Below are 72,089 nucleotides of genomic sequence, written 5' to 3'. Positions count from 1 at the left end.
GCAACCAATTTGTCATTATTTAGTCTTTTCACTCAAACAACAAACTATTTTTTCTCCATTAGCGTCATATGAGGTGAACTGTTCTGCAGTGCAGAGAAAGATGTAGACCCGGTAGATATTGCCTCACTTCCTGTGAAGATTTGCAAGATCCTTTTTGCTAATCTGAATGGAAAATACATCCTCGAGGAAACACTCCTGTTGTCTATTATCTTTGCAGCCTGATTGTGGCTACTTTAAACGTTCTTGGTGGCTTTGCATTTCTCTCAGTGGTGACACATATCAACAATTAAAAATTGCTTTCTTTCTCAGAGGTTTATATAATTGTTTCACCTGAAACACATGAGTTACCTCCAGTGTCTTTGCAGGACAATACTCAGTGATTATTATCAGCCCTGGAGGCTGGACTTAGATGTTAAGACCTAGGGATGCAAAGAAGTAGGGACTTTGTAGAATTGATTCTAGCAGCAGCATCCAGAATTCAGCTTGGCCGATGTCAGCGGTTCAAGTGTGATGTTGTACCCAGGGGGAAAATTAAGGTGACTTTAAAGGACCTGATTTGTGGCTCGATTTTCAACACTGTTCCTGTCTGGATGGCTCTACACCTGGCTCTCTGACCTTCCTGGACATTCTGCGTGCTAAGACATAATCTAATAATCCTTGCAATAGGCCTTGACCTGCATTTCTACATTCATGCAGGCAGTCTAGTGTAGTAGTTAAAAGATCTGATGTAGAGACAGACTGCCTGGGTTCAAATCCCAGGTATACCACTTGCATGTTGCTTGACATGAGGTAACTTAATCTCTCTATGCGTTGGTTTCCTCATCTCTAAAATAGTGATAATAACAGTACCTGTCTCATTATGATTGTATGTCTCTCTCATATAGGATTAAATGAGTTAATATATGTAAACCAATTAGTGCTTATTAGCTGTTATTATTGTATTGATAATATGATGAAACAATCATCTAATTTTTCCATGTCTTAAAACATGGAAGACTGCATGCCCACAGTGAATAAAAAATAATAAAACATGGAGACTAAATAATACCTTTTATTTACAGTTTTCACAGCAGTTTAATCACATGATCTCATTAATCCTCCAACTCCTCTACTTTGAAAATTCTCAATCTGTGTACCGAGACAGGTTACCATACCAAAGATAGCTTAAATGCATATTTCCCTAAGAATGCATATTTTGTGTGTACTATAACATTATACTACAGTTTGGATTTTTAAAAGTGCTCAATCTGACCCATTTAAATTAAGGAAAGGCAGGTTGCACAGGCTTTTATCCCAGACATATTTGGAGAGCATTAGGCTGTAATTAGACTAACTGGGGCTAGTGGGTTGTGATGGCTCTACTTCAGTGGTGCATAAAAGCATCTTGTGTGCAGAGAATTAGGAAGCCAGAATAAGGACCATTAGGATGTCATTTACTACATTTTCATTTGATCAATTTATACTCTTTAATGTGAAGGCCTGGTTTGCATTTTTTATGCAGGTGTTAATTCTTTGCCTTTGACTCTCTTTAATACATGTCTATAAAATGCGGCTGCCTACAAATCCATATGTGTGTGACAATGGAGATGAGATTCCATTGTTGGGGAAAATGGGCCCAGTCCATTGCTCCCTATCACCACCAAACACAACAGGGCAGCTAGAAAACTTTTATTTCTGGTGTTCTCAGAATGAGCTAAAAGCCCTAGTTTTTTTATGAAGAGCACCTGAACCTATACAACAAATTGAGCTTAACTTTATTTCAGGATATTTTTTTCCTTATCTTTCCTATTGTCCAGCAATGATAAACTAATGTACAATAATGTTTGAAGTAGATGGCTCAACTGAGCACTCATATATAATCTTACTTATCTTAATAGTCTTCATAGATAATAAAGGATTTCTATTTTATTTTATTTTATTTATTTAATTTTATTTTTTGAGACAGGGTGTCACTCTGTTGCCTGGGCTAGAGTGCAGTGGTGTGATCATTGCTCACTACAACCTCAGACTCCTGGGCTCAAATGATCTTCCCACCTTGGCTTCCCAAAGTGCTAGGATTATAGGTTTGAGCCATAACACCCAGCCAGAACTTTCATTTTGTAAGTGGGAAAATGTAAGCCTACTTGTCTTAGCTGCCCATGATGATTCCTATAGCAGGAATGCAATGAAGCACAGATACATTTTCCTTTAAGTCATGCTCAAGTAGGGTATAGTAAGATGAATTCTCTTCTTTTTGAAACAGGTTAAGTGATGATCTTAATTGAACTTACAGAATTACTTTGTACTTTATTTGGACACTTTTACAAGATTTTGTTTCCAAATACAGGTAATAAAATACTCTTTAAAACTGCAGTCAGTCTGTGAGACTCCAGAGCATGTTTCCTAGTTTGCCAGGTAAAGCATCTTATGAGAGTGAAGCTCCACGAGGGCAGAGATCATGGGAGGAATCATGTCCTCTGGTTTCCTCAGTATAATCCAGCATTTAGCACAGTCTTTGGTACATAGTAGGTACCAAGGTGTTTGTGTCATACCTACTGAACGATAAATTGGTGAGCGAATGAACTAACAAATCAACATATTTAAAAGGAGAAGCTGGTGTCCCTAGGCTTCATTCTTTTCCAATAGTTTTCTTAAAGTGATTAAAATCTAACTCTTTAAAATAAATTTGAAAGATTGCTATAAACTTGACATTTAATTTTCTCATTTTCATTCCTACTCTCCTCCTTTTTAATAATTTTTTTAGCTTTTCAGAGGACTATGTAGAGATTTGATTGCTTATTGGTTTAAAATCATGGAGTAGAGTGAGCTCTGCAATGATTATCTATCAGTTTAATTTCTCTATACCCACAATAAGATGGAACAGCAATGAGACAGGTAATTTTAGAGCCTTTCTACCTATTGACTTCCCCTGAGTAAAAGTAACAAAAATTTTGAAATGTTTTATTAATAAAATAAATTTAGTCTTAGTTTCTAATGGTGATGTTGATCATTAAAAGTGGATAAAAAGCTCAAAATATACATTTAAGTTTGAAAGCATAGGAATTATATATATTTTCCTTTTTAGCCTACTGACTTTTTAAAGAAATATAACAATTAGTTATATTTTTATTCCAGGAACCATTATTAAATTAGTTTTGTCATTCCAATATAATTAGAGAAAATTAGCATCAAATAAAGCCCATTAATAAACTTTGGTATTTGGTGGCTGATTATATTTGATTTTGCAGCAAAGAGTCTGTTTTTCATTTATTGCTAAAAACTCACCCTTTGGTTAATAAGTTCTACTAATTGACATAATATGCATAATGTGAGCTATGCACTAATAGGATTATATTAATATTCCCTTTTCATTTGTTCAAAACCTAACAACACTAATTATTAATCATATTTCTGCAATAATCCTTTGCAGTTTTTTTTGAAATGTATGGATATTTGTTTGGATAAGGCTTTCTATTTTGCTATTTTGCCCATATTTTGTGTTTGTTTCATGTTAACTGTATTACTTTTATATGATTCCATGTCTCATAAGTAATTATTTAGATACAAAAAATACAATCAACAGGGAAGATGTTTTTTAATGGTCTTGCATTTAAAAAAATATATCCCTTTATAATTTGATTCATCTTATCATATATAATAGTGTACACTTCAGTCACCTCAGGATCTTGGTGAAAATCAATAAAATTCTAAAAGAATTTGAAAATTATGTTTACCATTGCTCAACTTAGACTAAACAAGTGGTATTCCAACTCAAAGGAATATCTGCAGCATTAAAGGACTTCATGCCTCTTTATCACAAATAGAATGATGTGCCTATTTGTTCTACTGCCTTCAGTACATAATGCTGGCATCTAGTCAAATCAAAAATTCAATTGCCCTTGCCAAATATGTCTCTTTTGGAAAATTATTTTTAAAAGATATAATTCTGCTTGTTTTTCTTGTGTTTGTGTGATGCTATTTTATACCCAAGAGACTGTAGTAACTTTTCAAAAATTACTTCTAACTCTTAGAAAACCTTGCATGCTGATCATTTGATTCAAATAAATAGTCACTTTTTTTTTTTTTTTTTTGAGACAGAGTGTCGCTTTGTTGCCCTGGCTAGAGTGAGTGCCGTGGCATCAGCCTAGCTCACAGCAACCTCAAACTCCTGGGCTTAAGCGATCGATCCTACTGCCTCAGCCTCCCAAGTAGCTGGGACTACAGGCATGCGCCACCATGCCCGGCTAATTTTTTCTATAGATATTTTAGTTCGCCAGATAATTTCTTTCTATTTTTTTAGTAGAGACAGGGTCTCGCTCTTGCTCAGGCTGGTCTTGAACTCCTGACCTTGAGCCATCCACCCGCCTCAGCCTCCCAGAGTGCTAGGATTACAGGCGTGAGCCACCACGCCCGGCCAAAATAGAGTAACTTTTACCTTTAATTTTCTTTTTTTTTTTTTTTTTTACTCCTTGGAGAGCTGTGTTTTTTTTCCTAAAAATATTTTAATGAAAAAGTTATCTTTCTGTAAACACTTCATTATACTACAAATGAAACATTTGAACCCATTACAGACCACCTCTGAAGTCTTAAAAACCAGATAAAACAGATGGAAGTTTTAAAAGTGATTTTAAATATTTAGGCAGGCTAACAAACCTTGTATTACCCCTGCACATTAGCATGCTTGGAGTGCTGTGTTAAGTGTTTCAGACAAACTGTAGTGATACATTACTATTGTAATGTAAGACAGAGTTTGGTCCTATGTAGACTCTATATAATTCTTCCATTCTTTCCCTTCCTTCCTCCCTCAAGAATATTTATTGAGAATCCCCTGTGTCCCAAGCATGTTAAATGCTGAGACCTGAGGTCTCTCTCTACATATAGAAAGCAGTCTTTCCAGTCATATTTTTTCCTGGGCCTCTTTCCAAAATAAATGTATTGTTTTTATAACATTTTCCCCAACACATTCATAAAATATTGAATACAATTCTTTGGCACAGTGTCAAGTTTTTAAAACTTTTCTTAGTTGAGAAAATGAATATGTATTTAGAATGAGAAAATAAATAACAACAAAGTATAAATTTTAAAAAAGTTGACACAAACCACAAACATCACAAAATCCAGAAGTGTAATTTTTGGATTAATTGCCTGAGATGCCTCTATAATATATTTTCCCCTGTATTTTTGTAGGATAATTTTGGAAAACCTCCATCAAGTTTCTTTCATATGTCAGCTATAAAAGATGTATTTGATGTTTGTAGGTTTCTTATAGGTTTGTGGCTATAAATATGAGAATCTAAGAAATACTATTAATATTTCACATGATTACTATTTAAAAAGTTCCTCTCCACATGGGCCTCTTCATGGAGCATCTCACAACATGGCCCCTGGCTTCATCAAAGTGCACAAGTAAGAGGGGACATGCCAGCAAGATGAAGCCACATGACAAAGGATTAATAGTTACAATATATAAGGAGCTCCAACAACTCAATAGGAAAAAATCAAATAATCCAATTAAAAAATGGACAAAGGATCTGAGTAGACATTCCTCAAAATAAGACATACAAATGAAAAAATGCTTAACATCATTAGTCATCAGAGAAATGCAAATCAAAACTACAATGAGACATCATCTCACCCCAGTTAAAATGGCTTTTATCAAAAAGACAGCTAATAATGAATGCTGAAGAGGATGGGGAGAAAGGGGAACCCTCATACACTGTTGGTGAGAATGTAAATTAGTGCAACCACTAAGGAGAAGAGTATGGAGGTTCCTCAAAAAACTAAAAATAGAACTACCATTTGATCCAGCAATCCCGCTGTTGGGTATATATATCCAAAGGAGGGGAAATCAATATATCGAAAAGATATCTACACTCTTCACAATAGTCAAGATTTGTAATCAACCTAACTGTCCATCAACAGATGAACAGATAAAGAAATTGCAGTACATATACACAATGGAATATTATATAGCCACAAGAAGAATGAAATCCTGACATTTGCAACAACGTGGATGGAACTGGAGAACATTATGTTAAGTGAAATACGCCAAACACAGAAAGATAAATCTCGTATGTTCTCACTCATATGTGGGAGCTAAATATTAAAAACAATTGATCTCATGGAGCCAGAGAGTAGAATGATGGTTATCAGAGGCAGGGAAGGTTAGAGGGGAGAGAGTATAAAGTGGGGATGGTTACTGGGTACAAAAATATAGTTAGATATAATGAACAATATTTGATAGAACAACAAAGTGATTATAATCAACAGTAAGTTAGGATATACTTTAAAATAACTAAAAGAGTGGAATTGAAATGTTCCTAACACAAAGAAATGATAAATACCTGAGGTGTTGGATACTTGAATTACCCTGATTTGATTAATACACATCATATGCCTGTATTAAACATCACATGTACCCTATGAAGATACACAACTATTTAAATAATTTAAAAAATTTTAAAAGACATTTAAAAAAAAGATGAAGCCACAGTCTCATTTGATCACAGAAGTGACACCCATAATTATTCAGTTGGAAGGAGTCCCTAGGCCTCATCACATTTGGGGAAGGGATTACAAAGGGAGCATTACACAGGAGGCAGCATCCTTGGGAACCGTCGGGAGCTGCCTGTCACAGCGCCATAGGATACTTCCACATGGTGGTCTCAGCTCTGGCCTTGTACCTTCTTCTCACACGCTGGCTGAGCAGGCACAGTGGGCCACAGGGGCATATTGAAAGCCATTCCTACATCATTCTGACATCTATCCACTCCTTAGACACTCAAGACTGCAAACCACCTAAACACACCCCATTAATCTCAAAGAAAATATGCTCCCAACTCACCTGTCCCTCATCTGGATCCTAAAAGTGCCATGACCATTCTAACATCACCTCACACAACTGGCTTTAACTGATTGCAGTTAAAAGATCTTATTCTTGCAAACTTTACAAAAGCATAACTGTGTGAATACATCAGAAGAGGTCAAAGAACACTTAAGCTTCAGTAGTTTCACTTTAAAGTTGCCTTTGAGCAAAAACCATCATTACTGACTAGGTTGAACCAGAAAAATGCTCCAAAGGAGGTAAAATTTAGAAATTGTCTTGAAGAACAGTTTTTTGTTTTTTTTTTTTCTCACTGCACTTAAACTCCTAAAAATCACCGTGACTTTTATTTAAGCAAGCCAATCAATCTCTTTCAGAAAGCTAAACAAATGTCTGGGAATGGTTCTAAGATGCTTCTGCTCTTTTAGTACTTTAACATATTATGTATTTGTTCACAATATGGTAATAATATCAGATTCCTTACTGACCAGTTAAACCATCAAAAAAAAAAAAGAAAGAAAAAAGAAAGAAAGAAACCAATAGTAATCAGCGACTGCTATTATCTTTAGGAAAAAAAAGTCTTAATCCTGAGGCACAGTCTCAAAGACTAAGAGTCAAGAAAGTGTTTTTTTTATTCCAGTTCAGTGCTTCCCTTGAGTGAAAAGTTTGAACAATTCAGTTATCCTCTTTGAGCCTCAGCTTCCACACCTGAAATATTTGAGCTTTAAACTAGCTGAGCTCTCTTGAGACTTTTCTAATTTGACCTTTTCTATCACAGTACGGTACTTTTAAAACATGTCTGCAATTTCTTTGACACTCCTCCATCAAAGGTGAAATGTAAGTCCTCTCTTTGAATATGTTATTCTAATGATTCACCTCTAAAGAGTAGAATGCAATAGATTTCCAGAAACTTTTTCATTTCACAAATCTGAAAATCTATACCCATTAAATGACAACTCCCTATGCCTCTCTCCCCTCAGCTCTGGTAACCACCACTCTACTTTCTGTTTCTATGCATTTGACTATAGGCATACCTCAGAGATATCATGGGTTCAGTTTCAGAACACCACAATAACATGAATATCACAATAAAGCAAGTCACATAATTTGTTTCCCAGTGCATATAAAAGTTATGTTTATGCTATATTGTAGTCTATTAAGTGTACAATAACATTATGTCTAAAAAACAATGTACATACCTTAATATAAAATATTTTGTTACTAAAAATGCTAAAAAATTATCTGAGCCTTCAGTGAGTCATAATCTTTTTGTTGGTGGAGGCTGCTTACTGATCAGGGTAATGGTTGCTAAAGTTGGGGTGACTGTGGCAACTTCTTAAAATAGGGCAACAATGAAGTTTGCTGCATCAATTGACTCTTCAGGATCTAGAATTAGAGAAAGTTCATAGACTTGACAGCAAGTATATAATCCATAAAATAAAAAATTGATAAATTGGACCATATCAAAATTAAAAACTTTTGCTCTGTGAAAGACTTTGTTAAGAGGATGAAAATAAAAGATACAGACTGAGAGAAAATATTTCAAAGCATATAGCCCATAAAGGACTAATATCTAGAATATATAAAGAACTCTCAAATTCAACATTAATAAAGGACTAATTAGAAAATAGGTAAAATATTTAAAATAGGCATTTTATTGGAGAGGATATACAGATGTCAAATAATCACATGAAAAGATGCTCAACATCATCAACCATTAGGGAAATACAAATTAAAACCATATCACTACACACATCTATTGGAATGGCTAAAACTAAAAAGCGATAACAACAAATGTCAATAAGGATGCAGAGAAACTGATCACTAATATATTGCTGCTGGGAATGTAAAATGGTGCAGCCACTCTGAAAAATATTTTGGCAGTTTCTTTAAAAAAACTAAACATGAAACTATCATATAACAATACCCAGCAATTGAAATATTTTGCATTTATTCCAGAGAAATGAAAACTTACATTCACACAAATACTTATATACAAATGTTCATAGCAGCTTTATTTTTAATAGCCCAAAACTGGAAACAACTCAGATGTCCTTCCTTGGGAAAATGGTTAAACAAATTGTGGTACATTCATACCAGGAAATAACACTACTCAGCAATAAAGAGGAACAAGCTGTTTATAAACTCAACAACTTGTATGAATCCCCAAGAAAATTTGTTGAGTGAAAAAAAATCCAATCCCCAAAAGTTACATGCTGTATGATTCCATTTATATAACATTTTTGAAATGACAAAATTACTGAAATGGAGAAGATATGAGTAGTTATCAGGAGTCATGGAGGGGTGGGGTGAGAGTGGCTATAAAAGTTTCACTTTATGATGATGAAACTGTTCCTTATTTTGACTGTACAGTACTGTATCCATATTACTATCATAGTTGTACAAAAGTTTTGCAAGACACTACCATTGGGGGAAACTAGGCAAAGGGTACATGGGATCTCTATTATGTCTTACAACTGCATGTGAATCTAAACTTGTATCAAAATAAAAAGTTTAATTTATATGCTCACTGTCCCATTAACCCCAGGCCTGAGAACTTATCACATAGAAATAAAGCTATCAGAGTAAAAAAACATATACAAATTTACTGAATTTGTGTTTAGTGGCAAAACATGGAAGCCAAGTGAATAGCCATCAGTTTGATAATGTTAGAATAAGTTATGGTATATAATGTGTGTCCATTAAAAAGATAAATTAGAGCTGTACTGGTTGACTTAAAAGGATTTGCAAAAAGTTGAGTACGAAAGTCAAAATGAAGAAAAATATGTGTGGAATGTTACCCCTTTTTATAAAATAAATAATGAAAAAATCCCTATATGTTTGTGAGTATATGAGTATATATATATGTGTGTGTATGTATGAATTTATATGATTATTTGAGCATGGAAAAATATGGAAGGATACATGTTAGGCTGTTGGTGGAGTTACCTAGGAAGAAAGATGTTTTGGGGACACCAATGTAGTGGAATGGGGAAGAAACATAGCTTAAAGAAAAAAAGAAAAAGAAAAAAAAGACTGGGCTGGGTGAGAAGATGACCAACTTGCCACAGGTAGTATGTGCCTCCTCCATGGAGAGGAAACAGAATAGTAAATAGATTCTCACATTTCAAAGAGATCATGTAGGAGAGAACACTAGATTTATCCAGGAAGTGATGGGAAGCACCAAGACTGGGTAGGGATAGGGTTCAGGGCAACTTGCCTGGTTGGGGCCTGGCTAAGAGCCCAGAGAAGCTCCTGGGTTCAAGAAAACAGTAAAAGAGGAGCCTTAGGGCTCTACCCTCAGATAGATGGATGCATGCAATTTGTTCTGTTTCTCTGGAGAACCCTGACTAGACGCTGGCCTTGAAAATTAGAGTGATGTAGCCACAAGCCAAGGCATGCCAGCATCCATCAAAAGCTGAAAGGTGCAAGGAACAAATTCTTCTCTAGAGCCTTCCTTAAGAGAAAGCATGGTCCTGCTGATAACTTGATTTTGGGTCAGTAAAACCAATTTTGGACTTTTGGCCTCCAGAACTATAAGATAATAAATTTCTGTTGTTTTAATCTAAAAAAGTTGTGGTAATTTGCTACAGTAGCCAGACAAGTATTATAACCTAGTTAATAAATTCTATTCTCACAGGGTCTAAGTTAGCAATTCTGAAACTAATTTACATGTATACTAGGACTGAACAAGAAAATAAATGTATCTAATGACAGCCAGGCTTCTCATTGTCAGACAAGGCAGTTGCAAATAAACAAAAGGAGAATACTAGAATGAACCTCATGTTGCTAGACTTATCAGTATAAACTCATGTTTTGTTTTGTTTTCAGCAGATAAACAGACACACAGACATGTGCATATATAGATACAGTATACATGCATGTATTTCCTAGTTCTACCTACTCAGACAGCCTTTGTCCACTGAGAAGAAAGGATACTTCAGGAGCTATTTTGTGCTTATACATACATCTCCTTTGAGAATAAATCAGAGTCTTGACTGATTTTGGGGTATTACTCTTATATTCTTAGAATACCTTTCCTAATCAGAGAGAAAAAATTAGTCTAACCGTATTAAAACAGCTTTTTTCTTAAACATAGTTAGATATACAGTGTTGATTTTTCTTCTAAATGTAATAAGAGGCTCTGGAACTGGAGCCCATATTTCTGAAATCTTACTGAATAGAAGTGGGGACAAATTACTATTTTGAAGACGATAATAGATTTGATTTATATTTAGGGGAATACTTCTCTTTAAAAAGTTATCTTTAGAAGGCTATTTGATTACGCAAAGTTACTTTTTGTATTAGAAACACTGCACATACATCCACTAGTTGGATGACCTGCGATATTCAAACCTAACCAAACAACTCTGGTTCCTTTCTCCTTTTGCCTTATACCCAGATGTTATTCAAATGTACTTCTTTTAAACAAGATATATTTTTCCAATTTTTATGTATCAGCAGTATTAAATCACAAGACAATCAGTTATTATCACGTGAAATGTACCACCATCACACACCTGAACTACTACAATTGATTCCTAATGGGTTTAACACTAATTTCTCCCAACTCTGATTGTATTGTTATTTTAATCTTCTTTACTCATTTATTTTCTCTTGCGGCTCCAACATTTAAGATATAAGTTCCTTATTGGCCTCAGAAATCAAGTCAAAATACTTCAAGATTCTCTGTAAATCAGTCCTACCGTATCTATTAAACTCAATTTCCTGCTTATTCTCCGCTCCAATTAGGACTATTCTTTAATTTCCTCCACACATAGTAAATTTGTGATTGCACTTTTCTTTTGCTCATATTATTTCCCTTAACTAGAAAGCTCTCCCTGTCTCCTTTACCAATTCAGTTCAATTCTATTAACAAGTGTTTAATGAATTATACTAAAGACTAGCCACTAGAATTAGGCAATAAAAAATGCAAATCTAATCAAAAGTAATACCCTGGAAGGAGTGGCGGAGTTGGAAAATTTGTAACCATCATGATGTTGATTTAATAGGTTTGGGCAAGAATCCTCAATAAATGTTAAAGCAAGAGAGGAAAGCTTTGGAATCAGGATATTTTTACAATTTCATGTTGTTTCCCCCAAGCCCCCTTGGTTGTTAGTAGTCAGAATTTTTTATTATAATAAATAATACACACATTTAAAAAAATGCAAATCTAAAAAGGTATCAACCTTACACTCAAGAATTTTATAATCTATATAACTTTAAAGTCCTAATTCAATTACACCTCCCCAGCAAATCCTTCCTAGGCTTTCCAGTCCATAATGTCTTTTCTTTTTCTTAGTTTTTAAAATGCTTGGTCTCTTCTCTACCACAGACCAAGTTATAAATTATAGAATTTAATTATATTTATTTTACTATAATGTGATTTTGTCATTTCCTAAGTTTTTTCTCCTCAACCAAGTTATTAGTTCCTTGAGTATAAGATTATGTCTATGTTCTAGCCTTTCACATGCTATCAAAATTCCATGCACACTGTGGATACTTTAAAAACACTTATTTTTATTTTACCTCATTTATCAATACATGATAAATCTAACCATACTGGTGTGCTAGACATTACCTTATTTAAAGTAAAAACAAACCATGGAATCACTGGCATGCTTAAGGCTAAAACAAGTTTTGAATCTCTAATAAACAACAAATAAACCAATTTCACCTTTTTTCTCCTTTCTCATATATAGTCGATGTCTTTATTATATTAAAACTACCAAATAATTCAATCATAGGGACCATAAAATAAATACTGATGTGAAAACAAAAACTCTAGCTTTTCAACTAAAATTTTCCTCTTTTGACTAGTTGTTGAAGGTTTGGTTGTTTCTTTTTTTTAAATACAAAGTTTTCTTAAATTTCTTAGTTAAATCAACCTTCTTCTTAAGAGTCTTTGGGAAGGCTTAATTTAATACAACTGTGATAATTTGTGGACACTCTAAAGACTCAAAATAGACCCTTACACAAAATTTGACTTAAATATTAAGACAGATGATGCCACACACGCACCCACAATAGGGTATGAAAAGGTGTTTCTACTCATATAACAGAGCAGGCCTCCCAGGCTGATCTGAAAATGGTTTGAGAAAGTAGAGAAAGGAGACTGGCTTTGGGTTTTTACAGTGGTTGGGAAGTGGGGTTGGCATGAGGGCTCTCACACATGGTTTGAAATTCCTGTTGGCACTAAAGAAGGGAGCAACCAGGCTTTCTTATCAGCTTGGCCAGGTGTGGAGTAGAAAGGGAAAAAGAAGGGCTGAGGTTTATAATCTGTCAGCAGTCACACACCAAAATATGAAGTCAAACTCTTTATCACTTGAATTTATCACAACGAATATCACATTCGTTTATCACAACGAATTTTAAAAGCACAAAATACAAAGCTATTGATCAATATGCTTATATAATTTCATCAAATTTTAAATATCTTCATTTAAGCTATATCTAATTAATTGACAAATACTGAATATAAAATATAAAGATGAAATTAATTTTTATTGAAGACAGAAAGTATTTTAAATGTTCTTCAAAAAAGGTTTAAGCAAAAAAAATACATTAACAGGATCACCACTGATACAACAATCCAATTTTTAAAAATTACTCTAGCCTTTCACACTTAATTTTCCATTAAAGACATTAGCATAACTGATGAAATTAGAATTTTACCACTTGTTGTATTAGAAGAAAATAACACAGACTTTCTTCACTATTAATGACATAAATTCTTTGAAATTATTAGAGTACTGCAGCAGTGAAGCATAAATGAAACCCAGTAATTTTAAAAGAATTTTTTAGTAGCTAAAGTATATCTCAACACTAATTCTGCACAGGTACTACTAAAAAGTCTTCTGATGGCCTGGCAGAGTTCTTATTCTTATCAAAGCACCTACAATGCTACCAGAATGAAACTTACTATTTAAAGTGAAGATTTATGAAAAAAGCATCAAATTCTATTAAGATTAATAATAGTTTTACCTGAACATGGCTTGCAAAATCAAAACCAAAGTAAATAAGGATTAGCTAATGCCACAAATAAAAACAAAATATTCAATATTTCAGTAAACATAATCAAATAATGTAACTATGGTAACCCATTATTGCTTTAATCAACAAAAAAGTAGACAGTCTTCATGTTTAAAGTAAGAATGGAAATGTATGCCCTCAAACATTACAGAGTTGTAAAATAATTCAAGAAATTAATAACTAGTTCAAAAAAAAGTAAACTGGGTTGTATTTTGTGAGGAAGATGGAAAATCTTTTAAAGAAGAAGAAGGTGCTGAATTTTCATCCTGTTCAAATGAAAACGGAAAACTAAAATCATCTTTTCCAGCTCCAAATGTATGAGTTGAAGTGACTGATGGAAAAGAAAATGTAAATGTATCTTCTCCTGGTTTCTCAAATAAGTTTCCTAAGGAAGATAAATATTATAATATGTTATTCATGTTATATAAAATTTATATAACCTACTGAATTGCAGTATACAGCATATAATAAATGGAGTAACATTGAATCATTTATCTATTTAGTAGATATTTATTAAATAACTGTATTCCTCTTAAGTGCAAGGCTGTACTGTACTCGGTATTATTAAGATTAAAACAGACCCAAACTTAAACCCTATTTTCAAGTAATTTGAACTCAAGTATATAAAGAACTAATATATAAGGTAGGAAGTAGGGTAAAATACTTCAAATGAAAAGAATAGCACAGAGGCACAAAAATAGGCATGCAGAGAGTTATTAGGCCAGGGTAACACAAATCAATTTAGCTTATCAGGAGCACTGAAAAATTAATAAAGATGTATTAAATGAAAATTAATCATGATGAGCTTCGAAACATTGTTGAATGTCCAGTTATAGAATCTGAATTTCATTTAATAGGTAACAGAAAGCCATTAAAGATTCTCAAGCAGAAATATGACATGATTTGAACTGCCTTATAAGGATTACTCAGGAGAGAATGTGTAGAAAGGCTGGACAGGAGAGTTTAGAAGTGGGGATAACCAAAAAGAAAAAAAAAGTTTATTTTCCAGCAAGGAGATGATGAAAGCCTGATCTTACCTACAATCATAGCAATGGGAATGGAGAAAAAAATGCTGGATCTGAGAGACACTACAATAGTCAAACTTATTCAACTATTATTTATTCAGTAACTACAATATACTGTTCATGGCATTGTTCAAGGAAATTGATATAACAGTGAAAAGAATTCTAAAGTTTTAAAAGGAATTTTTAAAATCAACTTCACATGTATAGTTTAGGTTGATGACTCCCAGAATTTCCATTAAGGAAAAACATTGTTTTTCATTTATCATATTATTTAAAACTATAAATGCAAAAATATATTTTCAATATCCTAATTATAATTTAAAATAAATTATCATTAAACGATTTCAAATCTACAGTAATCCAAAGACTTACTTGAAATAAATCTTTTTAAATACCTATGCTTTTTGAATGGAGAACTAATCAACTTTACATTAAGCAAAATTGTTCAATTTGTGTCACTTTGAAATTTTCATATATTTTTAAACATCTCACTTATTTCACCCTAAATAAGGCTGAGCCAACCAGCATTAAGATGGATGGGTGGATAGATGAATGGACAGATGGGTGAATGGATGGATAGATGGACAGACTGACAGGCAGACAGACTGATTACCAGATACTCATGTTCTTTCTCTCTCTCCCTTTTTCACTTTATTTTTCCACATGTGTATTTTTCAGTACACATCCATAAGACTTAAAAAAAGGAAAAAAGGTATAATGTAGACATAGATCCAGAAAGAACTAAAATCTTGAATCTCTCTTTGAATAAATTAATCTGATTTTGTTTTTAATTTCAGAATAAGTTCATACGAGGTCTTCATAAAATGCCTATGCTCATCATAATAAAATAATAGATTACTATGAAATACAGCATTATAGGTGCTGTGAGGAATTCAAAGATGAATAAAAGAGTCCCTGCCCTCAAAAAATGTGATCTAGAAGAGATTTTACATATTTTCATAAATAACTAATGATAGAAGGTAGAATGTAAGTAAGTGTGAAAAAGAAGAGACATTCAGAAAGGTGAGGAAGAGATCTTTTTTGAATAGAAGTTTGAGTGGGTAAATAAAAGGTTTTATGGAAGAGAACTTGGTCTTGAAAGATAGGAGACAGAAGTTGGGGATTGTAAGAAGAAAAAAGCAGGTAAGAAAGTGTAGGCATATTTGAGATACACTGTGTTCTTCAGTGGCCAAAGCACAGGTTATTCTTGTAAGAGAAAAGGCTTAAAAGGTATGTTGGGAGATGAGGAGAAGTTGGTTAATGGGTACAAAGGTACAGTTAGAAGGAATAAGTTCTAATGTTCACTAGTACAGTAGGGCAAGTATAGTTTACAAGAATTTATAGTACATTTCAAAATAGCTAGAAGACTTGCAGTGTTCCCAACACAAATAAATGACAAATGTTTGAGGTGACATACCCAATTACCCAATATCCCAATTACCCTGATTTGATTATTACACATTGTATGCAGGTATCAAAATATCACCTATAACCCATATAACTATTATGTATCAGTTTTTTAAAAAGATATGTTGGAGCTACGTTAGAAAAGTAGGAGCATAATTTGACAGTTAATGGGGAGTCGCTGAAGGTATCTGGGGATTAGGGAAGTGACATGGCCAACATTATGCATAAGGAAGGTTAATCAAGCTGTGATCCATAGGCAAGCTGAGAGGATGAAAAGACCAATTAGGATGTTACTGTAATAGCCCAAGTGAACAGCAATAAGACTTTGAAATATAATGGTTTCAATGAAAATGTAAAAGAAAAAGAAATATTTGAGAGAGAAAACTGATAAAACTTGATAACTAGCTGAATGTAGTCACAGTCAGAGAGAAGTTAAAATTATCATTGAGGTTCTGAATCTTAGCAACCAGAACAATGAGGATACCATTAGGGACCTCAGAAGGAGAACAAGTTTGATTTCAGATATGTTGAGTTTTCAATATGTCAAGGGATGTCTTAGATATAAAGAGATTTCAATTATACAATCAGAAACAAGGTCCTAGAATTTAGAAGTCAGTGCAGGAAGATATGAATTTGGTCATTACCTGTATTTATTATATTTGAAAGCACCAAAATGAAAGAGTGTCAAATGAATGGAAGTGTCAAAGAAGAGAATGTAAATAGATTTTAAATGTAAATTTTAAATTTTAGATTTAAAATTTAACGAATATCTACAATCGGTGGATTCATTCTGGTCTCATAGCATTAAATACCATTTAGAAAAATTCCAAAATCTATGTCTCCATCCTATTGAATTCCAGATTTACATATAATTTCCTACTTTACTTTCACTTATATATCTAACAAATAGGCTTTTCAAATATAACTCCTCCAAAGTTAAACCCCTATCTCCTTCCAATTTCAAATTAACTTCTCCTACAACCCTCTCATATTTCAATAAATGGCACCGTTATTCATGTCAAAACTTTGGCATTATCCTTATTTCTTTCTCTCAATCTTTATATTCAGTCCATAAGCAAATTTTCCTAGTTCTATCTTCCTAAAACTATAACCAAAATCAGACATCTTCTCACTATTCTGTTGTCATCAATTCTCACTTATATCATTTTAATAGCTTCCTAATCTATCTCCTGCTTTTCCCCTTGTTTCCATTACAGTCTGCTCTCCATATAGCAGCCAGAGTAATTCTTTAAAAACCTGTTAGATCATTTCAGTCCTTTGCTCAAAACCTTCCAATGGCTTCCCATCTCACTCAGGAAAAAAACCCAAAGTCCTTAATGGTCTACAGGTCCTACATGATTTGTTCCCCCTCCACCCCTCTGATTTAATCTCCCACCAGTTTCTCTTCCTTATTCTATTCCAATCATACCAGTTTACCTACTGTTCAATGAACATACTTAGTATGTTTTTTTGCCTGGAACACTTTCCTCAAATAGCTTGTACCTGTGCCTCCTTCAGGTCTCTGCTCAAATGTTGTCTTTTAGTGATGCCTTCCCTGACTCCCTTGGAACACAGCAACCACCTTCCCAATCCAAGTATTCCCTATTCCCCCAACTTACTTTTCATCATAATATTTATCACCAACAGTAAGTAGACAATTAACATCCAGCCTGGGCTGATTCAGGCCCACCTGGAAGGACCTTGGAGTCTGACTTGGAGTTTCACAGCACTGTTGTCTTAGAAAATACAGAATTAAGATAAATGTAGAATGTTGTGTTTGCCTAGTCTGCTCTGTGGGACTGCACCTGAATTAGAGGAGCTATGAGTCAGTATACAGGCCTTGAGCCTCCCGACCAGAATCATATAAAACTGTGGTTCCCAACCCCCAGGACACCGACCAGTACCAGTCCATGGCCTGTTAGGAATCGGGCAGCACAGCAGGAGGTGAGCAGCAGGTAAGTGAGCTTACGAAGCTTCATCTGTATTTATAGCCACTCCCCATCACTTGCATCACCACGTAAGTTCTGCCTCCTGTCAGATCAGCAACATTAGATTCTCATAGGAGTGCAAACCCTACTCTAAACTGCACATAGAAGGGATCTAGGTTGCACACTCCTTATGAGAATCTAATAATACCTAATGATCTGAGGTGGAGCTGGGGTGGTGATGCGAGCACTGGGGAGCGGCTACAAATACAGATCATCATTAGCAGAGAGGTTTGATTGAACAATAAATGTAATGTGCTTGAATCATCCTGAACCATCCCCCATCCCTCCTCAGTGGAAAAACTGTCTTCCATGAAGCCGGTCCCTGGTGCCAAAATGGTTGGGGACCACTGATATAAAAGACTGGTGGGAAACTGAGGCTACAGCTCAGTATGTCAAGGTGGCCTACATGCACCATACTTATCCACAGCAACCTGACATGTTCCATATGGGTGAGGTGGCAAAATAAAGCTTATTACTATATTTAGGTAGTTGGTGGGCCCCTCAATGAGACAAAGATGCTGTACTTCCTGTTATCTCCTATCCTGTATCTTTTTATAAAGAAATTGTAATATTAGATTAAAAATTATAACATGTGAATCTGACTGCCATTCAAACCCATAACAACTGTTTAGTGCACTGACATATTATACATTGATTTCTTTGTCTATTTTCAGTTTCTCCCACTAGAAGGTAAACCCTATGAGAACTTTGCATTTTTGACCACTGTTCTATCACCAGAGCTTAAAGCATATAGGCTTATAAAGCATAATACATATACACATTAATATTTACATGTTGAAAGAATTAACTAATCGAGGGAAAATGAACAAAGAAGGTCCAAAAAAAAAAAAAAATACCAGAGAGAGATGATGAAATCCAAAAATTCCAGAAAGAAGATGGGAATAATCAACCATAGCAAATGCTACAAAGACACTGAATATGATAATAAATGAAAGATAACCATAATGTTTGATAATTGGGAAGTCATTAGTAATCTTGGAGAAAGCAAGTTTTGGTACAGTAGTGAGAGAAGCAGTTAAATTGCTAAAAATAAAAATGATCAGTGAATGATATAAAAGTAACAGTAGTTTTTAAAGAATAAACTGAGCACTGAAGAAAATCAGTTAGAGAAACTAAATACTAAGGGAAAAGTTAGCATGTTTTTAAATGTAGCAAACTTCAAATCACTTACCAATTTCTTGTTGTGATGACAGAGGATTTACATTTTCTGAAGAATAATTTTCATGAAACTGGAAAATAATTTCCATTAAATATTACTTGTGACATCAGTGGAACAGTATATATAGCATTTATATTTGAATCTCAAGCCTAGTTATTCTATACACAGAATGAAAGCAGACATGTAGTAACTTTTTATATAAACACTATTGTACTTAAGTAGAGGTCTATCTTCAAAATCTGTCATTTATTTATATTAAAGTAAGGCCTAATGACTAGATTCTGGTAATAGATAAAATATTAATAGGCAATATACATTGTACTAAGGATATTTACTACTTTAGAATCTTAATATCACCTAAAATTCTAGTGAATTTTTGCTTTATTCTGAAGGCCTTTAACAAATCAGGCTCTTGGTATTGCTTTTCTGTCTTTGAAAGTAATAGGAAGTTGATAGCTTCATGTCAGTTCAGATCAAGTTTTGCTGCAAGAGTCTATTTACTTAGTAAGACAGACTTTAAAAAAATGGGATCATGACAATATAGTTTTCTTTCTTCTTTTTCTCTCAATATTGCATTGTGAGCATTTTTCCATGTCGTACTTCTAAAACAGGACTCTTTTCATGGCAGTATAATATTCCTCAACATAGATGTAAGATATGGTTGCAACCATTCTTTTATTTTTTACATTTAGGTTGTCCCAACTTTTTTTTTTGTAATGTAAAAATCACACTTGAATAAACACTGTTATGCACAGATTTACATTTCTTTCACAATTAATAAGGAAAGCTGTTTTCAGTGAATTATCTCTTGACCAAATGGACTTTGCCCATTCCTCTATTAATTTTTTTCTTATTGGTACATGTAAGTTCATTATATGCTAAAGATGTTAATTAATTCTTTGTACTATTATTGCAAATACTTTATACCACTTTATCATTTTGATTTTATAATTTTTTTAATATATAGAAGTTTAGATTTTATATGCAATTGACCAACTTTTTTTTCCTTTTGGTTCTTCTATGGTTTTCATGCTTAGAGAATACTTCTTCATAAGGTCTCGTAAATATTCACCTATATTTCCTCTGAAATATTTTAGGGCTAACGTTTTTCACATAATTTAATGCATCTGTAACTTCTACTGGTGTACATTGCAAGGTGAGTGCTTAATTTACCCCTACTAATTTGTAGTCCTGCCATTATCACATTCTAAATTCTTTTGTTTTAAGACTTTCTAGCCCATGCCATTGATCAGTCTACCAATCCTTAAAACTACAATCACACCATTTTGATTACTCTACATTTATAGGATGTTTTAATATGTAGAGAATGAAGCTCCTCTTGCCAATCTATTTCGTAATATTTAGGATTTATAATGACATCCTTTCTTTCATTCCTAATATGGGGAGTTTATCAATTTTGTCAATTTTTATAGGCAGAAAAGCAAAAACAACTTTGATTATGTTAATTTTCTCTATTGTTTTACCATTTTATTGATTTCTCTTCTTGTCCTTCTTATTTCTTCATTATACTTACTTTGGGTTTGCTTCATTCTTCTTTTTCTAGATTCTCAAGGTAGAACATTAAGTCATTGATTTTAGATCTTTCTTTTCTATTAATTTAATTATTTAAATCATTAATTAAATTATTTAAAGTTGTCATTTTTCTCTGGCTTTGGCAGCATCCGACAATTTTTGATAAGCTGAACTTTCATAATTCAGTTCAAAATCTTTTCTGCTTTCTCTCATGATTTCTTCTTTGATCCATAGCCTACATATTTAGGATTTTCCTAGATATCTTATTGTTATTGAGTTCTAATTTAATTCCACTGTGGTTAGAGATCATAGTGTGATTTCAATTCTTTTAAATTGATTAAGCCTTGTTTTATGGTATCTTGCTGAATGTACCATCAGCATTTGAAAAGAATATATATGCTGCAGTTGTTGGATGTGGTATTCTACAGGTCAGTTAGGCCAAGGGGATTAATGATGTTATTCAAATCTTACAGATCTTTATTGATTGTATTGTCTATCAATTGCTGAGATAGAGGTGTTAAAAACTATGTTTGAATTTTTATCTATTTCTCCTTTTAATTCTGTCAATTTTTGTTGCATGTATTTTGAAGTCATTATTAGGCTTGTACACATTGTTATATCTTCCTTATGAATTGACCTTTTTATCTTTATGAAATGTTCTTCTTATTTCCAGGAATATTATTTAAGAACACCAAAAATGATATTAATATATTACCTCTGACCTTCTTATGCTTACAGTTTTCATGATATATCATTTTCCATCCATTTACTTTCAACCTTTGTCTTTATATTTAAAGTGTGTTTCTTACAGATAGCTTATAATTGGGTCTTGCTTTTTTTAATTCATCCTTACAGTCTCTACCTTTTAATGGAGTGGTTAGCTCATTCATATCAATATAATTATTAAAACGCCCACAACTTGGTCTAACAGTTTACTATTGTTTTTTAACTTTGTGGTTTTTTTTTTTTTTTACTGTTTCTTCTTTTCTGCCTTCTTTTTGTTTAGGTTTTTTTTAGAATTCTATTTTAATTTATTATCAATCTTATTTTTGAACATTTTCTTGATTATTCTTGATCTCTTTTCCCTAGGAAAATTACTGATTACTTTGCCAATCTCCTTTCCCAATTCCACCACCACAAAAACAAATAAAAGAAATTCAAGATAAATAATCTTGCCAGGATCCAATTAGATTTGAATTGGATTACATTTATAAATTATTTGAGGAAGAAATTTATCTTTATAATATTTTCTTCCTATACAAGTACTTCGTATATCTATATATTCATTGATTTTTTTCAGTAATTTTATAATTTTCTTTATTTGAAATGTACATGTTTCCTATTAAGGTTATATACCTGTATTTGGCATTCATGTTATTATTGTAAATGAGAATTAAGTAACTATAGTCTATTTTTTCATACCCAGCACATTCTTTCTAGGAGTTGTTTTTAAAATAAGCATTTAAATAAAAATTGAGACAAAAGTTGAAGACATGAAATACCATAAGATATATAGTATTATATCATCCATCAATAAATTTGTAATTTTGACAACTTAATATTAATATCATGTAGGGGATACAGGAATAAAATATTCTGATCCACATAAAATTGGCTAAATGTGACTAAATGACCAATAACAATGTAATTCTTTTATTACACTGATACTTATATAGCCTTATTATGGGCTAGTACTTTTCAAAATGCTTTATGTGTATAAACTCATTTAATATGCATAAACCCTATGGTAATATTTATTATTACTTTCAATTTAGTTACCCAAAATCCCATATCCAGTACATACCCAAGTAGTCTGGCTTCAGAGTCTAGTTTTAACCACTACACTATATTGTCTCTACTTTTCAAATAAAGCATATCTTAATTTTTGGTTTTAGTTGTGCAATATAAAAATAAGCACTTTATCATGATTTATATCACTGAACAGTAGATATTAATTAGAAGGTCTTTTAAAATTAATATCAGATCTTTTAAAATCAACCAGTGATAATGTTGCCATGTACACAAATGTAGTTGGAAAGACCAATTTATAATGTGGAACATGTTTCATTTTGAGAGTATGTAAAGTTTGTTTATAAGTTAGAAATATGAAATATAAAGCCAAATTCATTTTTAAAATATGTTTGATTGCTATTTAAATCATACCTATCCCGAGAGTCCTTTTAAAGAATGAATGTCAACCTGGGGCATCTGAAGTTGAAAACAAGAAGATACTCAAAGTTCCAGTGCACAATTTTTAGAAATAAAACTTCAGCTTCTCATATTACCTGATCTGATGAGTTTTCTGCATCAAATAAAGAAGAATCAAATAAATTCAATCCTGGTGATCTAGAAGTATAACTCATAAGAAAAGAAAATCCAGGAGATTCCTTTAGTTTTTGAACTTCAGGTGCTGCATTTCTATTTCTGTTACTAAGAAATAAAAAAATCAACAAAATGGTAAGAATCTATTATTAAACACTGCAAACTAGTAAGTACCATAAGCAAGAGCACTGAGGTGAGAATTAGCATAGTAAGGAAAAGTAGGAAATAGTTATTGAAGTGACATATCTGTGGAGAAAGGATGGTTTGGACTAGGGAACAATGTTAAATAAAGTTGAATAACCAATTTTGGAATAATAATTATGAATACCCATGGAGAATACACTGTCTGGCTCTATTCTAGGTGTTTCCATAGGCATAACTTACTTATTTCTCACAATAACCCTATGAAATAAGTACTATTACTATCACCTCCATTTTACAGTGAGGATTTTGAAGCGTAGTAATGTTAAATGACTTGCTCAAGAGAATATTAAATGCTAGAGTCGGCATTTGAATGCAGCAATCCAGACTCAAAGTCCAAGCTCTTAACACTGACCCTAATATTCAAGATCTTGAAAGCCAGTCACAAGATTTTAGTCTTGATGAGAAGGCAGCCATTACAGAGTATTGTATAAGGGCATTAAACTATAAAATGATCTAGGAAAAAGAATTAGACAATACAGTATATAATACAGTAGTTAAAACTATAGACTCTAGGGCTCGAACTGCCTGGGTCTAAATCTCAACTGTAACATTGACTAGTTGTATCACCTGTGATTCTGTTTCCCCATCTACAAAATCAGGATAATAATGTACCTACACCTCATAAGGTGGTCATGAATATTAAATGAACAATATTTATAAAATGCCTAGAGCAGTGGCTTGAACAGAGTGTTACATGTTTGTTAAATATTATAGAAGTCTGACAATACTGCCATAACTATCTCTATGACCATGAATGGGTTGCTTAACTTTTCATATCATAGTTTTCTAATCCATGGAGAGAGGTTTTAGCATATGATTTCACATTCTTTTATACTTCCCAGATTTGATGATAGTTCCACTTTGAACATGCTGAGCTTGAGTCAACAGCATGACATTCATATATAAAACTCTTGTTGGTGATTTAAAATACAAAAGTAGAGATTCATAAAGCAAATCCATTTGATGTAAACAAAATGATAAACAGCAACACCGTAATAGTTGGAGACTTCAATACCACCCTGACAGAACAGGACAGATCCTCCAAACAGAAAATAAACAAAGAAACAATAGACTTAAACAGAAATCTAGAACAAATGGGCCTGACTGACATTTACAGAACATTCTACCCCAAAACCACTGAATATATGTTTTTCTCATCAGCTCATGGGACATTCTCTAAGATTGACCATATCCTAGGCCACAAAGCATGTCTCAAAAATTTTTAAAAAACAGAAATTATACCATGCATCTTCTCAGATCACAGTGGAACAAAATTAGAAATCAACTCCAACAGAAACTCTCATCTCTACAGAAAGTCATGGAAACTAAACAACCTTCTGCTGAATGATTATTGCATTAAGGAGGAAATCAAGATGGAAATCAAAAGATTATTTGAACTAAATGACAAAGGAGACACAAGTTATCAAAATCTGTGGGACACAGCTAAAGCAGTCCTGAGAGGAAAATTTATATCCATAAATGCCTACATTGAAAAGACAGAAAGATCACAAATAAACAATCTAATGAATCATCTGAAAGAACTGGAAAAGGATGAGCAAATTGAGCCCAAATGCAGCAGAAGAAAAGAAATAACAAAGAGTAGAACTAAATAAATTGATAATAAAAAAACTATACAGAAGATTAATAAAACAGAAAGTTGGTTCTTTTAAAAAATAAACAAAATAGACACACCTCTTGCTAGGTTAACAAAAAGCAGAAAAGAAAGGACTCTAATAAGCTCCATCAGGAATGAAAAAGGAAAAATTACAACTGATGCCACGGAGATACAAAGTATCATCTATGAATACTATAAAAACCTCTATGCACATGAACTTGAAAATGTGGAGGAAATGGACAAATTCTTAGAAACACACAGCCTCCCTAGGCTCAATCAGGAAGAACTAGAATTCTTGAACAGACCAATATCAAGTACCGAAATTGAAGCACCAATAAAAAACCTTCCTAAAAAGAAAAGTCCCAGACCAGATAGTTTCACACCTGAATTTTACCAGACCTACAAAGAAGAACTGGTGCCTATCCTGCGGAAATTATTCCATAACATCGAGAAGGAAGGAATCCTCCTCAACACATTTTATGAAGCCAACATCACCCTGATACCAAAACCAGGAAAGGACTCAGCAAAAAAAGAAAACTATAGACCAATATCCCTTATGAATATAGATGCAAAAATTCTCAATAAAATCCTAGCAAACCGAATTCAGGTGCTTACCAAAAAAATAATCCATCATGGCCAAGTGGGCTTCATCCCTGAGATACAGGGATGGTTCAACATATGCAAATCTATAACTGTAATTCACCACATAAATAGAAATAAAAACAAAGACCACATGATCGTCTCAATAGAGGCAGAAAAAGCATTCAACAAAATTTAGCACCCTTTTATGATAAGTATGCTTAACAAAATAGGCATAGATGGGACTTACCTAAAAATGATACAAGCCATATATGACAAACCCACAGCCAACTGAATGGGGAAAAACTGAAAGCATTCCCACTTAGAACTGGAACCAGACATGGTTGCCCTTTATCACTGCTTCTATTCAACATAGTGCTGGAAATCCTAGCCAGAGCAATCAGACAAGAGAAGGAAATCAAGTGCATCCAAATGGGGGAAGAAGAGGTCAAACTATCACTCTTTGCTGATGATATGATCTTATATCTAGAAAACCCCAAAGATTCTGCCATGAGATCACTGGAATTGATTAACAAATTTAGCAGTGTCTCAAGCTACTTGTTTTCTGCAGAGTTTTACTACCATATGTGCACATGAGTGTTGATAGATTCATTCCAGTATAATAGTGAGTACAAGTGGTGTTTGTTTTTCCATTCTTATGATACTTTGATTAGCTCGATGTTTTTAATTTTTCTATAAATTTTTTATCCTTTGGAAAATCTTAAATCTATATACTATTGCATTGGAAAAGTACTTGGGATCTATGACATCTTCAGCTAAATTTTGCAGGAAAAATGGGGAGGAGAGTCTATGAAACAAGAATAGTAGAATGTTAATAATTGTTCAAACAGGATGGTGGGGTACATGGAGGTTCATTATACTAATTTTTCTCTCCTTTGTATGTCTGAAATACTACATAATAAAAACATTTTAAAATTACAGGTACTGAGCATTTTACTATTCCTATCAGTTATTGATATAACTAAATATATGGATAATTTAATTATAATTACTAATTAAAATCTTACATTTCACACAAGGGGGTTTTGAGGAATTGTAATTTCGCCAAAGACTCAGGTGTTTTCACAGCTTCAGGAGTTCTTAAAAATAAAGGACTTTCAGGAGTTGATGAAAGATTCTCAGCCTTTTCTTCTATTTCATCACTATTATTTTCTATTGGCTTCCCAAAATGTTCTGTATATATAGCCTGCAAAATCAAAATAACAGAACACCATAAAAATGAACGCTACTGCATTAATAAAATGACACATGAAAATGCATGAGGTAGAAAACACCATATTAATCTATGATGCTATTATTTCACAAACTAAATAAAATAACTGGTGAAAGTGATACTAATATATATATCAAAAAAAAAGAAAAATAATTATTTTTAATGATTTAATTTTTCTTTTCTTCCCAGCTCCATCTTCCTCACCCCACCTGAAAAAATAAATGACAACCAGATCATATTAGAATTTATGAAAAAATGATTTGAGTGGTTTTTCTTTTAAAATTTCCACATTATGCTCTGAGTGAAGAATTGTATATGCTACCTCCTTGAAAGTGAAGATTTACTTTAAGCAATCCTGCTCTCATTGGTTAATTATGTTTTCACCTTTATAAATTTGTTATACTACTTTCCCTACAAAAACTGAGAACTTGAATACTAATTTTCCTTTACGTCATTTTATAGGCTAGAGATATGATTTCTCAAATATCCTTGTTATATCAAATCTCATTACAGAAACAATTTGGGTCCCTCCTCCAAAAAAATTAAAATGTGTTTCTTACCTGTATTTCTTTACAGCAGAATGATACTATGTTGTTTCCGTTGTTTTAACCCTTAGAAGCTAGGACAAACTTTATATACATTGTCTACACCCAAAAATCATTAAAGCTTTCCACTATTAAAAAATACTCTCAAGATATTTTTATGGCAACCACTGGTCTTGAACTGCCACGGAAAATCATTCAATCTTACCAACAAAATTGCTTTCTTCAACTATGTTTAGGTGTGCTCTCAATATATAGTCACTTATTATTGACAATTTATGGTATATTTTCATGTAAATTTTTTGTGGCTTCAGTTTTTAATCTGAAAAATAGAATCAGTAACTCCCTAGAAGTCTGATCATTGAGTTAACAACATCTCACATAAATAAACTTCATTGTACTAAATTTGAAATTACAATGGACACAAAATATTTTAAAGTATAATGTTTTGCTTAGAAATGAGAAATCAAACCTTTGACTTACTTGCGAAATACGTTTTGGTTCTCGTAATTGTCTTACTGTCCCTTTATCTCCATACTCAGCATCTGTTTGTTACATGAGAACAAACTAGTTTTCTCTTCTTGCAATTTTATTGTAAAATAAAACATATTAGACTAACCATTTGAAATCTCCAATCTTTAATTGTTTTTAACCTACAAAAATGGTAACTTCATATGGTTCAACCCAATACATACACACAAGAGAATAAAACATAATATGAATAGTTTAACAAAATTATAAAGAGAACACCCATATAACCACCACCCAGGTAAAGAGATAGAACATCATGAACACTCCAAAAGGTTCCATGTTCTCCATGTCTTCCTCCTCAGAGGTGATCACTATCTTGATTTTCATGATAATCGTTTCCTTGATTTGTTTTATATAGTTTTATCACCTAAATAATTAGTTTGTTTTTCCTGTTTTAAAATGTTATATAATGAAATAATACATGTGTTCTTATGGCTTGCTTTTTGTTTTGCATATGATTGTGACATTCATCCATATTGTTGCACAAAGACATATTGTATAAATACAATACATCTATCCATTTTACTGCAAACGGGCATTTGGGGTGTTTCTTTCTGCTTTCAGGCTATTACAATCTATGATGTTATGAACATTCTTTTACATATATCTTTAAATGTATATATTTGTATTTCTCTAGGTATATACCTAGGAGTGGAATTATGAGGCATAGGGTATGTGATTTTTCCATTTTACCAAATGCCAAATTTTTCTAAAGTGGTTGTACAAATTTTAGTTGTGACGACTAGTCATCCTGAACTACTCCCATTCAATCTCACCAGACAAAATTATTGGCTCCAATTATAATTTAGGTTTGTTCTCAATATATAGACATCTAATGACTATTCCACCAATAGTTTATGAGAGCTCCTGTTGTCCTAAATTCTCATCAATATTTAGTAATGTCAGACTTTTTGAATTTTGTAAATCTGGTAGATCTGTAATGATACCTCATTATGGCTTTATTTTGCTGTTCCCTGATTTGCTGAGCATCTTTTCATATGTTTATCTGCCACAAAAGTTTCTCTTTTTTGAAGTGCCTATTCACAGATTTTGCACATATTTCTAATCTGATTGTTTGTCTTTTTCTTCTTGATTTGTAGAAGTTTCTTATACATTTTGGAAACTAATCTTTGGACAATTTTATATACTACAAATATATTAATATTCTTTGGCTTGTTAACTTGCCTTCTATTTTTATAGTATCTTTTGATGAACAGAAATTCTTAATTTGAATATAGCCAAATTTATCAATCTTTCTTTTATGATTGGGCTTATAAATTCCTGTTTGAAAAATCCTTTCCTATCTTGAAGTCATGAATATGTTTTTCTATTTGATCTTCTGAAAGCTTTATACTTTTTGTCTCTTCCATTGAAGTCATAAATATTATTTTTCACCATATACTAATTTCTTCAAAAGATGAGTTAAGAGATTATTGGAAAAAGTTTTCTTTTCCTTCCAAAATAATTATATGCCTTCTTGGGTATGAAGCCTCACCATATATACTTAACACCAGGAAAGACTATTGCAGATATATGCATTTCCCACATCTCTATATCAGGGGTGCACTGCACCTAGAGATTAGCTCTTCCTTCTCTGTCACCTTGGCATATATAAAGGATTATAACCAGGTGGAACAGATCATCTATACAGGTAATATATAACTTTTCCCCCAAAAGAAAGCAGGGAAAATATTCAGCTACGTGCAATAAGCATATTGTGTTAGGTGATTTCCATACTAAGAGTGAGAAAAATATACTCATAGTATAATATTTGGCCATTCTACATATACATCTATTTATAGAACTTTCATGCTGTCAGAATGAGCCATTTCATGTTTTTTTTCTTTTCTTTTTTTTGAGACAGAGTCTCACTCTGTTGTCCAGGCTACAGTGCCATGGCATTAGCCTAGCTCACAGCAACCTCCAACTCCTGGGCTCAAGCAATCCAGCCTCCCAAGTAGCTGAGACCACAGGCATGTGCCACCATGCCCAGCTAATTTTTTCTTTATAGTTTTAGTTGCCTTCTAATTTCTTTCTATTTTTTTTTAGTAGAGACAGGGTCTCGCTCTTGCTCAGGCTGGTCTTGAACTCCTGAGCTCAAACGGTCCACCCGCCTTGGCCTCCCAGAGTGCTAGGATTACAAGTGTGAGCTACCGTGCCCAGCCTGGAATAAGCCATTTTCAAAACTTCAAAACAAAAGTCAGTAATCAGACAAGAAGAGGTGAAGACTTTTATATATCCTAATAGATGGAATAATTGCACATTACTAGTTTACCAAAATATATATTTGGGTGTATAATAGTATATTATATATACATGCATGTACATGTATATGTTTATATGCATATACACACATGTATACATGTATGTGTGTAGATATATATACACACACACACATAAAGAAAAAGTGAGCGATAATGAGTTAGTATTTTCAAGGGTGTGTTAAAGTTCCAACAGCTAGCTGATTTGGGGATAATAAATTCATACACATATCCTGCAACCTTCTATGATTTTATTTTTTAAAATAGGCCAAGATATCATAGTAAAAGATTAATGTAAAAGAATATAGTAGCATTGTTTACAATAGCAAAAAAAGTAGAAACAAGAAGATATTCAATGTGAGAGAATGGCTAAATTAATTATGGCATATCCACACAATGGAACATTATGCAGTCATTAAAAAATCTATTTAATGACATGGAGAAATAATCCAATAGCATGTCAAGTGGAAAAAAAGAATACAAAATTATATACATAATATGGTTCAAATTTGGGGGGAAAAGAACAAAACATATATATGCATAGAAAACAAGATTAAAAGAGCATACACCAGTATGTATCATGTCATTTATGTCTCGGTGGTGGTATTTTTGTTTCCTTTATATTTTTCTTTGTTTTCTACATATTCTACAATGAAATGTATTTGTTTTATATTTAAGGAAAAATGTATTTTAAAGCCAGGCATGCATGGTCAGTTAACCAGAAATACAAACAATTCAAATGATTTATATGAATAGTATAAAAGGCTGATCTAATATGCTACTCCTACTTTCTAGGAAATATATGAACAGCAAATACCTGTATCTCCTTTTTCAAGCCACTGATTGCAATTTGATTGTTTCTGTGGGGTTAACAATCTAAAAGGCAATAAATACAATTTTTATATTTTTTCTGAGTTGATATTCATAAATTATTTAAGAAACTAAAGCATTTTCTTATTTTTAAAGGTTACCTGAATTGCATAAAATTTTGTGAACTTTTTATAGCCGTAACTTGTGAACATTTTGACTGCTTATTCACAGCAGAGTCATTAAATACCTGAAAGAAAGAAATTAAGCATTAGACTAGGCTACACAAAACAATAAAGTCTTTTTTACTTGCTATAGCTACTCAGGACTCCCTTATTTCCTTAGCATTTCATCCACCTCATCATCACCATGATCAATATCTATAACCACAAACATTAACTGAAACCACTATGTACAGTACCTTAAGTCAAATACTGGGGAACAAAAAACATTTAAGACTGTCAAGGAATTTGATGGTTTTGATAAGTATAATAACTATACGTGGCAGTATTTCTACATTTAAGGCAAACCTTTTTAAATTTTATACCATTCATATTCATGATTAATCAAGTGAATCTTACCATTTTTCCAACTGATTACCTGATTTCCATGTCCTCCTATCCTCTATAACTTCTCAAATTAAACACAGGAAGGCAAAATTACAGATTAAAAGATTAAAGTTTTATACACATATGAAAGAGCTAATATTCCACTTTTAACTTTAAATTGTTTAATATTAATATCTAAACCATTGCTTTATTAATGTTTGTTCCAAGCCTTTCATTCTCCCTGAGTCATTTTGAAGAGTCCCTGATTTTTGTTATTTGACTCAAAATGAAAATATCTTTGCTTTAATAGGAAAGTTTATCTCAGTTATTTTTGTTATAACAAACAGTGGTCTTAATTCTGCCCTTTCATCATGCTTTGAGACTATCAGAAAAAGTGTTAACCTCTCTTCAAGAACAAGTAATGCTACTGTTTCCATGTACCCTTTAAACACTATACATGTTTGTATATGCCTCCTGGCACAAGTATCTGTACGAGCATCTCAAATATTTGGAGTAGATGACAAGAAGTGAAATTGCTGAGTATACACATTTTTATTTTGAAGCAGTCCTCTGAAGTGGTTGTACCAATTTACACTTTCACTATTCTTGACCTCACTAGATATTACCAAATGCTTTAATGTCTGCTAATCTGACAGGTGAAAACAGGTATTTCAATGGTTTAATCTGCATTTCCTTGTACTACTGGGGTCAGGCATCTTGTTATGTTTAGTGACCCTTTGCCTTTCCTTTTCTGTAAATTGCCTTCTTATTGTTTGCCCATTTTTATTGTCTCTTTATCAAGTTTTAAGAGTCATTATGTATTTCTTTATATATCATGAATCCTGGATACCAATACTTTGTTCATTCTGTCATTGTCTTTTAACTTTGTTAGTGTCTTTTGTCATGTATAAGTTTTTTATTTTGATGTAGTCCTTTGATTAATTTGCCTTTTACTGAACCACAATGATACAATTACTGTGTTTTGATAATATTTTAAAATGTTTGGGTGATAAAAATGTTCTAGAATTAGACAGTGGCAACGGTTGTACAGCCTTGTGAATATACTAAAAGCCATGAAATTTATATTTTAAAAAGGTAAATTTTATGGGGCATGAATTATGCCTGATCTTTATTATTTCTTTCCTTTTATGAACATGAGGTCTGGTTTTGTTTTGCTTTCCTAATTTATTAAGGCACATCGTTAGGTTGTTTATTTGAAGTCTTTCTACTTTTTGGTGTAGGCATTTATTACTATAATATAAACTTCTCTCTTAATACTGCTTTTTCTGTATCCATTGACTTTTTGTATGTTGTATTTCGATTTTTGTTTGTTTCAAGAAATTTTAAAATTTCCTTCTTAATTTCTTCATTGATCTATTGGTCGTTCAGGAGCAGGTTGTTTAATTTCCATGTGTTTGTGTAGTTTCTAGGGTCCCTCTTGTTATTGATTTCTGATTATAAAAGATACCTGACATGATTTCTACTTTTTTAAATTTGTTGAAACTTGTTTTGTGGCCTAAGATATGGTCTACTCTGGATAACGTTCATGTCCTGATGAAAAGAATGTGCATACTGTAGCAGCTAGGGGAAATGTTCTGTAAATGTCAGGCCTATTTGGTCTAGCGTGTATTTTAATTCCAATGTTTCCTTGCTGATTTTCTGTCTAGATGATCTGTTATTGAGAGTAGAGTGTTGAAGTCCCCAACTATTATTATATTGCAATCTATCTCTCCCTTTAGATCAGTCAATGTTTGCTTTATATACTTGGGTGCTCCAGTGCTGGCTGCATACATATTTGTAATTGTTATATCTTCTTGCTGAACTGACCCATTTATCATTATATAGTGACCTTCGTTGTATAGTCTTTTGTTTTATTTTGTTTTAAGACATGGTTTCGCTCTGTCACCTGAGCTAGAGTACACTGGTATCATCATAGCACACTGCAATCTCAAACTCCTGGGCTCAAGCAATCCTCCTGCCTCAGCCTCTAGAGTAGCTGGGACTATAGGCATGTGCCACCATGCCTGGCTAATTTTTCTATTTTTTTGTAGAGACAGGATCTCACTTTGTTGCTCAGGTGGGCCTTAACTCCTGGCCTGAAGTGATCCACCCACCTCAGCCTCCAAAAGTGATAGGAATACAGGCGTGAGCCACTGTGCCTGGCCTCTTTTTATAGTCTTTGATTTGTAATCTATTTTATCTGATATAAGTATAGCTACTCCTGCTCTTTTTTGGTTTCCACTTGCATGGAATATCTTTGTCCATCCTTTAACTTTTAGTCTATGTGTGTCTTTACAGGTGAATTGGTTTTCTTGTAGGCAGCACATAATTGGATCTTGTTTCTTTATCCATTTAGCCACTCTATGTCTTTTAATTGGAGAATTCAGTTCATTTACATTCAGTGTTATCATTGATAACTAAGGACTTATTACTGTCATATTATTGCTTATTCTCTGGTTATTTTGTAACTCCTCTCTTCCTTTCTTTTTTCTTCTTATTTTCCTTTTTGGTTAAGTGATTTCTTTCTCTGGTAGTATGTTTTGACTAGTTGCTTTTTATTTTTAGTGACTGTGTTATAAGTTTTTTCAGTGGTTACCATGAGGCTTAAAAAAATGTCTTCTGTATAATAAGTTTAAAGAAATGACATCTTATATCACAAAGAATAGAAAATAAACAAAAAAACTTTAAAAATTCTCCACTTTTAACTCCATCCTCAACCCACATTTTGACTTTTTGTTGTCTCAATTTACTTATTTTTACATTACCTATCTCTAAGCAAGTTACTGTATTATTATGTTTGATAGATTTGTCTTTTAGGCTTCATACTAGAGTTATAGGTGGACTATAAACCACAATTACAGTATTTTTCTGGGTTTGTCTATGTATTTAATTTTACCAGTGGGTTCTATACCTTCAAATGTTTTCTTTTGCACATGGTTGGGTTTTTTCTTTCAGATTGAAGAGCTCCTTTTAGCATTTCTTGTAAGACAAGTCCAGTAGTGGTAAATTCTCCCAGCTTTTGGTTTTTAGGGAAAGACTGTATCTCTCCATATCTTAAGGATAGCTTTGCTGGATACAGTATATATAGTATTCTTGGGTGGCAGCTGTTTTCTTTCAGCACTTTGAAAATGTTGTCCCACTCCCTCCTGACCTGTAAGGTTTTCTATTGAGAAGTTGATTCTTGCCAGATTAATTGGAGCTTCTTTATATGTTGTTTCTTTTCTCTTGCTAATTTGGGATCCTCTCTTTGTCCTTGACCTTTGGGAGTTTAATTATTATATGCCTTGGGGTAGTCTTAGTTGGATCAAATCTGTTCAGTGTTACCTGCCTTTAGGTACATGGATATTTACATATTTTCTCAAGTTTGGGAAAGTTTTCTGGTATTATTTCTTTGAATAAGCTTTCTAACCCTTGCTCTTGCTCAGCTCCCTCTTGAACCCCAATAATTCTTAGATTTGTTCTTTTGAGGTAAATTTCTGTATCTTCTAGGTGATCTTTATTCCTTTTCATTCTTTTGTCCGCTATGTGTATTTTCAAATAGGCTGTTTTCAAGCTCACTGATTCTTTCCTGTGCTTGATCCATTCTGGTGCTGAGAGCATCTAATGAATTTTTCAGTTCAGCAAATATATTTCTAAATTCCAAGATTTGTTTTTTTTTTTCAACCTCTGTTAAATGTCTTGGATAAATTTCTGAATAGCGTTTTTTGTGTTATCTTGGAGATCACCGAGTTTCCTTAAAACTGCTATTTTGAATTCTTGGTCAGAGAACTCACATATTCCTTGCTTTGTGCAGTTGGCGAGGTCACGGTTCCATTTGATATTGTTTCTTACAGATGAACATCTATATATTTGCCTTAAAGGATTAGTTATTTCTTCCAGTCTTCTCTGTGTGGCTTGTTTAGGTTTTTATTGGATATCTTTGCTTAGACTTTCTTTGTAACTTACCTGTTAAATTTCTCTCTCTCTTTTTTTTTCTTTCTACTATGTCACTGCTTCCTTTTTGGCACTAGATGGCCTTAAGCCCAGGTTTGCTTCAGTTCTAGTAAACTATCAGTACCAAAGGGGATATCCTGGTTGTGTGGGAAGGCTGGCTAGGGTTTGTGCCCAGGGGACCTGTGGAATGTACCTCCTACAGTGCAGTGCTGCTGGACAGCCAATCTGATTTGACATCTCCTTTGGCTGAGTTAACAGAGCAGAGTTTCCAGGGCTGGGAATGGTAGTTCTACCCCCAACCCTTTCTCTCTGGCTGTCCTTAGAGATATTTCTCCCTTCAGGCACTCAAAATGCTTTCCATGGGTTGAGGCAGAGATAGGTCTCCTGCCAAGGAACCCATGATGGTGGGTAATACTGGTTGTCCACCTCGAACTCAATTTTTCCAGTGTAGAAACTCTAAGTTGGGGAGAAATTTCCCATGCAGTTGGTGCTGGACAAATTGAGGGGTATTATGGATATGGAAGTCCAATTTTCTTACCATCTGCTCAGAGTTTTTTCACTTCTCTGTGGCCTTGTATACTGTCTCATCCTCATATTTGATTTCTGGGATATTCCCTGTAATAATTTTGGCACTATTTATTTATGGTTTTTTTTTTTTTTTTTTTTTTTTTTTTTTTTGTGGGAAGGAAGCCAGCTTGTTTTATGCTACCATTTTGGAACCAGAAACCTGAGGGTGAGGTGCTGCTGACTTCTAGTGGGTCACATGACAAACTCACAACAAAGAATCATCCATTTTAAAAGGTCAATCAATAGTGTCTTAATCTAATCCTTTAAGGTTTGGTGAAATTCACCTGAAAAACTGAGTCTGGTATTTCATGAAGAGTATGTGCGTATACAGTGAAGGAGGAGACAGAGAGAGATAAGGAAGAAAAGATGGAAATATATATTTGTTTACATTTCAATTTTTCCTAGATCACATTTTTCTTATCTCTTTTTTCAGCCTATTTAGCAATTTGTCATAGAAAATTGCCCATTTCACCTAAATTTTCAAATTTATTGGTATAAAGTCTTATATACTATTCTCTCAGGACTTTAAAATAATTTCTTCCACATGTATAGTGATACACACTTTCCCCCCATTTTTATCTTTACTTTTGGGGGGAAGTTATTCTTCATACTTTCTGAAATTTTATTTTATTGGTGTTTAAAAATTATTAAGTTTTGGTTATAGTCACTAACTCAACCTTTTTATTTTATGAATTTCTAATATTCTCTTTATTTACCTCTACTTTCCTATATTTATTATTTTGTTCTTTTCACATTTTTTGAGTTGAAAATTCAGCTAATTTGTTTTCAATGTTTCTTATTTTCTAATACATTTGTTTTCAAATATAAATTTCCCTCTGAGGGCCACTCTAGGTTTGGGATTATTAACACGTTTTCTATTACATTTATAAACAAGTATTTTATTAAATAGTTTGTAAATTCTATTTTTATTTCTTCTATAACCCAAAAATAATTTGAAAGTGTGTGAATTTTTTTCCTCAGCAAACTAGATTTTTTGGGGGGAGAGCTATCTTTTTTTGACTTGTATTTTTTTATATTATGCTAAGTGAAAATAGCAACTTTTTAGAATTGGTTGAAATATACTTTTTATTTTAGTAAATGGTAAATTATGTTGAATATTGCAAACGAAAATTTAATTGCATTCTGTGTGTGTTGGGCACAATGCTTGCTAATTGTGTTATTCAGATCTCATACATCCTTACTTATTTTTCACCTACTTGATTTACCCCTGTGGCACAACCTGCCAGTTGCCTATCCTATCCAAAATCTACTTTCTCCTTGTGTTCTGCTTTAAAAAACAAACAAACAAAATCTCTATATTTTTCGACCTCTCCTATAGATAGAGGTAGCCATGTGACTAACTTCTGGCCAGTGAAACAATATCATAAATTTTTTATAGATCTTCCAGGAAAGATCCTTAAAAATGGGGCTGATTCAACTACCCCTTCTCTCCTTTTCTTTCCTGCCTAAAAGACAGATATGATGGCAAACTTACAGTGGTTATCTTCTGACCATGAGGTAACCTGGAGGTAAAAGCTTAGCTTGAAGCACAGGAGGAAAAGAAAGCATAGATGAAGGCTGTGAAATAATGACATTGTTGGGATGGTGCTATCAGCCCTGAATCTGAATCACCTACTTTAGAATTTCATGGCAAGCAAGAGAAAAGTAAATGTTTATCTTGTTTAAGATGCTATTGTTGCCTTAGTTTGGCTTTGTATTGTTTCATATGTAGCCAAACTCAACCCTTAAACTCACAATCAGTACCTTTTAAAGAGAGCTGTATTAAAGCCTCCTGCTTTAACTGTGGATTCAACCATTTCTTTGGAATCTGTCAGGTTTTGCTTTATATATTTTGAAACTGTATGTTTTTGTGCATCATGGTCTTTATGACTTCTTGGTGAATTGTTCTTTTTAAAAATATGAAATATACTTACCCCTGTTAATGCTTTTCATATTGAACTCTATTTTATATGACATTGTTACATCTGTTTTGTTTGCATATACCAGATATATATTTTCCATCCTTTTATTTTCAGCCTTTGTTTGTCAACTTGTTTCAGCTGTTCTAATAGTATATAGCTGTATTTTGTTTACATATTCCATAGAAATTACATCTATTTTTTAATGGGGGTTTAATTCAGTCACATTTTTATGATTACTAATTTGTTCAGAACTATTAATATTTCTGGCATCTTATTTGTTTTCTATTTACAATGCTTTCTGGCTGATTCATTTTTACCCCCATGCCTGTCTTGTATTAGACTAATCAATTTTGCTTTGCTTTACCTTTTTTCTTCTACTGTTTTAAAACTTACACATTCCATTTCTCTTCTGGTGGTTACCTTTAATATTTAACATACATGCATAAATTTGCATTTTTCCAACATTATATGGAGTTAATCAGCATTCATATCTTCTCCTTACCTTCATCCCCAAACAAAAAAAAAAGAACTTTAGTAAACTTTCCTTTTCCTCATTTATCTTTCTACCCTCATACTGTATTGATATCACCTGGAATTATAGCACCAGATTTTTTAATTTTTATAATTAATACATATTTAAACTTAACAAGTTTCACTAATTACTTTGGTCACCACTATCCTATATCTGTGTATATTAACTATGAATTAATGGAAGAACAATTATGTTTTTCATCGAGGATTTTCCTCTGGACTATTTTTAGGAAGAATGGGGGAAGATAAAGATATGTGACAGCAGTTAGCTTTCTGGATTGTGCATTTCTTTTTCTTCGTGGGCATCAAGAACCACCCAAGGTATCTGCCTGTCTCTCTCACCAAAGCTCCCATACTCACTGTTTCCACTGAGAAATAGTCATTCCATTGCTGATGTCTTGCCAAGGGTACAGTGGATATGGGATGATGAACAGGGGTTAACTAAACTAATTCCTACTGAGGTAACTCAACCAATTACCCTATACGTTGTCCCCGGGGATTTATCCTGTGGAACAAACAGTATTCTCCTGCACATGTCCCAGGCTACAATTTCCCTATTCAATTTGATCCTGTTTTCCTATTTCAGAGATTTCTCACAGTTTTTGGTCTACTAAGTATAGGTCTTGGCATTTTTAAATATCTTTTTTAGTTTTTAGAGGCAAGGGAGCAGGTTACAGTATTTGTTCAGAATGCCACATTGAAACTCTTTTAAATTTTTTAGACCTTATCCTTTTTAGAGATTATACTGATAGCTTATTTAACATATTTGTAACATACACACACACATACAGTGTCCTAACTGCAGTGCATTCATTAACTCATTTAATGCAAGCATTTAATTTATACTATTAAAAAAGAAATACCTACCTGTGTGTCATTTTCTTTTTGTCTGAAGTCAATAAAATCAAGCTTTGACTGCTTCACAGAACTTTCTTCTTTTTTATCTAGATTATTAAATAGTGCTACTTCAAATCAATTCCAGAGACAGAATCAAATATCATCCCCAACATTTAACCTAACCTCATAATTTAGATAATCAAGGTCTACACAAATATTTAAGTTAAAATATGGAATTATGAAATTATTTTAAAACTCTTAATTCCTTATTATAGAACAGTTATTACAATGAATTCACTATGAATGTGAAATGACAAAATGGCCAACTGACAAAACTACATTTTTATAATGGGTGACCAAAGAAGACAGAGTGGTAATATCAATGACGGGGGAAAAAGAAACTAGCCAGTGTAGTTAATCTAACACAATATAGTTCATCTAATCTGGAGACCCATAAATGGACATAATTCAAATATCTCAGTGACCAAGTTACAGACACTATTAACACTAGTCTGCTACCTGCTTAAAACACACATATTGATAATACAACTCCTCAGATGAAAAATATTTAATATATAATTACTTATTCTCCCCTTACAGCTGTGCAACCAGACCAGATATTTTGAAATATATTGTGTGAATGATTTCTTTCTCAAAGAGAAAAAAAGTTAGGTATAGAAGACATACTTTGTTTGCTCTCAGAAAGATTGAAAGTTTTACTTTCCTGAGTCTATAGGTTTCCAGTATTGCTTGTCCTTGGTTATACCAAATGATAAAATTGTTTTTCTATTTCTTCTTCTGTGTGTTTGCAAATAAAATGTAGTTTTTGAATAATAAACAGATACTGTACCTGTAACTCTTGGTTCTGAAGAATGCATCTTTATTGGTCTTACTAATTTCTGAGATTCATAAGGAAGAAATAATTGACTGCTTTGAGGGGCTTTATTCAATACAAGTACATGTTCATCTTTATCAAAAATTCTAAAGAGAAGGATAAATAACATTACACATCAGCTAAGTAAAAATTAACATATTTTAAAGCTAGAAGGGATATTTAGATACTACATAGTTAAAACTCCACATTTTGCAGATAATTAAACTGAGTTCCAGAGACTTTAACAGACCTGCCCAATATTATTAAATTACTTGGTAGTAGTATCAGAGCAAAAACATACTTTTTCTGATTAAGTCTAGTGCTCTTTTCAATATACCACACTCTTATTTTTAAAACATAATCATTTTAACAAACTTTTTTAATGTATCAAAAACATTTTAAACCAAAACTTCAACTACAAATAGCATGTTTTAGATTTCAGAATACTTTAAACTTTACAAAGATTTATTCAGAAACAAACTAACTAGCCAAGAATACAGAAATTATTTATGATTTAAAATCATAAATAGGCCTTCTAAGTTTTTTACTGGAAGAATAGTTTCATTGAATTTTACCTAAATCAAAGAAATAGAATAAATACTATCAAAATATATATTATGTAAAAAATGACTAAAAATTTATGTAAGTTCCTCTTAATATACAGAATTTTATATTACAAAGTCATCAATAAAGCAAAATTCTGTACATTTACATATTTTTTCTCAATTAACTTCTCTATAAAATTAAAGACACACTGCCATGGATGTGATATGTGGGAGTGAGGGAATCAAGAAAATAACAAATCTAACGAAGTAGGATCAGGGAAATTAACTTGGGAGAGGAGAGTGTTAAAAAACCAGGGAAAGGCCCGTGGAGACTGAGGAAAGGAATTTAAGAGGAATGAGAAAGGGTATAGGTAAAGTTGATCAGAAACAGTAATAATAATAAACTGTTTTTCTGTCGCACAATAATAGGTGATATCAATTTTTTTATGCCTCCACCACTGATGTCCACTTCATCACCATTAGAACATCACTAAAAAAACAAAAGGAAATATGATGCCACAGATTTAATAGTATGTTTTGATTGATCTTCACTCTCTGTAGCAAAGAAGAACTAGTCAAGCTGATGACAGGGTAATAAAAAAAGTAAATACATTGCTGTTCCTACCATTGTTTCTTCTGTTTTATTCCTACTGATAACCCATCATGGGAAATTAGATGAATTATACAACTGACAGGTTATAGAACAACAGATGTGCTGCTGCTACTTTATTTCTCTCTACACATTGTCCTTGGCCTTACTAATAAACAAGCTGATTGGAGTATTAGCTCATAATATTTAAATTAATATTTTTCATAAGAAATTAATAGAAAGTAGCCTGCACAAAAAATTATACATACTGTGTAAACATTAGCGGCTTGGGAGAGAATATAGAATCAAATGTTTAGATGCAGAATATCTGTTCACATAAAGGGCAATTTTAAAGTTTACCTATACCTTTCTTTCAATTCTTTTCTCTTTTCTGTATTTTTGCTCTTTTCTTCCAGAGTTTCTGAAAGATTCTTAGTTTCATAAAGTCTTGCAATCTGCTAAATAGAAAAATGGGAAAGCAAAACAAAATAATTACCTGCAAAATAGTAAGAAACATACATTTATCTCAACTAATGAATATGATTTTTTTCCATATAATCACTAGATTTATATTTCTGGTAGTATTCACTACCTTTTTTTGGGAGTTGATGAAACAGGGTCAAAATTAACAATAAATCAAGAACAAATCTGGAGGCATCACTCCACCAGACTTCCAACTATACTACAAGGCTACAATAACTAAAACATCATGGTATTAGTACAAAAATAGAGACATACACCGATGGAACAGAATAGAGAACCCACATATAAAACCATCTACCTACAGCCAACCAATCTTTGCAAAGCAGACAACAATGCACACTGGGGTGAAGAACCCCTATTCCATAAATGGTGCTGGGAAAATTGGATAGCCACATGCAGAACAATGAAACAGGACCCTTATCTCTCACCATTCACAAAAATTAATTCAAGTTGGATAAAAGACTTAAATATAAGGCATGAAACCATAAGAATTCTAGAAGAATATATAGGGAAAACTCTTCTAGATATCAGTCTAGGCAAAGAATTTATGACTAACACCCCAATGGCAATTACAGCAACAATAAAAATAAGTAAATGGGACTTGATTAAATTTAAAAGTTTCTCCACAGCCAAGGAAATAATCAACAAATTATTGACAACCTACAGAATGGGAGAAAATATTCACAAACTATTCATCTGATAAAGGGCTAATATCCAGACTCTACAAAGAACTCAAACAAATCAGCAAGAAAAAAACAACCCCATTAAAAAGTGGGCAAAAGACATGAACAGATGCTTCTCGAAAGAAGACAGACAAATGGCCAAGAAACATATGAAAAAGTACTCAACATCACTAATCATCAGGGAAATGCCAATTAAAACCACAATGAGATATCACCTTGCTCCTGTTAGAATGGCTTTTATTAAAAAGTCCAAAAACAATAGATGCTGGTGTGATGTAGAGAGAAAGGAACCCTTATACACTGTTGGTGGGACTGCAAATTAGTACAACCTCTATGGAAAACAGTATGGAGATTTCTCAAAGAACTAAAAGTAGACCTACCATTCAATCTAGCAATCCCTCTACTGGGTGTATACTCAAAGGAAAAGAAGTCACTTTATCAAAAGGACACCTGCACTTGAATGTTTATTGCAGCACAATTCACAATTGCAAATATCTGGAATCAACACAAGTGGCCATCAATTCACAAGCAGATTAACAAAATGTGGTATATGTATACCATGGAGTACTACTCAACAATAAAAACGGATGAATTTTGCAACAATTTAGAAAGAATTAGAGACCATTATCCTAAGTATCTCAAGAATGGAAAAACAAATACCACATGTACTGTTTAATACATTGGAACTAATGATGGGCAAACGTGCACAGAGGGAAGTAAAAGTCATTGGAAATCAAGCAGGGAGGAGAGGAGGGGGTAAAACCCTACCTAACAGGCACAATGAACATTATTTGGGTGATGGGCTCACTTATAGCCCTGACTCAAGCATTACAAAAGTGTTCCATGTAGCAAAAACATTTGTGCCCCCTTAATATTTAGAAATTAAAAAAAACAAAAATAAATCACAACCTTTTAATATTTCCTTACAACTCCATTACCAAAGGTAGATTTCAATGAACTCCTGTCTTATTAAACAAGTACAGTCATAAGCAAAGTAGACATTGATTATTTCCATAGGAATATAGTTACCAAATATTTTAAAAGAAATGGCATCTACTTTCTTCTCATTACTAAATTATATTGATGTTATTTGGTAATGCATACCTATGAATGATAAATATACAATATTTAACAGAATTTTTTTAAAATTTAGAAAATTAAGTATTATATTCAATTTTTTCTCAAAATTTGGAAGTGATTTTGATGGGTTCTCATACCCATGTAAATAAAAGCCACAATTCCAATAAATGACATAAATATTTAAGGAAATCTTTTTTTTCTGACATGTTTTTATTATTATTATTATTTCAGCATATTATGGGGGTACATAAGTTTAGGTTACATATATTGCCCTTGCCCCCACCCTGCCCCTCCCGCCCCTCCCCCGAGTCAGAGCTTAAAACGTGTCCATCCCCTAGACAGTGTGCATGGCACTCATTATGTATGTATACACCCATCCCCTCCCCTCCCCCACATCTGCCCGACACCTGATTAATGTTATTCCTAAATGTGCTCTTAGGTGATGATCAGTAAAACCAATTTGATGGTGAGTACATGTGGTGTTTATTTTTCCATTCTTGGGATACTTCACTTAGTAGAATGGGTTCCAACTCTACCCAGGAGAACATAAGAGATTCTGTATCCCCATTATTTCTTATAGCTGAATAATACTCCATGGTATACATATAACACATTTTATTAATCCACTCATGTATTCACGGGCACTTGGGTTGTTTCGACATCTTTGCAATTGTGAATTGTGTTGCTATAAACATTCAGGTGCAGACGTCTTTTTTATAGAATGTCTTTTGTTCTTTTGGGTAGACGCCCAATAATGGGATTGCCAGATCAAATGGTAGGTCTACTTGTATCTGTTTAAGGTATCTCCATATTGCTTTCCACAGAGGTTGCACTAGTTTGCAGTCCCATCAGCAGTGTATGAGTGTTACTGTCTCTCCACATCCACGCCAACATTTATTGTTATGGGACTTTTTAGTATATGTGCTGCCAAAGTGAGCACTGTCATAGGACTTTTTGATAAAGGCCATTCTCACTGGAGTTAAGTGATATCTCATTGTGGTTTTGATTTGCATTTCCCTGATGATTAGAGATGTTGAGCATTTTTTCATATGTTTGTTGGCCATTCTTCTGTCTTAAGAAAATCTTAAAAGTGTAAACTAGTTCTAGCCTAGCTCTCTAAAGATTATAAACTATGGTCACAAATTTTTCAAGATTAAATTCTTTAAGCTGTTTACTGTCTTATTCTCTTTTTTGAAAACACTGGCGTAGCTCTTTTAATACCCTTAAATTCCTGTTATTAAGCTATATCTTATTCTTTCTTCATCTTCATTCTTCACACCTCAAAGAAAGCTAAACTATTCCCCCAAACTCAAAGTTGAATATATTCAGTACTTAAAATACATTTTGGCTCCAAAGGTGCTCTAAGGCAAACAAATTGTCTCAAGCCTTTCCCCATATTTAGGCTTTCTTATAAATAGCCTTAGACTATTTTTAAGAAATAGTCTCCAAAGGTGCACCGACTTCTAAGACTGTCAACCAACATACCATTATACTTACACATTAATACATAAATTGTAAATATATAACAAACTATATACCTGGTTTAAATAATTAATTTCTATTTCCTTTTCATCTACTTCTTTCTTCAATTCAGATGAACTTCTGGTAAAATTGCTAGCATGTTTAAGAATATCTTGTGTTTTACGTCTCAGATTAACCCTTTTTATGTTAAGAAACTGTCATGCAAGTATATTTTACATTCATAATATACTTATATCAGAAATAATATTCTATAACATTATTTATATGTATGTTCCATATAAACAATAAGCAACATTAAAAACAGTATCTGAAAACAGAAGTAAGAATTATATAAACATTTTGAAGGCTAACAAAGATAACTTATTATTTATCTATGCTATACATTGAGCTTAAAAATAACGTCATCCAAAATATTTGTTAAGACTTTTTCTTTAAGTTAAATATTTTGTTTGTTTGTCTGTTCTACCCAAATTCATTATGTCATTTGGCATGACTATTAAAACATAATCGATTCAGGTCCAAATTTAATTTCTTATACTTTCATTATTCATTTGTTCCAAAGCCAACATTAAAAGTCTACCCAATTTCCCTTTTCTTGCTCTGTAAGACTCATCAGTGCACCCTGCAGAACTCAGAAGAGAAGTAGATTTTCCCTCTGGACTTTCTGCCTGAACTGGATTTATGACCAATTTCAAGTAAGGATTTTTCAGCTCTTAGTCAACATCCTTAATTGTTATTAGCTAATACAATTTCCTAAACTACTCTATAATCCATGTAGGAGACTTTAAACATAAATATAATTGTGACATTGAACTAGAACTCCAGAGAAAATTTATCAAATTTTTCCTATTCTGCCTTAAAAATATATGATTTATATGCTACAACACAAAATTTCAGGGGTTTTAAGGCTATGTTGTTTTCAAAAGTTTCAGTTTAAAATGTTAGATGTAGGTATTTAAATCTTAATCTTCAATTCTTCCTATTTCCATTGACCTCTTCCTGTCTGTCATGCAGCCTTACACCTCATTCCATCCCACATCCAACTCTCGAAACCCTTGCTGTACCTTCAGTATCTACCAGCCTCTTTCACTTCCCACTGAGGAGTTAAAGCACAGATGGGCAGGAAATGAACAACTAAAAACAGAATAGGCTAAAAACAAAACATGGAGGGGGCAAGCCACAGAGGAATTAAAAGGATGGTTTAGGATGAAGCAGACAGGAAGCAAGGTAGAATGCAGGGATAAAGAAGACTTAGTACAAACAGTGGAGTTATAATCTGATAGGAAAGCATATGAAGGATTGCGGAGGTTGAAAGAGGATTACAGTTTCAAGTTCATCATCAGGGAAGATCTCTCTAACAAACAGGTGAGACTTAGACCAATTAAGAATTACTTAAGCAACTATTACAGTGGTAGTGTATTAGAATTATTCGTTCACATGTCTGTCTTCCTTACTAAACTGTGAGCTCCTTATAAGAAAGCTCTGTATCTTCTTCAGTACCGCCTGGAACAAGGCAGGTTCCCAATGATTTTCCACAGGTAAATGAATAATTGTGACTCACCTCCTTACTGCCTTCCAGTCTAACACTTTAAAGCCAGATACATACACCATTTTATTCTCACTAAAATTGCTTGCTTCTGATCACATGCACATATATGAAAACTAGTCCCAGATGACCTTTAAAATGACCTCTAAAATCACTGAATTAAACACAAAAACAAATCCATGATTTTTGATCAGATTTAGATTTGTGATTCTCATGAGGGACACACAGTAACTATTAAAACACAAAAATAATACTTATCTAATGAAAAATTTTAAGTAGAAATACTATTGTGGATACATGTGTAATGTCCATTCAGTAAGTGATGGAAAGGGAGCAGGCACTGAAAAACAAAGTCATAGATAGTTTAGACTGATTTATTATATTCTTTTCATTACAAAGATACTATAATTAAAACAATATATAACAAAAAAGTTAATACCTAGAAATTTCATAAAAATAGTTTCATCCATTTTTAGTTGCTCAGTACATGCCAACACTCTGTTTTGAATTTCTTCGTGTTCTCTTTTCTTCTCATAATATTCACGTGAAAAGGGTGTTTCTGAGTATTTTAGTTGGTATTGCTTCAAAACATCTTTATACTGACATATATAACCATGATACATTTTTCTGTTAAAATTTAAAAAGATGATGTCTATATAACAATAGATTTAAAGGCTTTGTAAATATCACTTGTTAAAGTCTATTAAATTAAGCATAACAGGCAAATCAAATATCTACTTATCCCTGCTTCCTTCAATATTGTTTGCCCTTTATACTTTCCTTAACTCCATCACACTTCTCAACTCTATTGTTTTCATTACCTGAGTTATTCACTCCTTAATCCTCTTCAATTTAACTCCCACTCCCATAATTTTTAATGACACTATTCTTACCAAGGTCACCAATGATCTAATTTCTCCAATTGAATGATCTTTTAGTGCTCATCCTAGTGCACTGCAAACTGCAGACACTGGCAGAACCTGGTTCTTTTGATCACTTGGTCCTTAAATCTCTAAACTTCCTATGGCCTGAGTCTCTACTCTCCCCAGTTCAGCTACCTCTTTAACTAGGCCTTTTTCATTTCTTTCAATTTTCTTTAGCTAAAATTATTACATGAAGTCATGTTCTATGTGTTAGAACTCTGGGTTCGTATTCATTTATGTATACCCCACAACTATTTCATGAAGAAAACTGTAGCACAGTTTGGAGGAACTCCTACAATCCAACCCCAGTCATAGTGAATGGTCATCTAGGCACAAGTCTTGAGTCAGACAGTTAATTCTTACATAAGGATGTTAACCCTTCCTTCTTTGAACTGTGCTTGATCTACAAGAGTCAATTACTGTGGCCTATTGACCATATCTAATCTGCCAACTGTTTTTGTACAACCCATGAAGTAAGGATGGTTTTTACATTTTTACTAACTGAAAAAAATCAAAAGAAGAACATTCCATAATACACTAGTATTGTATGAAATTCAAACATCAGCGTCCATAAATAAAGTTTTATTGGATCATAGCTCATTCATTTACATATTGTCTAAAGTTCTCTTGTGCCATAGGGCAGAGCTGAGTAGTTACAATAGACTGTATGGCCCACAAAAGTTAAAATATTTACTATCTGGTCCTTTATTAAAAAAAGTTTTCCAATCCTGATCTACAACATTGTAAATGTTCCATCCAGTTCTTTATGGAAAATATATTCTTAAATCCTTTGTTTTGTCCAATTCTTATCAATGCTTAGTTTCAAGAAATAATATTCATAGTAAATTTTTTTAAATATATGGTCCTTACATTCCTCAAGATTTTCTTATTTCTTGGATCAAGTCAAACTATCTGAAGGAATTTCTTAAAAGATACTGTTAAAGTGATTATCTCACTTTAACAGATGAGAAAAGAAGAGCAAGTATTCATAAACTGCTTGCATGAGAAGAAAAGTAAAGATAACAGCCTTGTGCTGGTCAGCAAGTCTGAATCTTAAGAAAATATTAATTTTGTAATATTGCTAAATTCTGTCCTCTTTAGCAAAATAAAGCAGTTGAGCCCCAAACAAGTTTTCTATTCCTCTAAATGCATACTTGCTAATTAAGACTCTAGTTTATTACGTAATAACTTGGTAAAATGGCCCAGAGAGGAGAGAAATACCTATAAGAAAACTAAGCCTGGGCCATGAGTTTTAGATGAGATCAGCGTACCACATCCATCATGTTCCTACTGTATATTCATGCCTACTCTTCTAACATATTCCATGCAGAAACTTTGGTAGAGCCCAGCATAGCTAAGGCATGATTCAGGAACAGCCATTATTATCTCATCTGTTGCCAGCTATATTATTCTTCATGAATGCCTGGGTCAGGGATGGGAGATTAAGAGAAACAAGGAGCTGGTGCCGCTACTTCCTCCATTAGCCCATGATATCAATAAATGGATTCTTTTCTAAATGCCCAGTATTGAATCATCAATTCAATTAACCTATGTGGCTAGTTTAAGAAAGAAATAGTTGTTTTCACTTTCATAGCTTTGGTTAGCTCAGAGAAGTCATCTGCAACAAACACTACCAGAGGGATACATATTTGGACTGGTTTCCTTTAACTTCTCAATCATTTTTAAGAATTAATGTTTTATGGCCATGATTTATATTGACAGATGTTATAAGAAGCAGTTTATATACATTGGGTTTTGGCGGGGGGAGGGTCACAAAAAGATACTGACTACCACATTGCACAAATTTCCCTTTTATGAGAACCCAGGGGAGAAATTTCTCTCAGGCCTCAGGAAAAACATCTATTTATCCCAAGCAATTGAACTGTTTTTAAACAGACACTTTGAATCTCAAACTGATAATATTTCCACAATGCCTTGATTACTAGGAATTTCAAAGCTTAATTTGTGTCTATATCTAACAAGTGTGCACGACCACATAATATGAATTTCTAATTTGACCAAAGCCTTCATCTTCCTATATTATCCTTACTTCCCTGTAGTCTTGATGTTTAATCTAGTTTTTCAACACTATGGTATTATTTATACAAATCATCTCAAATCCTTTTTGAAATGAAGCAGGGTCTATAAACAATAACATAACAGTCTCCTTCAAGGATTCCACCCTCTGCCTACTCTTCAAATGACAGTGTACTCTAGCTTTCTCCTCTTTTTTGCTCCATATATTTCCCTGAGCATTCTCATCTATTTCCATGATTTCAAATGCCATGAAGCCCAAATCTATAACTTTAGTTTCTACCTTCTCTGAAGACTCATCTTTGAATATAATGGGCATTGCATTCTAAATTTTACACCTGTTTTTAATTAAAATATAAAACTAGATACTGCTCTCATTGAATTATGTTACAAATAAAAACATTTCAGCTGAGCATGGTGGGTCACTCCTATAATCCTAGCACTCTGGGAGGCCAAGGTGGGAGGATTGCTTGAGGTCAGGAGTTTGTGACCAGCCTAAGCAAGAGCGAGATCCCATCTCTACTAAAAATTGAAAAAAAAATTAGCCTGTTGTGGTGGCATGTGCCTGTAGTCTCAGCTACTCAGGAGGCTGAGGCAGGAGGATTGCTTCAGCCCAGGAGTTCGAGGTTGCAGTAAGCTATGACAATGCCACTGCCCTCTAGCCTGGGTGACAGAGAGAGTCTCTATCTCAAAAAAATTAAAAAACTTTAAAAATTTCAATTTTTTAAATTAGGTGAAATTCTAATGCTACATATATGTTCAAAGTCTCTTGCCTTATTTCCTTATATTCAGTATTTACACTTAATCTCCAAGACAATGTGCTTATACACATAATAAAATAAATTCACCTAAGTATTGGTGTTTCTCCATTAGAATACAGCCACCTCACTAAATAAGTAGCCTAAAAAACAGAAGTTCGACATAAAGTACCCTTCAAAAATCAACACTCTAAATTTTTCATAAACTAAATCTACAGGTAACGATTATCCCAGGGTTTCCCTATAACAGTTCAGTCATAAAGATCATTAATTGAAAGATTCTGCTATAATAACTGATATTGAGAAATAATTTATATCTAAAGCCATATCTAAACATATCCAGGGTTAGACAGAACTTTACAACAAATTGGCAGACCTCCAACTGTACCCAGGGAGTGCAAAATACTACATTTACTTTAAAAAAATTCCTTCAGAGTACATAATTTCTACATATTTCGATTAAGATTCTTACAAAGCATGTCATAATAATATTACTTATAGAATTGATAAATTTAAATTAATATATGTACTGTACTTGTCTTTTTCAATAGTTTCTTGATAAACAGTAAATTGGTCCTGCATATAATCTTCATGCTTATGAAAAACATCACATGTTGGCTTCCAGCTATAAAAAAAGTTGTATTTGTAATTAGCATCTCGGAATGATAAACAAATTGCAGAGATAATAAAAAATGAATGTAATCATTTAAAGAGGAGAGAATCTTTCCCTTCCTAGAGAAAACAATCTTATATTAGGAAAAGTATTCCCATCTCCCATCACCACCACTACCTCCATTCATGTACTCATATGCTCTAATATCAATATTCATGAATTTTTACATCAAACCTGTTTGTAAACCATGACTAGAGAAGGAACAAACATCGCATGGCTGGATTATGTATGGCTATGACATTCCCATTATATACTCTGTAACACTCCAACATCAGCCTTTCTTTCTCATCATATTCATAAGATCTTGGCCAAAAAATTCTTTTGCAGTAAGCATTCAAAGAGCTAGGATAAGGGCTAAAGAGAGGCTTTTTTTCTCCTTAGATAGTTAGAAAAATAGGTGTTACACCATTCTGAGCTAGAAAGAAACTAGGCCAAATGAATTATAGAATCAGACAGTAAGAATAAAATGAATATTCATCTTCTACATGTTTTATCAGATAACCAGAAAAGTTATTATCAATATAAAAAATATAAAATAAGTATATATCATAACAGCTTCCATTCTAAGTATTGTTTGAATATTTTTTCTTTTTTCTAATCTGTTTTTATTTTTTCAGATTCAAAAAGTATACATGCCTACTTTGGAAGCATAGAAAAGTATATGTAAGAAAATAACTATCATCTATATTCTCAACATTGAATAATAACTCCTATTATTATTTTAATAAATTGTTTCCAGATCTTACTACAGTTATTTATTTTAACATCACTGAGATCATCTTCATATGTAACAATGTATACTCCTTTATTTCTTACTGAACAGAACTTGCAGTTAAATATTAGCCTGAATTTCTGATCATTTTCTTAGAAAATATTCTCAAAAATGGAATCAAAAAGTCAAAGGTTATACATACATGTATTCTCAGTATTTAAAAATCCCATTAAAATATATGCTCACTGAGAAGGTGTTTGCTATAAGCATTTAGATGTACATCCTTCTAGACTTTTTCTAATTATATAAATATACAATTACTAAATTGGGTTCATACTATGAATATTGTTTTACAATCTTCTTTGTTCAATTTGTAATATACTGTTAACATCTTTCCATGTCAGTAAATTTACACCTACATCATAATTTTATTGACTGCCTAGTGTTCATTCATACGGATATGCCAAAATTCATTTAACCAATTCCATAATGGTGAATGTTACGGAAGAGTTGCTTCCAATATTTTCCTATCATAAAAAAAGGTTGAAATAGAACTCAAACAACTCAAAAGCCAAAAACCCAAATAATCCAATTTAAAAATGGGCAAAGAATCTGAAAAGACATTTCTCAAAAGAGATACAAATGGCCAAAAGATATAAGAAAAAATGTTCAATATCTCTAATCATCAGGGAAATTCAAATTCAAACCAAAATGAGGTATCACCTTATACCTGTTAGAATGGCTATTATCAAAAAGATGAATAATAACAAGTATTGGTGAGGATGTGGAGGAAAGGGAACTCTTACATACTATTTGTGGGAATGTAAATTAATACAGCCATTTTGGAAAGTAGTATGGAGGTTCCTCAAAAAGCTAAAAATAGGATTACCATATGATCAAGCCATCCCCCTTCTTTTCAATTCCAAAGGAACTGAAATCAGTATATCAAAGAGATATCTGCATTCCCATGTTCATTTCAGCATTATTCACAATAGCCAAGAAATGGAAGCAACCTAAGTGTCCATCAACAGATGAATGGATATAGAAAATGTATATACACATAATGAAATACTATACAGCCTTAAAAAAGAAGGAAATTCCATCATTTGAGACAACATGGATGGAACTGTAGGACATTATGCTAAGTGAAATAAACCAGGTGCAGAAAGACAAATACTGTTATGATCTCACTTACATGTGGAATCTAAAGACATTGTTCTAATACAAACAGAGAATAAAAAAGTAGTTACTAGATGCTGGGGATGGGTGGGGGGGAGGGACAGGAAAAAGGATGATGTTAATCAAAGAGTACAAAGTTTCAGCCAGAATGAAGTAATAAGTTTTAGTGGTCTATTGCACTGCATGTTGACCACAATTAATAATAATCTGTTGTATGTTTCAAAAGTACTAAAGGAATAGCTTTTTAATGTTCTCACCACAAAAAGATGGAAAGTTGGTTAAGTGACAGATAAGCTAATTAGCTCAAGTGAGTCTTTCCACAATGTATACATAGATCAAAACATCATACTGGAACCCATAAATATAAAAAATTATTATTTGTCAATTAAGAATAAAGTTTTAAAATATTGTGCTAGGGAAAGAAAGGTTGAAACCTTGTACAAGGTTGTACATTCTCTCATCTTTGAGAGAATCTCTAATTATTTCCTTATGAAAAATTCTCAGAAATGGAACTATATAATCAAAAGTCATGCTTAATTTTTAAAGCCTTTTAAAAACGTGTATGTCATCCAAGAGATTTATACCAGTATACACTCCTACAGTGTATGAGAGAGTTGATTTTCTTATTTCCTGGCCAAAAGTAGGTGTTACTTTTCTTTAAATCTCTGCAAAACTTAAAGGCAAAAAAATAGCACTTAATTATTGTCTTAATTTAGATATTATTATTAGTATGATTGAGCATTTGTTCACCAGTTTTTTAGACTTATGTATTTCTTCATTTTGGTATGTACCTGTTTACCTTCTTTGCTCATTTTTCTAATGGAGCTTTTTCTTTTTCTTATTAATTTCCACAAGTACCTCATATTTTTTAAAAATCAACATTTATTTGACTTTTTCCTAGTTTATTCTTTTGTCCTTCATATCATTATGGGCTGTTTTTCTTTTTAATTTGTATGTAGTCATATTTATCCATCAATTACTATGAGGTTTCTGACTTTGGTGACATACTTAGAAAGGCCTTCCTTTCTCAAAGATTACATAGTCACCTATATTTTTCTAGTGCTTTAATGTATTCATATTTCATATTTAATCTCTTAACCAGCATGTTGAAATCATGAACCAGAGGCATTCATGAATTTAAACATTAAAAGCAATAGATCCTACTAACTCTCCTCGGACCACAGCAGAGATTAAGCTTGTACAAAGTACAGTTTATTTATGACAGGGTAGGTCCTAAGGGGAAACTACCAGTACTTTTCCAGCACCCAATGCAGCTAATTAAGGAAAACTGCTGGTAAAACCTACTACAATAAAACATAAATCAAAATAAAAGTTCAACAGTATATAATTTTTTGTTGATCAGATTGCCCAAATATTTAAACTGTGATAATTCCAGTGTTGGCAAGGATATGAGACAATAGAAACTCTCTTACATTTTTAATGATTCATTTTCTATTTATAAAAGTAATATTCTTTATAATAATCAATGTGTTATTGTAAAAAGAAAAAAATTTTTCCTCATACATTGTTGATGGGAGTATAAATTAGTATAACCTTTTTAGAGAGCAGTTTGGTATTATCTATTATCTATCAAATGTTTTAATGTACATAGTCTTTAATCTAGCAATTTACTTCTAGGGGTCTATTCTAGAGCAATACATCTATATATGTGGAAGGATATCTGTATATGTTATTTATAATAGGGGGAAAATGGAAACAATCTAAATGTCCATTAATAGGAGAATGGTTAAATAACTTAAGATAATCCATCAATACTATAAAACGCTATGGAGCTGGTAAAAAGAATGAAATCTATACATAATTACATGTATAGTACAATTTATATCACATATTGTTAAATTTAAAAAACAAGTTGCAGAATGGTATGATCTCATTTTTGTGAAAAAGAAAGATAGCTATATTGAGGATGTGTTTGTGTGTAATAATGATGTCAAATATTCAAGGTCTAAAAGGATACAACTGTTAAGAGTGATTACCTATGTGGAACAGGACAAGGCAGGGGATTTGAACTGCAGGCAAGGAGAAACTTTTTATATCATACATGTAAATATTATTTGAATTTTTATATTAGATATATGTTACTTTTATAATTTCTTAAAACCAGTGAGGAAAAAGTAATGGAAAAAGCCAGAAAGGCTTAGTAAAATTTTTGGATAACAAAATATTTCAAAACAAATACGATTCTAAGTATAGTACTTAATATAAAGACAATGGTCCACATAAAATTAAGTACAGAAAACCAAAATTTTTAATAAGTATTTGTAATATACAATAAAGTTCTATTCACATCTTTGTTTCAAAATGTTTACCTTGTACCAGATTTAACTACTAGAATCCAGAACTCGAAGTCTTGTTGAAAGAATTCTTAAAATATCAAATACTTTTATTCTGAAAAATTTTAGGCTGTACTCCCCTACACAAAAATAAGATCTTGAAAATTCAAAGATGGAAATTATTTCTAATTTATCTAATAGAAATTTTATACACAGAGCTTAGATTATTCATAATTCTGTATTTAGATTAATTAGAATTGAATTAGTGAGATACTGAATTAGTGAGATATTACAGCCCTTACTTCTATTTTTCTTTTGAACCTCTTGTGATCCCTTTCCAGGGTGGCACGTAACAAGGCAATTTAAGACTTGATTCATTATTTTGTTAACATAGAATACTACTTTAAAGCAACAGCATCTTCAACTATAATCTCAGAAACTTAGAATAAAATAATCTAATGACAATTATTGAAAGTTCATTTCTTTCAAATACTCACTTACTACAGCTGTCTTTGATCTCCTCACTATGTTTATAGTAATGACCAATATCCTCATCTGTTGTCTTTATAGTTTCACGTATCTTACAAACAGTTACTTTAGTTTCTTTAATATCTTCAAAGCATTCTAGAAAGAGGAAATGTTTATTTTCTTAGGGTAGAAATCATAAATTTAAAATAAACAAATACACTAGAAAAAAAGGGGTATAGCAACTTACCTAAAAAGAGAAGAGCCAGAGAACAGAGAGGAAGCGAGGCTTGAGGTGGATACAGCCCTATATTAAAAAGCAGAGAACCAGGGCCAGGCCCACTCCTAGACACAGAAGCTAAGGATTTGTGTTTGGGATTGAAGAGAAATAACTGTCTCCTATATCTCACTTTGAACATAAGAGGGCTAGATTATGTGACATCTAAGGCCAATCACATCTTATGATGCTAGGAATCATGTAAATATTTACCCATTTATGATACTAACATAAAACTTCTGTTTTTGACAAATGTGAGATTTCTATTCCTCGATTCCATGTCAATTTATTATTAACCACACCTTCGACTCACTTGTTATTACTGATTAAATACAAGATAAAAAATAAAATTATATAATTTCTTCAAAGATTACAATAAATTCTTAATGCCCTGTATTCTTTTTTGATTGCAGGAAAGATAACCAAACTCTATCTTTACAGAACTATTAAGAAATTAATAGCTCTATTTTTTACAGTTTTTGTGTAGGATCTTATAATACTATACAGTATTTGTCTAATTTGATTTGCCATTTCTCTCATAATATTATTTTTCAGAATTCTTATTCCTAAAAATGTGGCATCTATCAGTTGTTAGCCCTGATTTTTGGTAATTTCTATAAAGATTTAAAATTTTTTACTCAAATATTTGAAATAACCTATGATTTGAGAAAGAGCATCTTTTCAACTGCACTTAAGGGGTCATTTCTACTTAAAGCAAAATTCTTCACAAAATAATTAAATGCTGAATATAGAAATTTATTATCAAAAAACTAAAGTTAAGTCACAACTGTTTTGCCTAGCTCATTATATTAGTCCCTAGAGAGAAATGGATAATGTCAACTGTAAGTTGCCCTAAACAGGACAACTGTATATTATCTTATATTCCAAAAAAAAACCCCAAAAGACTAAAATATCTCTATGATGTGAAATTACTTACTATTAATTCTTTGAATAATATCTTCTTTAGTCCTTATATCTTGCTCATACTGGAAAACTAAAATAAACAATGATTTTGTGATTTCAATTCATTTTTAAAATGTCAAATGATAACACAAAGTTACTTATTTCTTTATTTTCATTCTATACCTACCAAATTCTAGCAAAAGTCTGTCCAAACTGACAAATAGGCTGTCACTCATGTTGGCTACTATGTCAAAAGAAAAAAAATTATAAGATTTTTCTGAAGTCATACACAAAACGGCAAATATTCTGTAACAACCTTTTAAATATAGCATTCTTCACAGAAAAATGCGGGTAGAGCAAGCACGGGGGAGGAGAGGGGCACCCCTAGCCCGGCCTAACAGGCGCGGAATGAACAGTTGTCGCACGCCGTCGCATGACTGAAACTTCAGGGAAGAGGGGCGCCTGCATAATTGTTTATACGTGGTATTGCAATAAGTGAATCTTCTGGGGTCTACGACTCCCAGATTTCTTAAAAGCATCGCCCTTTGAAATAAATCTCTGAATATGTCCCTTCTTGGCGTGTGCACTACTACAGGGAGTAAGAGTCCTAAAGAAAGTCGTTCCCCAACAGCAAGGTAAAACCTACAGAAACGGTGCACTTTTAAATTGACGAATTCACCACCAAGAATCTAAAAAGTGGAAGTTTCCACAGGACAAAAGACGCCTGAGGCGGAGTTCGTATCTGCCAGTCCCCTGAGATCCGGAGAGCCCTCGCCCGCGCGTCTGGCAGATGGAAATTCGCTCGCGAGGACCAGCCGCCCGCCCTGCCCACTCGCTCCCCCTCGGCCGAGGACGCCCGAACGCGCGCGGCTCGCCTCGGCCCGCAACACTCCTCCCCGCGGCCGTGCCCGCAGCTCCAGGACCGGATCCCAACCCGCGGGATGAGGCGAGAGAGGCCCCCAGGACGCAGCCGCGATGGTTCTGAGGGACAAGGCCCGCCAGCGTCCCCCTCACAAGCACACACACTCTCCCTCAGGGCCGCCTGACGAGGGAAGAAACTGCCACACACAGCTCCCTTTCCCACCCACCTAAACGTTTGGCCCCTCTGGATTCGAACTTCCACACCCTCCCTGCCTGGGGTCCCAAAGGCCACTCAAGGTCCCGGGCGCCGGGGACGCGACAGCAGATCCTGACGCCAATCGGCCAGAGACCCCGCCCGGCTGCGCTCAGCTCCACCCCCACACCCCTGGCGCCAGCCCCGAGAGACCCCGCAGAGCGCGCAGCCCGAGCGGCGGGTCGTGCGGAAGAGCGAGATCGCGCCCTCGGCGAGAGCAGCAGTGCGCGGCTGCGGCCCGGGTTGGAGCGTGGACCGAGCCCCCTCCACCAGGAATGGGTGCGGCAGGCAGAGAGAGGGCTCTAAGAGAAGGGACCTGTCACCGACTCTTCCATTGCCTTGAAGACGAGTGGTTCTTTAAAAGTCGATTCATTCCTCTTGTAACATAACAGGTTTTAAAAATATTTTGGAGAACAGCAAGAAAATTGATATTCTAACGTGACAATGCTAAAAACATTCAAATCAATAATAAAAATTGAATTTTGAATTCAGCATCTTTCAAAACAGCTTGAAAAGCAAGCACCATTCCAAGACATTTTGATTAAACGAAAGTTTTGTTCAATTTCAAATAAAGCACATTTTTCTGTCAAAAAATGCTGTCTTTAGATAATTTTGCTCTTAAACTTTGCGTATCCACGGTGAAATAAAGAGTGGAGACAAAATAATTTAAACAGTTCAGTCCCCCAGATTGCCTTAATCCTTCATATATTTCTGGTGGAAATGTTTTTAATCCTAAATTATCTAAATAATTGTCTCAAGTCACCACAACCTAAGTTGTTTCACAGATTATTAAAATGAAAAATTGCAGAAGTTTTTCTTGTTTAAGTACTCAGATCAGATATGTATAACCAATTTTATTATAATGTGCTAAAACGTTGCTCACTAGTTGGTACCAATAATAGTCCTCAAAGCTAATGTAAGTTTTGATGATGTAAAATTTTAACAGATTTAGTTTTTTTAATGTGTATGTGAAAAATCTTACTTATTTTTTCCAGTTTTATTGAAGTATAATTGACAAAGTTGTATATATTTATGGAATACATATTTTAAGGTATGTATACATTGTAAAATGATTACTACAATTAATTTGTGTAACATATCCATCACTTCACATAATGAATCATTTTCGTGTGTGTTAACATTTAAGATCTACTCTCAGCAAATTTCAAGTACACAATACAATACTATTAACTATAGTCACCATACTGTACAATAGCTCTCCAAAAGTTTTTCATCCTCTTTAAGTGAAACTTTGTACTCTTGGACCAATTTCTCCCCTCTCCCCCTCAGTCCCTGGCAACCACCATTCTACTCTCTGTTACTATGAGTTTCACTTTTTTAGATTCCATACATAAGTGAGATCATGTAGTATTTGTCTTTTTGTGCCTGATTTATTTCACTTAGCATAATATCCTTCAGGTTCATCCATATTGTCACATATGACAGGATTTCCTTCTTTTTCAAGGCTGGATAGTATAGCATTGCATATATATACCACATTTTCTTTATCCATTCATCCATTGATTAACATGTAGATTGATTCCATATCTTGGCTATCCTGAATAATGCTGCAATGAATGTAGGAATGCAGATATCTCTTCAACATACTGATTTCACATTCTTTGGATCTGCATTCCGAAATGGGATTGCTGGATCATGTGATACTTCCATTTTAAATTTTTTGAGAAATCTCCGTACTGTTTTCCCTAATGGCTGTACCAATTTACTTTCTCACAATGTAAAACTTTCCCTTTTCCCCACATCCTTGCCAACACTTATGTTTTTTATCATAGCCATTCTAATAGGTGTAAAGTATCTCATTGTAGTTTTGATTTGCATTTTCCTGGTGACTAGTGATCTTGAGCATTTCTTTAAATACCTGTTACACATTTAAGAAATGTCTATTCAGGTCTTTTGCCCATTTTTTCAATTAGATTGTTTTCTTGAGACTCAGTTGTTTGAGGTCCTTATATATTTTAGATATTAACCCAGATTATTATATTTGTTTATAATATATTTATTAACTACTCCTTTTAAGGAAAGCATGAGAATAAATATGAATAGCAAAGTTATTTAGTCTTGCTGGCATTACATTGCTATGACTCAAGAAAATTTGATAGGTCAAAACAGTTAATCCTCTTGAATTTAACATTAGATTTTCTTATGAAAATTTATCAAAATCTAGAAACATCATCTTACCGAGATCTGAAAATCAATTTATTTGCATTTAAATTTACATCTATGCATATCCTAATTACTCTCATAAAAATATGCCTGAGTTCTACCAACACCAGTACTACCTATCCCATTCCAAAAATCTCTTCTGGAAAAGCAATGAAGATGCTCCATCTACTAGAGAGTTTTAAATAGATTTTATTTCCCCTTCTCTTCACTCCCTCCCCCCTCCAAGGAAATATAGTACTCCGTTTGAAAAATTATAGAACTTTGACTCAGATAAACATTTATCCTAACAAATCATTTTCTGGAAAAGTACTCCCATAAGACAAAAAAGTCTCCTTACGTATTACTAGCACCTTTGTCTCTTGATCCATAGATGCAAATTAAAATCTGAAGAAATACCTTATTTAAAACTGCGGCTCATTCTAGTTAAATAGTATTCTTTTTCTTCCTTTTACTGCTAAATTTATCAAACAGAAAACTTGTGTCTCCCACCTACAATTCCTCTTCACTCCTTTCCTCACTGATCTTTTCAATTCTACTAAGATCCTGTCACATTTAACTACTTTCTCAGGTAATAAAATATTTTTATTCCAAATATAATGATCTTTTCTTAGCCATGTCCTCCTCCCATCCTTTTTTCTCTATATTTGGCTCCATTAAAACATTCTGCAGAAGAGAAGGAAGGAAGGATCTTCCTAGACATTAAAGGTCTTATCGGTCAACATCATATTTCTCTCACTCTCATATTTCTCTTATAGCCAACCTGTTCCTAGACATGCACTATCTCCCTCCTAACTTACTTCTCAACTTATTCCATGTTCCTTCAAATGCTATTATGCCATAACATTTATTCTTGTTAAGGATGACAGTGACCTCATGTCACTAAATCCAATGAACGTGTTTCAGTCTTTACCTGACGTGACCTCTTCTCAGCACTCAACAGTATTTATAACTCCTCCTTGTTAAAACACAGTAGTGTTTACTTTACTTTTCTCCTAGCTGTAGTAATTTTCTCTATCTCCTCTTTCAGGCTTATCTCCTTCTACTCAGCCATTAAATGTTATAAATTCCTCAGGCTCAATCTTAGAGCCCTTCTCATACTGTACATGGTTTCTAATACAACCACTACACAGACAACTCACAAATGTATATTTCTAGCCCAGACCTCTTGCATCGATCCAAGTCAGTAGCTGCAAACAACAAAAATTGATTCTGACCAATTTAAGCAAAAATAGAATTTGTTAAAAGGATACTGTGTATCACAAAAATTCCCAGAATAGCTAGAGACCCGGCCTCAGAGGCTATACAGCAAGGAGCAATGCCCAAACTCACACCACAGATTTGGTAGTCAAGATATCACCACCACAACCAAGCACTAAGAGCAGCAGTTCACATCACTGCCATGAGCAATACCACAACTGCCCTGGAAACAGTATCTTACTTTAAGTGTCACCACTGCCAGAGAGGATTCTCCCTAGGGCACACTTCCTGATGTCACTCATTCCCAATTCAAAATCTTAGGTGGGTACATTTGATTAAAGAAGCCTATGCCACATCCATCTCTTCCTTCTCCCAGACTATTAAAGGAGGAAATTCTCCAAACATAGGAAGTGGATTTAAATGCTGGGGAATCAAAAAGAATAGCAACTTTCCATTATACCTATCATCTGAGTTCCAGACCCATATATCTAATTGCTGACATGACAAGCTATCTTAGTCCATTCCTGCACTATAACAAAATACCACAGACTAGGTAATTCATAAATGATAGAAATTTATTTCTCACAGTTCTGGAGGCTAGAAAGTCCAAGATCAAAGTACCAGCAGATTGTGTCTAGTAAGGGTTCACTCTCTACTTCTAAGATGGTGCCTTATTGCTGCAACCTCCAGAGAGAACAAATGTTGTGTCCTCACATGACAGAAGAGCAGAAGAGATGGAAGGGACAACTTGCTCCCTCAAGCCCTTTTATAAGGGCACTAATACCAAGCCTTTATGGCCAAATCACTTCCTAAGAGCTATACCCCTTAATAATACTGCATTGGAAATTAAGTTTCAACACAAATTTTGGAGGAACACAAGCATTCAAACCAGAGCACAGCCCAAAACACAACTTGTGTCCTGTGCCCACCACACTGATTCTGGCCTCTTTCATTGTTCTCTCTTTTCATGAAGGGGACCAGCATCCATTTGTACATATCAAAAACCTAGGTGTCATCTTTGACAATGTTCCTCTCCTATCATCCTCCATATCTAATCCATCATAAGTCCTACCAATTTTTCCCCTTAAGTATCTTCCAGATCCATCCATTTCCCTCCATTTCAATTGCCACCACATTAGTCCGAGTTATCATTACCCTCTCACCTGGGTTATTGTAATAGTTTCCAAATTGGTTTTGCCACATATCTATTCTGGCTCTCCTGTCCATTTTCTATCCATCCCACAACACAGCAATTCTTAAATGCAAATTTAATATCCTCTCACACACACACACTTTAAAACACATCAATGGCTTCCTATTGTTCTGAGAATAAAGGACAAAATTCTTTTTTATAATTGGAAAAAAATTCAAAATTTATTTTTCAACAGACAGTATTAGCAAGTACAACTAAAGGTGTTTTTCTGTAAATATACATTCACAAGGCATTATTAGCTCAACGGTGAGAAAGCTACCAGTGTTCTCTTTAAAAATATCACTTCACGGTGTAAACAGGTACTATTGTGTTCATTTACAATTCAAGAAGAAAATGCACAACTTGGCAAAAAAAAAAAAAAAATTGAGAGATCCTAAAGTCAGGTGTAAAAATTGAGAGACAGAACTTTGGGTAATAGTCTTGATACATACTTCACTAAAGGCCTTCCACATAGAAGGGAAAGACTTCTCCACTTAGTAGTTAGAGTCTTTCTTTCTCCTTCCTTGTTAAACCATAAGAACAACATTTCATCATTTGCTCACTATTATTAATATTACATGTACAAAAGGAAATTTTAAAGAAAGGAATCACAAAAACATCTTGAATAATCTAGCTGCTCCCACCAATACACCAATTCCTAGGTTTAAGACAGAGCCTGGCAATATTCAGTGGTCATAAAATAGGAAAATAGAGACTGACTACAAAAATAACAAATAAACGATATAAGTAAATTAAACCTTTCACACTCAAGACTTGCCTGTTCCAACTTCATAGCCTCCATGCAATACTCAGGAAAAAATCCTCATAATTACTTGGCATAAGTCTCACCAAGGAAATTTTTAAAACATTAATGTGTGAACCTGTGATTTAAAAAAACATACCCTTCCATAAGTTTCATCCCTACTCATATTCAATAGATTAGACACTGGCAAAATAAATTAAGTCACCTGAGACTCCCTGCTTGGGTGTTCAGGAAGACGAAAGCATCTGAGAAGTGTGGGGAGTACATGGTACTCTTGGGGCTCCAATTAAATTGTATTTAAATAAGCAGCAACATACACACTAACTTCCTAAGGACTAAAATAACTCCATTTGAGAGCATTCTACTTAAGGTTCTAGGATTGAAGAAATTTTATAATTCTACAGCCTTAGTATTTTGCTGTTTTTTTAACACATTAACTGCCATGTGAGTTGTATTTAACTCATGCTAGTTTTGACTCCAGGGCCTCATGATGTATATGTAACTCCATGTCTCTTTACCTTGGCAGCCGCATGGTGCATAGGCAACTCGCATCGCCATGCTATAGCATACATGTTACGTGATGGGTGGTCCCCTGGGCAAAACCCTGCAATTGGTTTGTGAAAATATTACTTGTTGATGTTCTTATTGTTACAATTAAATTGCATACAACTCATGCACAGAAAACAATAAAAAATAAAGAATTTTTCATTAAATTAGGATCATTTTATTTTTGAAGTTTTCATTCTATTTTCATAATAAAACACTGTGGTCCCAAGGAAAAAAATTTTTTTTCTAGTGTGGCAGTCAATGTGTTTAAAAGTACATTCAAAAAACAAAACAAAAGATGGGGGGGAGGGGATAAAAAACAGGTCCCTAAATAGATGACAGACCTGTCCATTTACCCACCTACAGTTACATGTAAGTATATGGTACCCCTCCCCCCAACTAGGCTAAGTAGTTGTCTTTTCCACTGTGGTTCAATAATCTCCAACTATTCCACCTTGAAAGAGGTGACAGTCTTTGGAAATAGTCACTCTAGGTTGTACAATGTTTCTATGTATAGTTTGTTACAAGTAACAAAGCTACTTTCAAGAGCCCCTTCTTTCCAAAATTGAAAATGAAAATCTAGTCTTTGTTTTGGTATAAATTTTTTTGTTCGTTTGTTTTTATTGTTTGCAAAGCAGCATAGCAACAATAGTGATGGTAGGACCGCCTGAGGTTGCTGTCACAACTGCAAACATCATTTGCACATCAGTAGGAAAAAAGAAAATAGGAGGAGGAGATGGGTTTCTCAAGAAAACAAAAAAAGCACAGATGCTAGAGATTTCACCCTGACTTCATTTCTCCTTCCATGCAAGTTCCTCTTTGGATTAACTAACTAATCACAATCTTGTTTTCTTCCAGGAAGTGAGGGAAACTGGTGTTTGTGAACACTGTCAGTAGCACTTGAGCACTGTTACCTGGTTAGGAGCCACCCATCTTGGTCCTATTCACAACTGAGTTGGCCCCAGGGAAACTGGGAGGGTGAGAATACCACTGCCCAAAAAGTCACAGAGATTCTCTAACAGGGGCATGTTTGGAATCTAACCACTCATGTGTATCTGAACATGTTGCTGCAACACGATTGCATTGGTAAATTTCATTTGACTGATGAGGCATATCTTTATGGATATATTGGTCCGGTGAACCCTGAGGTGTGTCTTCAAGTTGCCTTTGGTAGAAAAAGCTCAGTGACAGATCTTACACTGGAACAGTCTCTCCCCAGTGTCGGTGTGGTAATGCATTTTGAGCAAGCCATGGCAGCTTAAGATTTGGTGACAAATAAGACATTTGCTGGGGTCAGTGGTGGCTTTGTCGATGTTCTCCACCAGCTGTTGCAATTTCAGAGTGTCTGACCCTGGCTTGAGGGTCCCACTCCCTTGGAAGACACTAACACTTGGGGAATTATGGTTTGACCCCACCCCAGGTTGTGTGAGTCTACCTTCACTTTATGGAGAAAGCCTAGGCCACAGGTTGTTGGGCAATGGGCCACCCATAAGGTCCTTTGGGTTTGTCCTCAAAGAGAGATTTTTGAGGTAACCCTACAAAGGAGGTCCCTTTTACAAAGACAAGTTTGCTGTCTAAGGAGAAACTCAATTCATCTATGGGGACAGGTACAAAGAGTGCATAGGGGGACATCATTGCCTGCTCCCATTTTGTCCTGAAACTTGGCAAACATCTAGGGTATTTGCCTTTATCTGAAGATATTGATGAAAGCACACCTGGAAGTTACCTTTGGTGGTAAAGTCATGATCACAAAGAAAGCACATCAGAATCTCTCTCCAGTGTGGGAACAGAGTTGGATCTGCAAGGAGCTATCAGTCCCCAATACCTTGTTTTAGTACAAAAATCTGTACTTGTAGAAGATGGCTTTGTCTTTGGGTTTGACATCAACCTCAGGATGTTCTGTGGCTTCCCTTTTCCTTTCTTGGATGGTTCTAACACCACAGTGGAGAAAAGACTTCTGGAGAGCACAGAGCCTGGAGCCTGCGGTAGCAAAGCACTCAGGAGGCAAGTCATGACATTCAGGAATACCCACATTCTGTCCAGCTTCAGGGCAAAGGGTATCAGTCCTGGAGACAGAGAGCTGGCACTGGAAAAGATGTTGGCATGAGGTAGCTTGGCTTGTTTCAAGGCATCCAGAGACAGACTTTGACTTTGAGCTTTCTGGCTGAGCAAAGCTATGGCTGCAGAAACCTGCTGGGACATGTGGCAGTTCCAAGTCTTCAGGGTATTGGTCCCTGTCACACCTGAGTGGAGGGCATGGGAAGCCCACATGTTCACCTAAATGTGGATCTTCTCAGTGAGCTGGATCTGTTGTAGCTGCTGCTGCTGCTTCTGCAGACATAGGATCTACTCAAGGACCCACTGGATGCTATTGGCACCAGGCACAGGGGCTGGCAGTACATCTGAGCTCCATTGATCCACCACCACCTTGTTGCCCTCATGGTGCCTGAAGAGTCACATTGGTGTTGGCCACTTTGCCTTTGGATAAATAGCTTATGTTCTGGGGTGTGGGTAGCAGGACAGTCTCTGTCTGTAAGCACACAACAGAGTCTGTATCCAGCTTCTCCTTCATGTCCCCTTAGCTGCCACCATTCTCCCTGTGACCATCCTTACTGCTTAAGCTGAGTGGCTGGTGGCTCAGTATAGCTCTGAAGAAGTCTTGCTGTTCTTGCTGTCATCATGATGAGGACAGGTGGATTTTTCATACAATTTTTCTTGTATTCCAAGAACTCAGAGATTCTAAAGAACTCTGCACAGCATTTCTCACAGATATGTGTCTCTCAGCTTTACCATCACTTCATCCTTATTTGATCCATCACCATTTCCTGGGTGGTCCATTGGAGCACCTGGCTCCCCACTGCTAGCACAGCCAGGTTGTGCCTGCAAACTCTGGGGTCAGCTGCTCACCCTGGTCCTCCTGCAAGGTGACGTGTTCAGGGTTTTGCCTCCTTGAACCTTTAAATGTATGAGTATCAGGAGCCAGGAGAGCTGCAGTATTTGGCCTCTCCATCACAAATTCCTAGAAGTGGGAAAGGTAATCTTCTTCAGCTGGAATGTGCAAAATTCTTATCATGGCCCACAGGGACCTTTATGGTCTTGTCCCTACCTATCTCTTCATCTTCATATGCTAACATCATCTTCCTCTGCAATCCAAATTTACAAACCTTCTTTCAGTTTTAAACATGCTCCTTTCCATCACATAGATATTGTACTTGCTGGATCCTCTTGCTGTAATGCTCTATCCTTCTTCATTTAATAATCTCTCACTCATTCTTCAACTTTAAACTCAAAGTATTACAGTCTGAAAGAGGAGATTTCCAGTTCCAAAATGGCAATGTAGCTGCAAGCTGGCTACACTACCCGCTTTGCAAAACCAAAACCAGGTATATAGCACCAAGATCATTACCAGCAATATCCCAGAACTCAAATATGAAGATGAGTCTATTCTGGGGCCACAGAGAAGTAAAACAAAACTCTGAGCAATGGTAAGAGAATCAGATTTTCATATGCCTAATGCTCCTCTCTCCAATCTGCCTGGCACCAAGCATGCAGATAATTTTCCCCATCTCACAGTTTCTATACGGGAAAGACTGAAATCAAGGTAGACAAACAGCTTCCCTACCATTTTGGATTCTTTGCCGGGAGAACTGTCCATATCTCAACCCATGTGAAGCACTGTGACTGACTAAAGGGAGACAGATCCCTGAGGACAACCAGAGACAAAGGGGGGAGGTAGGATTACCATCCACAGCCCAAAAAACTCTTCTCTGTAACTTAGCCAAAGGAGATACCAAACCAGAGTGGCTGTTCAGTAGCACCAAGCTATAGCACCATATACTCCACAGGTCCCCTGGGCACAAAGTCTTAGTCAGCTTTCCCATGCTGCCAGAATACCCCCTTTAGGACTTCCCCTATTCTAAAGGGACAAGGCTTTAATCATTTACTAGAGCCAGACAAACCTGGGCTTTAGGTGCTGTCTCATGCCAAAAAGGAGGTGACCCATGGAAAAAAATATAAGAAATTCAACAGGTAAATTACAAAGAAATTTCTAAGGAAACATAACCAATAAAAACATAAACAACCCAGACAGAGAAGACTGAAATAAGTAACTAATCCTTCAGTACAAAGACATAGACATACATCCATAAGAAATAACAGCAAACAGGGAACCATGACCTCCCCAGACTGACAAAGCAAGAAACCAGCAATTAACTCTAATGAGATGGTAATATGTGACCTCTCTGACCAAGAATTCAAAATAGGAGTTTTAAGGAAACTTAGTGATCTCCAAGATCACACAGAAAAGCAATTCAGATATTTATCAGAGATATTTTTTAAAAATCAAACAAATCTTGAAACTGAGAAATATATCTGATGAACTGAAAACTTGATTGGAGGCCCTGAACAGAAGAATGGATCAAGCAGAGAAAAGAATAAATGAGCTTGAAGACAGGCTATTTGAAACTAAACAATTAGAGGGGGAGAAAAGACAAAAGAATGAAAAGGAATGAAGATCACCTACAAAATATAGAAAATTACCTCAAAAGACCAAATCTAAGAATTATTGGTGTTCAAGAGGGAACTGAGCAAGAGAAAGTGGTACAAAGCCTAGTCAAAGAAATAACAGCGGAAAACTTTCTGAAATTTGAGAAAGATATAAATATCCCAGTACACGAAAGCCAGATAACACCAAACAGATTTGACCCAACTAAAACTACCTCAAAGCATATAATAATCAAACCCTCAAAGGTCAAAGACAAAGAGAGGATCCTAAAGCAACAAGAGAAAAGAAACAACATAGAAAGAAGCTCCAATTCTTCTGGCAACAAAAGACTTCTTGACCAGGCATAGTGGTTCATGGCTATAATCCTAGCACTTTGGGAGGCTGAGGCAGGATGATTGCTTGAAGCCAAGAATTCAAGACCAGCCTAGGTAACATAGTGAGACCCTATCTCTACAAAAAATAAAAATAAAGAATTAGCTGAGTGTAGTGGCTTACACCTGCAGTCTTAGCTACTCAGGAGGCTGAGAGGCAGGAGGATCGCTTGAGCACAGGAGTTTGAGGCTGCAGTGAGCTATGACGATGCCACTGCACTCTATCCCAAGCAACAGAGTGGACCCTGTCAAAAAAAAAAAAAAAAAAAAAGAATAGACTTCTCAACAGAAAATCTTTCAGGAATACTGTATAGAACAATGTTATCCTTCAAACATGAAGGAGAGATACAGTATTTCCCCAACAAACAAAAGCTGAGAGAATTCACCACAACCAGATCTATCTTAAAAGAAATGCTAAAGGGAGATCTTCAAACTAAAAGAAAAAAAACAACAACATGCATAAGAAAGCATTTGAGGATATAAAACGCACTAGTAAAATTAAGTACACAGAAAAACCCAGAATATTCTGAATTATTATGCATGTTCAATCCACTCATAACTCTAGCATGAAGACTAAAAGACAAATATATCAAACACAATAATAGCTACAGTAACCTGCTAAGAGACAAGTATTATAAAAATATGTAATTTGAGACAATAAAATGTCAGTAGGGATATGGAGTTAAAATGTAAAGTTTTGGGGGTTATTTTAGTTTTTTCTTTGTTTCTATTCTTTTTTTGTGATGTAAAATACGTTGTCATTCCTTTAAAATAGTTTGTTACAGCTATAAGATGTTTTTTATAAGCCTTATGGTAACCACAATGCAAAAACTTATAATAGGTTCACTAAAAATAAAAAGCAATTATTTAAAACATACTACCAGAGAAAATAATTTAACCACAAAAGAAGACAGGAAGAAAAAAGAAAGGAAGAGAGGAGTTACAAAACAATCAGAAAACAAGCAACAATATGGCAATACCAAGTCCTTATTTATCAACATTAACACAATGTAAATGGACTAAATTCTCCAATTAAAAGACATAGAGTGGATGAATGGATAAAGAAACAAGATCTACTGCTTATAAGACACCCACTTCACCTATAAAAACACACATAGACTGAAAGTGAAGGGATGGACAAAGATACTCCATGCAAATAGAAACCAAAAAGGAGTAGGAGTAGCTATACTAATATTAGATAAAATAGACTACAAGTCAAAGACCACAAAAAGAGACAAAGAAGGTCACTACATACTGATAAACGGAAAGTTCCCCAAAAGGATATAACAATAATAAATATCTACGTACCCAACACTGGAGCACCAGAGTATAGAAAGAAACATTAATAGATCTAAAGGGACAGATAGATCGCAATACAATAATAGTAGAGGACTTCAACACCCCACTCTCAGTAATGAACAAGTCATCTAGATGAAAATTAACAAAGAAACATTGGAGTTAAACTACACATTCGACCAAATAGGCCTGATATTTACAGAACATTTCACCCAATTGCTGCAGATACACACTCTTTTCATCAGTACATGGAACATTATCCAGAATAGACCATATCTTAGGCCACAAAATAAGTCTCAACAAATTCAAAAGAGTAGAAATCATATCAAACATCTTTTTATGACCACAGTGAGGAAAACTAGAAATCAATAACAAGAGGAACCTCAGAAACTACACAAACACATGGAAATTAAGCAACATGTGCCTTGATGACCAATGGGTCAGTGAAGACATTAAGAAGGAAATCTAAAAATTTCTTGAAACAAATGAAAATAGAAATACAATACACAAAATCAATGGATACAGTAAAAGCCGTACTAAGAGGGAAGTTCATAGTAATAAATGCTTACTTCAAAAAAGTAGAAAGATTTCAAATAAACAACCTAATGAAATACCTTTATGAATTAGGAAAGCAAAACCAAACCAGACCTAATGTTCATAAAAGGAAAGAAACAATGATCAGAGCTGGAATAAATGAAATTGAGACTGAAAAATACAGAAGATCAACAAAACAAAAAGTTGGTTTTTTGAAAAGATAAACAAAATCAACAAACCTTCAGCTAGACTAAGAAAAAAAGAGAGAAGATCCAAATAAATAAAATCAAAAATGAAAAAGGACACATAAAAACTGACACCACAGAAATGCAAAGAATCATTAGAGACCATTATGAACAACTATATGCCAGTTTAGAAAACCTAGAAGAAATAGATAAATTCCTGGACACATACAACCTACCAAGATTAAACCATGAAGAAATAGCAAATATCAACAAAGTAATAACAAATAATGATCAAAGCTGTAATAAAAAGTCTTCCCTCAAAGAAAAGCCAAGGACCTGATGGCTTCTCTGCCGAATTTTCTACCAGCATTTAAGAAAGACCTAATATCAATTCTACTCAAACTGTAAAAAAAAAAAAATTGAAGAGGAAGGAATACTTCCAAACTCATTGTATGAGGCCAGTATTACCTTGATACCAAAACCAGACCAGGTCACAAGAAAAAAAAAAAAAGAGGAAGGAGGAGGAGGGGGGAAGGAGGAGAAAGAAAAGAAAAGAAAGAAAGAAAAAGAAAAGAAAAAGAAAACTATGGGCCAAAAAAAAAAAAAAATATATATATATATATATCACAGCCTCAGCAATGTCCATTATAAACTCTCATAGTTCATGCATTATCCTTCATAACATTAACACTGTTCTAATTCTCCATTATTTGTGTAATTATTGCATAAATATCTATCTCAACTGTACTATAGGCTCCATGAGAACAGGCCCAACCCCTCACACTCACACATACACACCTTGGCAGCCACAACAAATAGATTATAGCAATAGTTTGTCATAATGGCTATAATCCCAATTCAATTCACAAGCACTTCCAAGGGAATAAATGCCACTTCATTCCATCTACAATGTTGTCCTTAGAGGACATTCATCTATCTATCTGGTGTCCTTACAGGAAAAACAGTCACAGAAGAGGAAGTAAAGCAATATGAATCTGCTAAAACCAATTTATTTACATGAATGGCAGTCAGGAGAATGGGAAAAACAACTGGCTTAAAGTGTGACGAGATTTTCAAATATGCATGGTTGAATTTACTTTTTTTTTTTTTTTGGAGATGGGGTCATACTCTATTGCCTGAGGTGGAGTGCAGTGGCATCATCATAGCTCACTGCAACATCAAATGCCTGAGCTCAAGCAATCCTCCTGACTCAGCCTCCCAAGTAGCTGGGACTATAGGTACACACCACCATGCCCAGCTAATTTTTGTATTTTTTGTAGACACAGTGTATCACTATGTTGTT

The 72,089-nt window shown here is 34.0% G+C and overlaps 1 protein-coding gene and 1 pseudogene across 1 annotated transcript; both read right to left on the bottom strand.

The window, feature by feature from the left end:
* Positions 1-13,307: 13,307 nt before the first annotated feature.
* On the bottom strand, positions 13,308-58,057 carry C1H14orf39 (chromosome 1 C14orf39 homolog). Its single transcript, XM_045566201.1, has 18 exons — positions 57,989-58,057; positions 57,088-57,144; positions 56,935-56,991; positions 55,753-55,879; positions 50,933-51,022; positions 47,122-47,309; positions 46,980-47,022; positions 45,193-45,313; positions 41,775-41,866; positions 40,251-40,381; positions 39,431-39,507; positions 31,227-31,312; positions 31,073-31,131; positions 27,947-28,008; positions 26,716-26,894; positions 23,253-23,397; positions 19,447-19,504; positions 13,308-14,219 (listed from the first exon to the last, which is right to left on the bottom strand). The coding sequence occupies exons 2-18, from the start codon at positions 57,134-57,136 to the stop codon at positions 14,020-14,022; spliced, it is 1,764 nt and encodes a 587-aa protein (XP_045422157.1). The 5' UTR covers positions 57,137-57,144; positions 57,989-58,057; the 3' UTR covers positions 13,308-14,019.
* A 6,783-nt stretch (positions 58,058-64,840) lies between these two features.
* LOC123649704 lies at positions 64,841-66,906 on the bottom strand (annotated as a pseudogene).
* Between the last annotated feature and the right edge of the window lie 5,183 nt (positions 66,907-72,089).

This window comes from Lemur catta, chromosome 1, assembly GCF_020740605.2.
Source record: "Lemur catta isolate mLemCat1 chromosome 1, mLemCat1.pri, whole genome shotgun sequence".
Classification (NCBI taxonomy): domain Eukaryota; kingdom Metazoa; phylum Chordata; class Mammalia; order Primates; family Lemuridae; genus Lemur; species Lemur catta.
The sequence above is the reverse complement of the archived record's forward strand: the minus strand, read 5'-3'. Positions and strand labels throughout refer to the sequence as shown.

What these genes read in the sequence shown, in the direction of transcription:
- C1H14orf39 (XM_045566201.1), bottom strand. Translation starts at nt 57,136, where the DNA reads ATGAGTGACAGCCTATTTGTCAGTTTGGACAGACTTTTGCTAGAATTT. An exon ending in CAGACTTTTGCTAGAATTTG is followed by an intron (nt 56,992 to 57,087) that starts GTAGGTATAGAA and finishes TGTTTATTTTAG; the next exon opens with TTTTCCAGTATGAGCAAGAT. An exon ending in TATTATTCAAAGAATTAATA is followed by an intron (nt 55,880 to 56,934) that starts GTAAGTAATTTC and finishes TCCTCTTTCTAG; the next exon opens with AATGCTTTGAAGATATTAAA.